Source organism: Macaca thibetana, chromosome 7 (assembly GCF_024542745.1).
Source record: "Macaca thibetana thibetana isolate TM-01 chromosome 7, ASM2454274v1, whole genome shotgun sequence".
Classification (NCBI taxonomy): domain Eukaryota; kingdom Metazoa; phylum Chordata; class Mammalia; order Primates; family Cercopithecidae; genus Macaca; species Macaca thibetana.
The window spans coordinates 164631085-164703173 of NC_065584.1; the positions used below are offsets into that span (position 1 = coordinate 164631085).

Below are 72089 nucleotides of genomic sequence, written 5' to 3' on the forward strand. Positions count from 1 at the left end.
TGTGTCCTTCCCCTCCAAATTCACATGTTGAAGCCCAATCCCCAATGTAGTGGCATCTTGAGGAGGGGTTTTGGGAGTTAAATGAGGTCATGAGGGTGGAGCCCTCATGAATGGAATTAGTGCCCTTATAAGAACAGGCATGAGAAAGATGGTATCTCTCTCTGCCATGTGATCATGCAGCAAGGTGTCTGCCTGCTGCCAGGAAGAGGGCCTTCACCAGGAACTGAATTGACCAGCACTTTGATCTTGGACTTCTCAGCCTCCAGAACTGTAATAAGTCAATTTTTATTGTTTAAGCCACCTGGTCTATGGTATTTTTGTTATAGCAGTCTGAACTAACAAAGACATATGGTATTTCACACTGGAGAGAAAGGTTCTTCTCAGCAAGTCTCATTCTTTTTTGCTTTTTGAAAACCTATTTAAAAAAAAAATCCCAAGGCAGCATATTAATTTTTTTTCTACCTGGCAGCAGATCTGATTCTTTTGCCATGACTGAAATTTGGGATTTAACCAGGATATTTCTATGTATTGGTCTCTTTTTATTAATGTTGTCTGGAACTTAGAGGGCGCTTTCAATATGATGTCTTCGAATATCCTGTTGCTCTAACCTGCTGTCTTTCAAAACTGTCAAATCTTTCTATATTGATATCTGTTGTCTGTGTTCCCTTGTCATTATTTTCTTTCTGGTTACTTGTAAGTGTCTTTTCTGCTACCTTCGATGAATGTTCCTCAAGTTTTCCCTTCACATTATGAATTTAGTTTTCTATAATCTGCTCATTATTCCACCTCATTTCATCTTTATAGCAAGGCTTTTATTTTGCATTCTTTCCCTAGTTTTGCCAGCTCTTTTCACATCTCTGTTCCTTGTCATCTTATCACCTCAGCTTCCAGCTTCTGTGATAGACTTATGTGGTAGTTAAATGGCATCTAGTACCAGGGCTTCAATATCAAAGATCTGGTATGGGGTGGAAGACACTGTGGAAAACTGGAGGGCACATTCCCATCTGAAGTACCAATCAGACCAGCCAACAGCTGCCACTGGGGCCTGATGTTGCCAGATCTGCTACTTTTCCAAGAGAATCCAGAAATACGGATTTTTAAATGTAAACTCTATTGACTTTAACACATGATAATATTCCACTTTTTAAAGAACACTATTTGGGCCATTTCTGTGAGCCAGATGCAGCCCACAGGCCACCTGTTTGCAAATCCTAATGCTTAAGAATATAAAGCTCTGCCGAACTCTAAGCTGAAGACATCAGGTTTTAGAGAAAACAGTATGAATTCAATTTGGATATGCTCAGTTAGAAATAAAATGGTGAAATCTCCCAGTCAGCAGTTGAAGATATGTGCCCAGAAAATGCCTTTGCATTGTTCTAAAAATCCAACAACGCCCCCCGCTCCGCTGGGGACATCGAGCCCATGTCCCGAACATCTCTGATGATTTGGACACTGTTGATATCTCTCCCCTGACAGCAGCATGGACTAGGTTCCAGGCTCTGTGCTAAATGATTTACATGCATTATCTCATTTAAACTCACACACTCCAAACTTAGGACTTAACTACCATTACTATTTACGAAGAGTAAAATAAACAATAAAAGCTATTAGCCCGTTTGGCCAGGCACAGTGGTTCACACCTATAATCCTAGCATTTTGGGAGGCCAGGGTGGGTGGATCACTTGAGGTCAGGAGTTTGAGACCAGCCTGGTCAACATGGTGAAACCCTGTCTCTATTAAAAATACAAAAGTTAGCCAGGCATGGCGGCATGCACCTATTGTCCCACCTACTCGGGAGGATGAGACAGGAGAATCGCTTGAACCCAGGAGGCAGAGGTTGCAGTGAACCGAGATTGTGCCACTGCACTCCAGCCTGGGCAACAGAGCAAGACTCTGTCTCAGGAAAAAAAAAAAAAAAAAAAAAAGCTATTAGCATGTTCAAGGTCAATTTATATTTTAGAACTGTATGGATTAGACTGCAGCAATAGGGTTACACTAAAACACAGCTCAGCACACAGGTGCACACACACACAAACACATACAATTCTTCGAGGACTAACAGGATGTAAATATCTGGCATTGTTTTCATAGCAGGGCATGGTGTAGCCACCATCAAGGAAAGAGAGGGAAGGCCCCAAATTGTTGTTGAGAACACAATAACCCTCCACACAGGATGGTTATAGGAAATAGGGGTGTGGATCTCATGAACCTGGGTCAGCAGCAATGTGAGACTCCCTAGGAAAGACACTATTGGCGGACCCTGGAGATTGTAATAGAGAGAACAAAGGAAAGAGCATGTGTCTTGTGGTGTAGAAATACCAATCTAATCAGACTGTCTTAGAATTGGAAACTGCAGGTACACTGGGGGTAATAAATGGGCAAGTACAGAGCCCCAGTGCCTTCCGTGTTCACTAAGCAGCATCTTGACCAGAAGACAGAAAACAGCTAAGCTTCACTTCCTTTGTGTCCTGTGTGAGTGTCCTGGCCTAGGAGCAGGTAGTCTGTGCAGCTTTGTTGCTTGGATTGCTCTTCTGACCCTTGTACACATCCAGGAATTTGAGGCCTATGATCCAGAAAGAGTAAATAATTATCAGAATGGTACACAGAAGCTCAGAGGGGTAAGCTACCTGACGTCACACAGCTCATTCATAGATGGCTGGGATTTCAACTCCTCACTGCCTAGCCTCTGCTCCTCCAAATCCCCCAGCTTCCTGAGGCTGCAGCATCCAGATCTCCATGTACCACTCCAGTCCCATCACCTGACAAGGCAGATCCATTTGGCATTTTTCAGGTACCAGCAGGTGTGGAGGGAAGTCTTATCCCAGAAGTCACCCAAGTCTGTGCCCTGGTTCCTGCAGTGAAACGAAGCCAGATGGGTTGGGGATGGGAAGCAGTATGTTCTAAAAGTCAACACACTGGGAGACTCATAATGAGCCATTGTCAGGTTGTCTCCCAGGAGACTTGAAACTATAAAGAAAACAGATCCAAGAGCCTTCCAGGAAAGGAGAGTGTTTAAAGGATGCGAGACCTCCATTTTTCTCTCTCCCTCTTGTCAAACATCATTTGCTAAACTCTGATTTTTGGCAAAAGCAAGTGTTTTAAACCCAAAGTCTCTTTTTTCTGTAAAAATACATCCCTGGTTCTTATAGTTACAGCATGAGATGATTTCGACATGGTATTGAAATTGTCAAGGGAAATCAGTTGAGGAGACAATGTTAGAAACAGATTGTCTGAGCTGATGGCTTGAAGAAGTTATTTCAAAGCAAAACAGCAGCAATAAAGAGGAGATGGGCAGCTGTGTGTGAGGAAGGGGGAGACAGAGGAGGAGGCATGACATTTCCTAGCAGCAGGGTGCAAACCCATCACAAGGAGGTGGCAGACAACCCACACTGAAGAATTCTGAGCTTCAGACCAGCAGACATCACCAGACTCCAGACATCAAATGAGATCATTTATGTATAAGCCCTTTGAAGATATAAAGCATTCAGGAGCTTTAAGGTGTCATAATTGTTGCTACTATTGTTACTTAATCGGTGGTGCTGGGTGTCTATCTTTGAGAGGACACTTTCAGACCAGAGGTGAATGACAAATGTCTTTAATACACAGTTGGCCTCTTTTCTCTCTTATTTGTCATCCCCAGCACATGAGTCAGACTGAGACTGAGCAAGACCAATGCTCTATATTAATGATCACTATCCATCAGGGGTACCCAGTGATTCATAGTTTGCAAAGTATTTTCACTCCCATCATCTTCCATCACCCCACAGCAAGGGAGTCAGTGTTGAGACTCACCAGCCCCAAGGGAAGCCCAGCCTAGACAGCATGAGCTTTAGGGCCTTCTCCCCAAGGGCAACGACAGAATTGTCGGCCTCTCCGCTTCCACCTCGCCAAAACAAGGACTCTGCTCTCTTGGTAGCTGTAAGATGATCCATCTTTGGAAAGCAGAAGACAAAGCAGTTGAAGAGTGGGCAAGTTCATCAAATCTTGGTACTTTGGAGGGCCCTTTAGTAGTCAGAGAAGAAAATGCATACTGGTGCCTTCTTCCTTCCTCCCACAATCTTACACACGGTCATCCTTGCATCTTAAAAACATCAGGGTCATTCCCCCTTTCTTGTTTTTATTTGTCTACCTACCCCGCCATACTGTTTGCAGTTTGAGGGAGGTTATTACTGCAGTTAGCATAGTACCTGGCCTTAGGAAGTATTTGGCAGACGATACTGAATGAGTGAATGGTTTTTGGCATTGCTAAGTTGTTCTATCGGCCACTGGATTGCAGTATCTGGGTCCTTGGTGGTTGACCTTTTCCATACTTCTACAGGGGGTACTGTTTTTGCCATTCCCACCTTCTCAGCTGAACCTGATTTTTTTCTGGCATTTCCCTCTCCCACACTCTTCTGTGCTTGTGGGTCAACCTCATACCCAGCTCCAGAGGTGGATCCTGATTAGTCCAAGCTCAATATTTCTTTTTACATCAAAACCATCTGGCATGCACATTGAAATGCCTACGTCTGGGCCCTATCCTTAGCAATCAGACTCACTAGGCCCTAGGAAACTGTATTTTATGAGCTCTTCAAGTAGTTTATTTACTTGGTCAACTTTAGGGTTCCTGGTCTAGGCTAAGTGATCTGTCAGCCCCTCAGCAGTTGTCACTGGTTCAGAACAGAACCTAGCCCTGGCTGGTCTCAATAGACTGAAGGGAAATATGAATGTTCCATAGTCCAGGGAGAGGTTTTCTCTCAAACTCTCCAGCCGGATATGAACAAGGAAGAATTTACATTGTCCTTAATGCTACTGCCACCACCTTATACTCATGAGGGAAAGCAGCCTGAAGATCAAGCCACCCCCTGAGGTCAGTGGAGAGAAGAGAAAACCTGTGTCCCTGAGGACAACAACGGGACACTCAGTCAGCCTACCCTGGAGCTTCTCCTAAGTTAACCTTGTCATTATATGAAATAACCAATGCCCTTAGTACATAAGCCACTGTGAGCCAAGTTTCCTATTACTTGCTAAAATCATCCTGGTTAATCCAGCTCCTGGCAGGCAGCGGCTGTAGCATGTCTAGATGTGCACCTAAGCAGGCAAAATCCAAATAGTAATCAAAATAGTTACTACTCACTGAATGTTTGCCATGCCAGGCACTGTGCTGAGTGGCTTGTGTTGATTGTTTCATTATTCTTCATAGCCATCCTTGTTAGTACAAACTGCACCATTTTGTAAGCTCCCTGCTATTTTGCAGACCTTGGTCAAACTGAAACATTTCATGGGGTTTCAGGCCATGAGAAACATCCTGCCCAACCAACTGACCACAAGGCAGACAAAGGCCCAAATAAGAAACATTTCTATCATATCTTGCTGGACAAAGGTCCAAGGAACACCACAATGACATCCCGCCAGAACCACCTCATCATGGGAACATCGTATCAATATCCTGCCGGGCAGCAAGCCATACTGCCAAGACTCCTCCTACCCATACCTATAAGTACCCCCAGCCCGTAAGCAGTGGTGGGCTCTGGCATTAGGCCGGTCCCCCACTTCTGTAGGTTTTATGCTGGACATAAAACCTGCATTATCTGTTGAGTTGCCCTCTTTCTGTGTGTGTGTCTTTCTTTAACCCTCGCCTTCCCTTCAAAACCTAACTGAGGAAACTGAGGAAGAGAGCTTTTAAATAACACCCCCACTGCCACCCTTGCAAAGCAAGTAGCAAAGCTTTTAAATAACACCCCCACTGCCACCCTCGCAAAGCAAGTAGCAAAGCCAGGATTTGGATCCAAGCACTGACTTCAGTGCTTAGCCTATTAACCACTGATCCAAACTGAGTTGCTGCCTGTTGAAGCCCACTGGTGTTCAAATCATTACTTTTCCAAGTAGGGCAGGATCAAATTTCATCCATAGGATTTTACTGTCCAGGAAAATTTGCTGAAGTCCACCAACCTCAGTGCTAATCCATTCCATAAGAGAGAAAATGCAGCTTCCCGTTAGAAAAACATCAGTGGGGCTAGAAGGCTTGGGCGGGGGTTCCAATCAGTCCCACAGAGCTTGAGTATGTCATGTCCAGTCATTGGACACTAGAGGATGGAGGGGTTGGGGAAGGAGCAATTGGTGATTTTTTCTGTTCAGATCCTCATCCTGTGTAGATGGTATATATCAGTAACTAAGTAACCTCAGCTGCAATCTGGGACCCAGCTACAGATTTCAAATTCACCTACATGGATGAGCAGAAGTAGGGAATTTAAACAATAAGTAAACATGATCTAATCACTGTAAAAGGCTCACCTGTGTCTCCCTTATTTCTTGAAGTGAATTAACTTTGAATCGATTTTAGAGGAGACTGCATTTTAAAAATTGAACAGAGATGAAATATGTATCTGTCTCCAAACAGATACCAATACATCCAAATACCAGTCCCCAATATAAAAATATAAAGCAAATTCAACCAGCTAGTAGAAAAAAAAGAAAGAAAAATCAGCCAAACAGTTTTTGTTTCCCATATGTTTATTATTTTTTTAAAATCCCTGCAGATAACTGATCTGCGACTTTTGCTTTTCAACTGGCTAGTCTGGTAGCTGAAAAATAGTAGCAGGCCTATTTAAAAAAAAAAAAAAAAGTAGATACATCTGCTGCTAACATGCTCATAAATGTTTTACAGTTCTCAAAGTACTTTGATGTGTGATACTCTGGTTGAGCTCAGAACATTTGTGCTTGTGACACCTACTTTAGCCTGGGCACTGTTAGGCATTTAGGCTTTGCTCGCTACCCAGAGTGGTCCCTGGGCCAGCAACTTTGGCATCACTTGGGAGCTCATTAGAGAAGCAGCATCTTACCCACCCCAGACTTGCTGAATCAGACTCCGAATTTCAACAAGATCCTCTGGTGTTTCCATTGCTCATTATAGTTTACGAAGTAACACTCTAGAGGATAAAATGACGAATAAGACATGGTCCTTGTCCTCAAGAAGCTAGGAAACTTGAAAAAGAGAGGATCACAGAATTGGGTAATCACAATACACTGTGTTTGACGATGTGATGGAATAAAGCTCAGAGGGCCCTGGGAGCCCTAAGGAGGGGCATGCTGGCCCCTGGCAAAGAATGATCTTGAGCTGACCCCATGAAGTAGAAAATCACCTTTTGAGAAGGTGCAGGAGACAATTTCCACAGACAAGAGGCCCTGCCAAATGAGTGTGCATGTCTGGGGATGTTCTCCATGCCCAAAGCCTTACCAGGAAGTGTTAGTGATGCTCCTCTTTAGGCACCAGTGGCATCCCCATACCACAGATAAGGAGGGGACTTTGTGTGTCAGAATCTGGGCAGCATGGAGGGGTAGCAGTGGAAGCTGAGCCTATTTGTTTAGCAATAACTCTGTGATCCCTATTATATGCCATTATATTTCACTTAACTTTCACTTAATAATAACTTAGTTTGCATGTGCTTCTGGGATAATGCTTTGTCTAGCCATAATAGAATGCAGGGACATCTAAATTACCCATAGAATAATCAAATTAAGTAAAAATATCTCTCTCTTTGCTCACTGCATGGAAGAGGTCACTGATACCAAACAATATTATTTCTGGTGCCCCTTGCAATGAAGCATAAATGACTGAAGTCAGACCTTTCTGAGCTGATGAACCCAGCGTAAGATTCCACAGGCTCTGAGTCATGGTGGTGACATGGAAACAACTCTAAGATAGGAATCAGAAGTAGGAAAGGAGCTACCCCAGGGAGGACCTGCACTATGCCAGGAGTGGTGCTGGGCGCCTTTCCAGAATGGTTTTCTTTGGTCCTCACAGTGGACCTGCCCCAGCTGACAAATAGCAAAGCAGAGGTGGGAAAGGCCTCTGCTGCTGAGGCATATCAGGCTCCAAACTCCTCCTACTCCCCATGTGACTGTGTCCCATATGAGGCACTATCTCCCAAGACTTAATTCTTTTCTGCCATCCTTCCTCCCCCAATTCCTCCCCTTCCTTCCCTCAATCTTCCATCACCGCAGACTCAGTGTCTCAGGCATTTCCCAACAGCACTCATCACCATGATGCCTAGAGGTCCTGCTGACATCCTCTTAGTGTGTGCTCCAAAATGCATTTATATCTGCATTTCTGCATCTGATTGTTTTCTGCCTTCTAATAACATTGATCCTAGTCTCCACTTCAGCTCTCTTCCATCATGCAACTCCCATTCCCAGTGACCAATGGGGCTTTCACATGTAGCATCCCATATCTTACATTCTATTTATTCCTGGCTTTCAGGACAGATGGTAAGCATCATGGGGGCTGCTGATCCAGTGATGGTAGTGATGTTGAGGCAGGATGAGAGTAGAGGGGAAATAGGCAGGGTGCTCAAACAACATGACCTGAAAAAGAAAAGCTAGCAAGAGCTTGAACTGTAAAGGAGGGAGCAAGGTTGATGGTCAAAGACAGTGCTCAACATCAAATGCTAAAAGCAAATTTGCAATATGAATGACCCAAAAAGCTTAATGTCAGAAACTAGGAGAATCCTAAGAAGTGAAGGGTAGCTTAAAGTAAGTCTCTTACATAGATTCCATGGCAAAGGCTCATTTTCTGAGGAGACCAACTGGAAGAAACCTGCTGATCTAGTCACACGTGGCTTTAAAAGCTCTTTCACAAGGGACTGAAGGCTGAATGGCCTACCAACTGGGCAATACCATCTTTGGTTGGAGCTTATTTTTGGTCTGTGCAATTTCTTCTTAGGTGGTTTAATCAAAACAGCAAAAGTGGAAGGCTACCCTTCTCCCATGGGGCCTAGTGACTATTTTCTGAAACTTATTTTGGTGTACCTGTTTTGAGTTTAGTGGAACAAGGGGAAACATATTCAGACTTCACAGCTCATAGCAGGATGACCTATTTTCAGCTACAAAGTAAGGAAGAATGCCTCTCACCCTACACACATGTACATACCCATTTGCAGAAGTTACCCAAACAACCCCTGTCAAGTCAGTGGCAAGAGTAAGAACTGGTTTAGAACAAGACCACTAAAAGACCAGAGAGTAAATACTTTAAGCCTTGTGGGTCACTCAGTCCCTGTCACACCTACTCAGTTCCCCCACTGTAGCAAAAATGCGGTCATAGATAACACATAAATAAATGAGTGTTGCCATGTTCTAATGCAATCTTATTTATAGACAGTAAAATTTGAATTTTGGTGTCACTTTCAGGTACACCAATCAGACATAGATTTGGCCTTTTCACATAGTCCCATATTTCTTGGACGCTTTGTTTGTTTCTTTTTACTCTTTTTTCTCTCAACTTCTCTTCTTGCTTCATTTCATTCATTTGATCTTCAATCACTGATACCCTTTCTTCCACTTGATCAAATCAGCTACTGAAGCTTGTGCATGCATCACGTAGTTCTCGTGCCATGGTTTTCAGCTACATCAGGTCATTTAAGGTCTTCTCTACACTATTTACTCTAGTTAGCCAACTGTCTAATCTTTTTTCAAGGTTTTTAGCTTCTTTGTGATGGGTTTGAACATCCTCCTTTAGCTCGGAGAAGTTTGTTACTACCGATCGTCTGAAGCCTCCCTCTGTCAACTCGTTAAAGTCATTCTTTGTCCAGCTTTGTTCTGTTGCTGGCGATCAAGTGGAAGAAAGGGTATCATCATAACCACCCTGGCAAGTCCTTAGAGACCTACAAAGAAACTGAGACTCCCACACAATAATAATGGGAGACTTTAAAACCCCACTGTCAACATTAGACAGATCAATGAGACAGAAAGTTAACAAGGATATCCAGGAATTGAACTCAGCTCTGCACCAAGCAGACCTAATAGACATCTACAGAACTCTGCACCCCAAATCAACAGAATATACATTCTTCTCAGCACCACATTGCACTTATTCCAAAATTGACCACAGAGTTGGAAGTAAAGCACTCCTCAGCAAATGTAAAAAAACAGAAATTATAACAAACTGTCTCTCAGACCACAGTGCAATCACATTAGAACTCAAGATTAAGAAACTCACTCAAAACCACTCAACTACATGGAAACTGAACAACCTGCTCCTGAATGACTACTGGGTGCATAACGAAATGAAGGCAGAAATAAAGATGTTCTTTGAAACCAATGAGAACAAAGACACAACATACCAGAATCTCTGGGACACATTTAAAGCAGTGTGTAGAGGGAAATTTATAGCACTAAATGCCCACAAGAGAAAGTAGGAAAGATCTAAAATTGACACCCTAACATCACAATTAAAAGAACTAGAGAAGCAAGAGCAAACGCATTCAAAAGCTAGCAGAAGGCAAGAAATAACTCAGATCAGAGCAGAACTGAAAGAGATAGAGGCACAAAAACCCTTCAAAAAATCAGTGAATCCAGGAGTTGGTTTTTTGAAAAGATCAACAAAATTGATAGACCACTAGCAAGACTAATAAAGAAGAAAAGAGAGAAGAATCAAATAGATGCAACAAAAAATGATAAAGGGGATATCACCACTGATCCCACAGAAATACAAACTACCATCAGAGAATACTATAAACACCTCCACACAAATAAACTAGAAAATCTGGAAGAAATGGATAAATTCCTGGACACATACACCCTCCCAAGACTAAACCAGGAAGAAGTTGAATCCCTGAATAGACCAGTAACAGGCTCTGAAATTGAGGCAATAATTAATAGCCTACTAACCAAAAAAAGTCCAGGACCAGACAGATTCACAGCCAAATTCTACCAGAGGTACAAAGAGGAGCTGGTACCATTCCTTCCAAAACTATTCCAATCAATAGAAAAAGAGGGAATCCTCCCTAATTCATTTTATGAGGCCAGCATCATCTTGATACCAAAGCCTGGCAGAGACACAACAAAAAAAAGAGAATTTTAGACCAATATCCCTGATGAACATCGATGCAGACATCCTCAATAAAATACTGGCAAACCAAATCCTCAATAAAATACTGATGTGCTTTGGGTAAGCACATCAAAAAGCTTACCCACCATGATCAAGTGGGCTTCATCCCTGGGATGCAAGGCTGGTTCAACATATGCAATCAATAAACGTAATCCAGCATATAAACAGAATCAAAGACAAAAACCACATGATTATCTCAACAGATGCAGAAAAGGCCTTTGACAAAATTCAACAGCCCTTCATGCTAAAAACTCTCAATAAATTCGGTATTGATGGGAGGTATCTCAAAATAATAAGAGCTGTTCCATACTGAATGGGCAAAAACTGGAAGCATTCCCTTTGAAAATTGGCGCAAGACAAGGATGCCCTCTCTCACCACTCCTATTCAAAATAGTGTTAGAAGTTCTGGCCAGGGCAATCAGGCAGGAGAAAGAAATAAAGGGTATTCAATTAGGAAAAGAGGAAGTCAAATTGTCCCTGTTTGCAGATGACATGATTGTATATTTAGAAAACCCCATCGTCTCAGCCCCAAATCTTCTTAAGCTGATAAGCAACTTCAGCAAGTCTCAGGATACAAAATCAAAATGCAAAAATCACAAGCATTCCTACACACCAATAACAGACAGAGAGCCAAATCATGAGTGAACTCCCATTCACAATTGCTTCAAAGAGAATAAAATACCTAGGAATCCAACTTACAAGGGATGTGAAGGACCTCTTCAAGGAGAACTACAAACCACTGCTCAATGAAATAAAAGAGGACACAAACAAATGGAAGAGCATTCCATGCTCATGGATAGGAAGAATCAATATCATGAAAATGGCCATACTGCCCAAGGTAATTTACAGATTCAATGCCATCCCCATCAAGCTACCAATGACTTTCTTCACAGAATTGGAAAAAACTACTTTAAAGTTCATATGGAACCAAAAAAGAGACCGCATTGCCAAGACAATCCTAAGCCAAAAGAACAAAGCTAGAGGCAACACGCTACTGGACTTCAAACTGTGCTACAAGGCTACAGTAACCAAAACAGCACGTTACTGGTACAAAACAGAGATATAGTCTAATGGAACAGAACAGAACCTTCAGAAATAATACCACACATCTGCAACCATCTGATCTTTGACAAACCTGACAAAAACAAGAAATAGGGAAAGGATTCCCTATTTAATAAATGGTGCTGGGAAAACTGGCTAGCCGTATGTAGAAAGCTGAAACTGGATCCCTTCCTTACACCTTATACAAAAATTAATTCAAGATGGATTAAGGACTTAAATATTAGACCTAAAACCATAAAAACCCTAGAAGAAAACCTAGGCAATACCATTCAGAACCTAGGCATGGGCAACAACTTCATGACTATAACACCAAAAGCAATGGAAACAAAAGCCAAAATTGACAAATAGAATCTAATTAAACTAAAGAGCTTCTGCACAGCAAAAGAAACTACCATCAGAGTGAACAGGCAACCTACAGAATGGGAGAAAATTTTTACAATCTACCTATCTGACAAAGGGCTAATATCCAGAATGAATAAAGAACTTAAACAAATTTACAAGAAAAAATCAAACAACCCCGTCAAAAAAGTGGGCAAAGGATATGAACAGACACTTCTCAAAAGAAGACATTTATGCAGCCAACAGACACATGAAAAAATGCTCATCATCACTGGCCGTCAAAGAAATGCAAATCAAAACCACAATGAGATACCATCTAACACCAGTTAGAATAGCAATCATTAAAAAGTCAGGAAACAACAGGTGCTGGAGAGGATGTGGAGAAATAGGAACACTTTTACACTGTTGGTGGGACTGTAAACTCGTTCAATCATTGTGGAAGACAGTGTGGCGATTCCTCAAGGATCTGAACTAGAAATACCATCTGACCCAGCCATCCCATTACTGGGTATATACCCAAAGGATTATAAATCATGCTGCTATAAAGACACATGAACACGTATGTTTATTGAGGCACTATTCACAATAGCAAAGACTTGGAACCAACCCAAATGTCTATCAATGATAGACTGGATTAAGAAAATGTGGCACATATACACCATGGAATACTATGCAGCTTTAAAAAAGAATGAGCTCATGTCCTTTGTAGGGACATGGATGAAGCTGGAAACTATCATTCTGAGCAAACTATCGCAAGGACAGAAAACCAAACCCCGCGTGTTCCCACTCATAGGTGGGAATTGAACAATGAGAACACTTGGACACAGGGCGGGAAACATCACACACCGGGGCCTGTCGTGGGGAGGGAGGAGCGGGGAGGGATAGCATTAGGAGATATACCTAATGTAAATGACGAGCTAATGGGTGCATCACACCAACATGGCACATGTATACGTATGTAACAAACCTGCACATTGTGCACATGTACCCTAGAACCAAAGTATGATAATAACAATAATAAAGAAATGTTGAAATAATGGACACAAACTATTTAACCCAAGAAGCAAGAAAAAGAACAAATAAAAGAAGCAGGAAGTAAATATCAAAGATAAGTGCAATTAGGGAACTAGAAAATAATAGAGATAATTAATTATTCAATCAAGCTACTGAATTGAAAGACTTCTGGTGAGACTATAGACAGAGGGAAAGAGAAAGGATGAAGTAAACAGAGCAAGAAGAAGAAGGGAGAAATAATTACACACACAAGTATTTAATATAAGATGAGTTAAATAAATTTGAAAACCAAGATGAAATTAAAAATTTCTGAAAAATTACAAAAATACCAAAATGGACACAAGAAGAAATAGAATGCTAGTAGACCAATAAATACAAATGGATTTTAAATGCAATTAAAGACTTCATCTGCTGGCAACATGTGGCTTAAACATAGAGTCCTCCCAATCCTTTCACAAAAACAAAAAAGAAAAACCATACACAATGCCTTAAATAAAACTAGCCAATAAAATATTCCCAGGAACCTCAGAACATGGACTGCAAACAACAGCAGCAAGATTCTCACAGCTGTATGGATGCAACCAGAGGGCATACAATTGGACTCCTGGACTCTAAGAGCGAAGAAATCTGGAAATCACCTGCAAGCACTCACCCCCTCAAAGGAAGGGATCTCTCAGACCAGAGGACCCAACTGTCGAATATGACAACAACAGTCAAAACGGAAGGGGGTTTTTCAAGTTCTAATTTGTAGGTAAGTTACCCAAGATTATGATAGAAGGTTTGAAGGGATGGGACCAGTCAGAAATCTCAGGGAAAGCATAGAGCCCTGTACTAAGGAGAAACTGCTAGGAATAGAACACAAATTGGTCAGGACGGAAATGCTTGGAGTAAAAGGAGGAAAAGGGTCAGATATTACCAGGGAAGACAGATCTCAGTTTGATATTAGGAAACCCATCAATATAATTCATCACAGGGCTAATAAGAAAAATCATATCTCCATAGATACTGAAAAGAAAAATCAAAACAGTCATATAAAATTGAGGAATATTTCCCAAGCATGAGAGAATACACACAATATAGCTCCAACCTGGCATCTTATTTAATGAGAAATCACTAGCAAATATTCTTAGTCATGTTTATTAATCTATATATTAAATAGGTAAAAAAAAATACTATTTTGTTTTCACTAAGCTCTTAGCTTTTCCTTCAATTATGAATAAACCACAGTGGTAGTAGAATTACCTATGGCTTTGCCACTAATAAAAGCCATAGACATTTTCATAACACATTATAGTTGTTTCAGGTACTTCAGAATATTATTTAGGCCTCTCATTGCTTTGAAGTTTCTAGTATTTATTAGACCTGCCACAATATCTTGTTATTTAATGCAATAATAATACTTCAATAACTATTTCAGTACTTGATTTATTTCTTTTATAATCCTATATGTTTTATTTAAAATCTCAATTTATAAAAGGGGTCCATGAACTTCACCAGATTGTCAGAAGGGTCCAGGGCACATACATAAAAAAAGGTTAAAACTCCTGCATTCATTACTTTCTCAATAAAATCAGGATAAACAAGGATGTCTGCTATCTCTACTGGTGAAAAGGATTCTCAGGCCAGAAGCCTAGCAAGTCCATAGTAATAATTGAGCACATTTTTACCCTGCCACACCTGATTATCCTCCACTTTACACACACAAACACATATATACACACAGACACACAGACACACACACACACACACACACACTGAATTGTGGTTTCTTCCCAGGTGAGAGGCAAGGGAAAGAAAATGAAGAACTGGAAAGAAAAAAATTAATCTATAGCACACTGCAATCCTTCTGTCCCAACATTTTGCAAACCTCTAAGCCTCTCAACTAAAAGTACAGCTTCAACATTGCTGAGTTCCTACACTAATCCAGGCCAGGCCTAGCAAGAGGCAGCAGGTTGGCTCTAGGAGCAGGTGGGCCCTGGAGGAAGGGTCCTGCCATGGTCCAGTGCTCAGTGTGTCTTGAGGCCTAGCTGTGGGCCCACCAAAAAGACACCCACACTCACCTCTCATTTTGTGGTTCCTCCCACCTATTCATGATCCTCGACTTCCTGAACACACTCTGGTTCCACTGCAGATATCACAGCCCTGCCAGATCCCCGACTCATTTATCCGGAGTCCTGATTCCTTATCTTCCTTTTAACAAACTCTTTCCCTCAAGGAATGGGAAGAGAAGGGGCTGAGTTACCTGCCCCGTGCTTGCAGCAGCTCACTGGAACTGAAGGGGGCCATGATGTTGTGTTCAACTTGACAACAAAGACCACTCTTTTTTAATCAAGTGTTACAAACCCACACTATTCAGGAGATCAAGCAGCTATACACACATATTAGAGAGTTATTAGGACAGAAGCTGAGCTGGAATAAGCATCTTCAAAGAATATATAAAAGACCTTCAAAGAATATATAAAAATATATACACACCATAAAGTAAGCCAAACAAAGCAAGTCTACACATGTATTTGGCCCCAAGGGCCACCAGTTTGCAACCTCCAACAGTTCCTCTACAAATTACTCAGTCTTGTGGGGAGAAGATGTACCCTAAATTAAGCCTATATACATGACATTTCTTTGTACTCTACAATCTGGACTATTTGTTCCACCCAACTCCTGGGGAAACATGTAGGCTGCCCACTGCCATCTGAGATTTTCTGTTTCTTATCCTCACCAGTTCAGTTACTGACCAGCCAGCATGCCTAGTGTCTGAGTAATGACCCAGGTCAACATACCCTCCTGTGAATCCTCAGAGCCTCTCTTCCTAAATGCATGCACAAAATTACTGCTATAATGAAATGGAATATTTGGTCAAAGAAAGTGGCATGGAGAATCTAAATATAGTTACTAGTCAGGTGCAATTTTGAACAGAGAATATATGAACTGAAATTTTTCTAATTCTTGGAGTAAAATATATGATTGTGGGCTTCATTCATGAACTAATTCTTTTACATAATACATGCTTATTTTAAAATATCCTTGTCATTTGACAGACTACAGAAAGGTAGGTCGACTAGAAAATTAGCATTAGCTCTGCCTACAAATTGCAGGTTTTAATAGCTCTAGTCACAGTCACAGAAATAACCAAAGAGAATCAAATTAAGGAACTGGAGCAATCCAAAAGGCTCAAAGGAAAGGAAGAAATGGTAATTTCTAACATTTACGCAGCGGTCTGCAGTTTATAAAGGGCTTTCATGTTTATTATCCACCGCAGTCTCCATAAGCCATGTATAGGGGTGTTATTATCCCTGCTCCATAGATGAAGAAACTAAAGTCCAGAGTGCCAGAGACAGGATTTGAAGCCAAATGTGCTGGCTCCAACTCCACATTCCTCTACTACATAAATAAGCAAACTTTGTCTGTAAAAGATCATATTTTACAGATAGTAAATATTTTAGGTTTTACCGTGCATAGGTTCTTGGTTAGAACTATTCAACTGTGCCATTGTAGGACAAAAGCAGCCACAGACAAGATGTAAAGAAAAAGGCATAGCTGTGTTTCAATAAAGCTTTATTTACAAAAACAGACAGAGGGACAGATTTGGCCCACACACTATCGATTGTTGGCCCCTGCTCCGTCACCTTCTACTGCCACTCTGCCACCGTTGCCTTATGAACTACCTCACAATTGAACTGGCATAGAAGAACGAAGGATGCTGAAAGAACAGAAGGTAAAGAGGTTAAGGGAAGTGCCATGATAAGAGAAGAGAGTCCCGAGAAAGGACATTATTGAAAAAGGGAATTTGGTCAAAGAGCCTTGGGTCTTTGGATGATAGGGAAGAGGCAAGACAAACTCCTCCCTATCTTCCTCATGAATTAAAGGGCACTACCGGCCACAAAAATTCTTGTGTTTCCTAAAAAACAAATGAGAAGAAATTTCAAGAGTATGAATCTGATAAGCAGTTGAGTAACAGGAATTTCATGATAAAATAAAACTAGAAACAAAATCCTAGACTACTTGGCCCATATCATTCCCCATTCACATCCATAGAAGACCTGTAGGCTCAGCCATGTCCTAGGTTGCAGGACCCAGCCTGCTCTAAGATTAAAGGAGCCCTAGGTGTGCTCTCCAATTACTGAGCACCATGCCCCCTTGCTCCAGATCTGCCTAGGGGCCCCCGTTCAGGCAGCTGAGCTTCTGCCTTGTCCCTTGGTCAACATGCTCATCTGGTGCACCACATGGAAGCTGGATCCCTCTCTTGGTTCTGTAGATGCCTCCTACTCCATTCTCTGTATAACTTTCATTGGCCACGGTGTTACCAGTCTCCCCACCTTGGTGATTGTGTTGAATGAAGGTCAGGCTGTGCCCTCTTCCAGGCTCACATGTCCGAATGCAGTAAACTCTTCCATACCTGGACATGTCATACACATTCACAATCCCTCCTCCTTGTGGTCATGCCTTCCTCCTTCCCATAGGAAGACAAGCCACATATAGAATAAGCTCCATCTTTCATGTAATATGGGCTACCTGCTTCTACTCAAGGACCCAAGAACCATTTATTACAGACATCATTAACCTTATATAAGCAGATCTCCCTTTGGCAAACCTAGATTCCTTAATGGTCAGTGGCAGGCCCAAAAATAAAGGGTGCCCCCATCATCTCCCATAAGAGAGAAACCTGAGGGTCAAACCACAAGGAAGTGGGGGCTGGGATAATAAGGAGGAGCCACCACACCCAAGAGACAAAGAAGCAGTCCTAAGAAGGTGCAAACCCTCAATCACATATAGATTGGGGGACTGGGAGGTCCTGGGTGTGAGAGTCTGTGGGTGACAAAAAGATTGCTTTCAGTCTCCATGAAAAGTTCAGCCAGAGGCTTTAAGCCCTAAGCTCAGGGTGTGGGATGAGGAGGAGGCAGCCCTCAGCTACCTGCAATCTAGCTCTCCTCTCACTGCCATGATGGGGAGAGCAGCAGTCTTCCTGGCTTGCCATTAGAAACCTGGAGAACATTCAGGCTGGTGTGGGAAACAGTGCACAGGCACTCAGTCAATTCTGCCTATCCTGATGAGTGGGACCAAGTACAGATCTCAGATTCAGTGACAGCCATAGAACAGATCATTACAATGGAGTGTGATCAAGGAGGGCAGAAAGGAGAGGCCTAACCCAGGTAGTAGGGTCAGGGACTTTCCCTGGGGATGGTGGCCAGGCTGTGAGCCAGTGGAGAGCAGGACTCCTGGATGACTTGCTTCTTTATGCCAGAGTCACAGACTGGCAGTATCTGACCCAGAGACCTTTGTTTTTTTCCCTGCTAACATTTTGAAGTCTGGAAATTCCACACAAAAAGCTGAACTTTTGATTTCTCTCTAAATAAAAAGTGCTACAACTCTAAGCCACATTTTTTTACATGTTACCAATCAGATAGATCCAAATGGCTAATGGACTCTTTCAAAAGGGTGTGTATTCCCCAGTGTGCCCCAGTCCCCATTCTTCCCTACAGTCTTTGCAACCCTGAAGCTAAGGGTCACATAAAATTTAGGATCTTATGCCCTGCCCACCCATTAATTTTACTGGCTGTCCCCACAAAGTATATTTATTTCTGACTTCTGCATTAACCCTTTCATTTCTTGTCTCCTCCTTCCCCCTTCCAGCAAGGTACCTGATCTATTATATACACTCAATGAGTGAATTTAATTGAAAATGACCACATGCCCTATTCTGCTATGGAAGCAGAGCAGCAGAAACATGGAGGAAAAAGCACAAGCCTAAAAACCAGGAGAACTTCCTTCTTCTAATTTACTTTGTGCCAATACATGTCTAAAATTAAATCTCCCTTTTGTCTAAAAGCAGTGGTTGGATTTGATGAACTATGAGGTCCCTTCCAGTTAGAAAATGTGCCCTTTTCACATTCCCCAATCAGCAGTATTGAAAGATTTGCCAACAATCACTATACTAAGTTCAAATTCCAAGTTCTGTAACCTCATGGCCCAGTCACAGTCCGCTTTCTATACCTGCTTCCCATTGGTGCCACTCAGTCATCCATTTTTCTCTCCGGTTAAATTAGCCTCCTTTGCTTTCTGCAGAAACCTTGTGTTCTCCCTCATGCAGCATCCCTGTTCTGCATACAACAGAAATCACTCTTAGCACAACAGGTATTTGTGCTAAGAAATCACTCTTAGCACAACAGGTATTTCTCCCTTTCCTGGACCTCAAACCAAGAATCCCAATTTTGTTTGCAGTGGCAGTGTCCCAGCCCTGTGAATGGTGATTTGGTCCAATCCCATCATTTCACTCCTATCCTATTTTGCCCAACACATGACTTCCCAGCATGCTTATAGGTTGGACTTGCCATGTCTCCCAGCTCTAGACAATGATACTTAAAGGGAATCTGCTAAAAGTACCTGGGGAAGCTTTGGTTTTTCTGATTAACTGGGCAGATGCAGCTGACACTATTCCTTTGTGTGTCTTCCCACCTTGAACATAGCCATGATGCCTGGAGCTATAGGAGCCATCTGGTACCCATAAGCAGACAAGCCACCATCCTAAAGACAGCAGGGTAACCAGACAGCAAGAACAGAAAGGGAGATCAAGTCCTAGTAGATCACTGAGTCGCTCGCTGCACTATCCTTCAACAGCCTCTCTTTGAACTCCTTATAATATGGAAGAATTAGAAATCTTTATTGCCTAAGGTACTATTAGCGAGTTTGCTGGGTTTTTCCCCTAAGAGAACTCCACCTTCCTCCTAACTTTTCTCTGGCTTTCCAAGTCTTTCTTGTTATGTAAAAGAGAATTCATACATTACACCCAGAGTAACATCTGGCCCATAGTAGACTCTCTATAAGCCATTTCTATTGGTGCTTCTGCAGCTTAATATCCTTAAGATTCAAATCAAAGCTCTCTTCCACCTCCACAATTCCAGCCATATAATCCAGACCAACGACTTAGTAATGGACCATATAAAGTTGCCTAAAATGCATATTGAAATATCACCTTTTTTCTGGATGTCTTCTCTCCCTCACTGTAGTACAAAATCTTGAGAAGGGGAAATATAGTTATTTCCCTACAATATTATATTTCATCAAATCTAAGATGCCATTAAATTTTAAGTGCACCATTATTTTTTGAACTACGAAGGAAAAAAATTGTCAACTAAATGATGACATGTTGAAGAATAAAAGATCATCAATTTCAGGTTAAATTGTTAAAATATGGGAGGTGGGAAACATGCCTTTTAGAATTGAGAGACTGTATATAGAAACAGACAGTGGCCAGATCATTTACTAAAGCAACTCTGATCTACAACTTGCAGCTACCAGACTGGGAAGCCAGACTTCAACCTCTGTAACAAGCAGCTCCAAATCATCAGGACTCATCAACAGTTGGCAGCTTCCCGATTTTTGCCCCCCATTTGCAACTTAGGGCCAATCAGGGAAGGCCAAATGTGCTCCCCTAACCCATAACATAAGATGCCCCATTCTGGTTAGCCTGCTTATAACTTCCCCACTTCCAACAGCCTCCAATCAGGGCACACCTGCAGTCTTTCTTTTGTCCTCTATAAAGTTTTCCACTTTGAGTCTCTGCCAAATGCAAGTGATACTGGTTGACTCCTTTGCTTGCTCAGAACAAATAGCCTTCACTTGTTCTCATTTGGGTCATCTTTGTTTATTTTTGCAGAACCGATGATTTCACATGGTAGTCTTTCACACGGTAACATTCAGCAGTTACCTTCTGGGTAGTAGAAATCATATAGGATATCAGGTTGGGGGATATTTAAAGGGAGGGGCTTTGTAAGGAAATCACTGATTGCAATAGCCTAGCAGCAAGACTCCTTGGACATGCACTGAGGGGATAGCGTGGAGAGATAAAGGAAGGATGGATTTGGGCACAGTCTAAAGAAAGAAATGGCAAATGTGAGGTGGAATCAATGCTGATGGAAAAGTCAATCAGGCTGAGGATGGAAAAGAACTCCCAGGGAGCCCAAGGTGTCAATCCTGTTTAGGTCAGGGATTCTGAGGAGACCAAACTATAACCATGAGAAGTCAGAACAAGAAGCAGGTTCTGGAGAGAAAGCCTGAGGCACAGATGCTAAAAGAACATCCTCCTCACCATGATGGGAGAGCTCAAGGTGAACAGAAGGACATAGTCAGTGACACTCTGTGTCAATGTGTCACCTTTAAAGGGACAAAGGAGAGATACAGAGGGCCACTGACTGATACAGATGAATGCAACCCTCCCTGGAAGGCTTCATCCACTTCTGGGCTGCATTTTGTTAACTATATCCCACAGGTATCACTAATGAGATATAACTGAATTAAGTTTAATTCAGAGGAGTTCGGAATATACCACCCCAAATATACCATTCTAGAGTATTGACTATTTTGATTTAAAAGTACTTAGAAAACAGCAAGTACAAAAAGAACACTCTAACCCTCCTTCTTCTTTAAAGCAAAAGATGAAATACCGATGTGAAAGATGTCCTCCCTATACCAGAAGGAAGTTGTAAGGAGAGTTGAGGCTGAGGGATGTCTGTACAAACAAACCTTGTTGTCTTAGTCCTTTTGTGATGCTATAGAGGAGCACCTGAGGCTGGGTAATTTATAAAGAAAAGAGATTTATTTGGCTCACAGTTCTGCAAGCTGCGTAAGAAGCATGGCATCAGTATCTGCTTCTGGTGAGGGCCTCAGGCTGCTTCCTCTCATGGAGGAAGGGTAAGGGGAACTGGTGTGTGCAGATCACATGGCGAGAGAGAAAGCAAGAGAGAGAGGAGGAGATGCCAGGCTCTTTTCAACAACCAGCTCTCATGGGAACTAACAGAGTAAGAACTTACTCATTAGCATGAAGACAGCACCAAGAAATTCATAAGGGATCTGCCACTATGACCCAAACACCTCCCATTAGGCTCTACTCCCAACATCAGAAATCAAATTTCAATGTGAAATGTACAGGGGTCAAACAAACTAAATTATAGCACTTGCAAAACTAACCCTTATCTTCCCGGTCACTTGTCCACTCAGTTAACTACCCTAGCTAGCCCCTTTGCCTCCCCACATTTTCACAACTTACTGATTTTTGTCTAATTCAGTATACAAGTGTTCAATTCTAAGTGTATCTTTGGGTCTTCATTTCCCTATGAAGCCTCCCTTGCTACATAAAACTTGCATTAAATAAATTTTTGTGTTTTTCTCTTGCTCGTTTGTCTTATGTCAATTTAATTCTCAGACCCAGCCAAAAAAATATAAGAGGGTATAGGTAAAATGTTGCTTCCCCTACAATACCAATCATATAATCACCTCATCCTATAGGCTGGGACCATGGAATAAAAAGTAGTCATTTGCCAGGCCTCTTTTCTTCCCAACATCCCATCATCCCTCCCTTTGGCATTATTGATGTGTTGGAAATAATGGGTGAGAAGCTCTTGACAAGTATGCAAAAGACTGGAGAATTTATTCATTCAGTCTTTCCCATTGAATTCACCCCTCAAAAATCCTCAGGGGGCCAAGCATAATTAAACAACATTAATTAAAACACTAAAGAACAGAAAAGGGCAACTGCAGGAGGGACAATGGAGCAGCATCAGAGAGATAGAAAATAACAAAAATAGCAGCAATCACTATGCATTAAAGCCCAGGAAGCTGACAGCTCAGCTGGAGTGTCTTTAAAGGAAAACTTCACGGACACCACCCTGAAGGGAAATGAGGAAACATGGCGGCAGGAAAGAAGAGTCCCAGTGGGTGCACAAAGGGTCTCCTTTCAGTCTCCACAGACATCTTAGAGGTTCATGGCTTTTGTAGACCATAATTGAACATTTTCGTATGATTGCCTTCAGAAATTTCCATTAATACGGAACAATACCACTGCTCTTGTGATTAATGTGCTGCTGCATGGTCTCAGTGTTTTGGTTTTTAATTAAAAAGAAAGAATTCTAGCATCTTGCTAAATTACAGAAGGATTCTTTTACACTTATTTCTCTAGCTCAACTTCCACTAGATTTAAAAATTAAGCACTTAAAGCCACCATTAGTGGTAATGTGGTTCCAGTTTAAGTGGCTGAGATACACTGGGGATGGATGACCCCCAAGATGGGAGTGTGGGGCCCTGTCAGATCACCAGAGTGATGACCAAGGTAACCTGACTCTGAGTTACTCTCCCCAGAGGTAACAAGTTGTTGTCAACTTGTTATAGTATATATCCTTCCAAAGATAATCTATGCACAGATATGCAAATATATGCACAAATATATTATTTTATATAAATAGGAATATATTATACACCCCATCTGTACAACTTGGTTGCTTTTTTTCACTTAAAAATGTGTCTTGGAGACCTTTCCAGACCAATCACATTTTATCTCATAGATTCACTATAGTTTGTTTAGCCGATCCTCTAGTTAAGTTCCCACTCATTGTTATAATCAGTGCTGAAGTGAGCAACCTTGTATACCCTTGTACATGGGCCAGTTTCATATGTGCAAATATATTTATAGGTTAAATTCTCATAAATAGAATTGCCAGGTCAAAGAGCATGGAAAATGGAGATAAAAATAGCATCTATTTTCTTGAGTTGTTTTGGAGATTACATGAATGTTTGCATCTAAAATCACACCAAAAACCTCAATAAAATAGCTGCTGCTTTTGAAGGCACTGTGTCGGGCCTTGGAGGGAGAGGAACTGGGGGAGGGCAGAAATTCATAAACATAGGTCAACCCATAGTCCCTCCTTCAAACACTTAAAGTCCAGTAAGGGTAATTCTTGATCACAGGGCAAATTAGCAAATGCTATCTTGAGTATATACACAAAGTTCTAACAAACACAAGGAATAAATCAATAAATTTCAAGTGGAAAAGTTTTCACAAAAATACGGAGCTTATGAGTTTGGTTTGAGCATGGAAAGAATCTAAATAAGCAGTGAGAGGGCAAAGGCAACATATTAAATGAAGGAAATCAAGTGAGCAAAGACCAGAGGCAGCCAGGACTGACCATCTAAAGCACGTGGGGTCCTTGGAAATCAAGTTAGTCAGGAAAACCAATATCCATCTAGATAAACCTCAAGCATGTGCTTCATTGATAAGCATTTTGACATTTTGCTAAAAACAGATAAGGACTGACAAGATGAGACTTAAGCATGGTAAATTTTGGTGCAGAACCTTGGTTGATTTCTCATCTTGGAAGGATGCTTTGAAGACTTAGGGACTCCAGGAGCTGAGAAGTTCTTAAAGTTTCAACATGGAACACACACTTCCCCCATGCCATGTTCCCTAAAAATTACAGCGGAGCTGAATCACCACAATCATTGGTTCCAGAATCAAAAGGAATAGTGATTACCAGCTGGCCTTTTAGAAGTCATCAATATTTCATCTAAATGTTGCAACCACCACATCTGTTTTTACTGATAACTGTTTCTTCCTGGGGAATAAAGACTGACAACTCACATTTCACAATTTGGCTTAAAAAACCTTATGGGTACCTACTGGCTTAGCTGGATCTCAATGGTGTCACTAGGAAAGTTTGCCAAGGAAACCCACACACCGTAAGTTTCTTTGAAATGTTCAGAAAGATTGCCATACCTGCCCTGATGTTCTGTGGATGTTTCCTAAAGCATCTCTCCTCATTGGGGCTGTGGGGTGGCACCTGGTACAAGACCACATTGTCCAGCTAGGCCATGCTCCCAGGCCTGGCATTGCATCTGCAAGTTAGAAATCATAAGTCACCAAACAGTGAAACTTCATGAACGAGAATATGTGCAGACTTTATAAACCAGAAACTCATTCTCAATATGGTAATTTGGTTCATTTTATAAAATTCTTAGGTCAGTCCCAATGTCCTGCTATTCAAGCTGTAAATCTGAGAGCCATCTTTTGATTCCTTCCTCTCCAATCTCCTCCCAGTTCTAGCCATATCAAATCAATTATCAAACCCAATCATTTCTACTTTACAATCTTGCATCTGTACGCCACCTACGTCTTTCTCTCTGGTCCTCATTCTCTTTTCCTTCCATCATCACAACAGCTCTGAACAAGTTTGCCTTGCATCTGGTCTCACCCTGGCCTTATCCCTCCTCCATGTGGTCACCAGAGTCATCTTTCAAAAACACAGATCAGAAACACAGCTCTTATATCTGTGTTTGGATCTTACAACTGTGTGCTCTTACTTCTCTCTTTGGAGTGTGCTCCTGGCCTCCGGAATCAAACCTAAAGTCTTTGGTTTGGCATTCAGGACCTCTCCTAGCTTGGCCCCTCTATCTTTCCAGCTTCCTCTCCTTCTGCTTTCTCCCATTCCCCACATTGTCCAGCCACATGGAGATGACGTGGCATTCCTGGGATAGAGCATTAGCTTGTATAACTCATTCCTTCATCCACACAGTTACTTCTGGATTCTCTTCCTTTCCCTCTCCTCTTCCCACTTTTCAATACCCAGCTCCTGCTGAAGCTTCCCAAGCAACCACCAAGCAGAGACAGTCACTTTCCTTTCTTTTCCATTCACACACACACCTGTGTCTTTCAGATGATCTCTCTCCAAGGAGACTATGTTTGAGAGAAAGCCAAACCTGGTCCATCTCTGGGAGCAAAATTCTAAAAGGCAGATTTAAAATGTCTTTGGAAATACATGAGGTATGAATTCACAGAGTTCCAGGATACTTTTTCCTACTTCTTAAAGTTATAATACTATGCACCAAATAGCCAAACTACCTCAGTTTGCTTTGCTGTGAAAAATCAGTCTGAATGAACAAAAAGTAATTTCTGATTCTCCTATATCCTGTGAAATTAAGGCATAACTCAAGATTTCTCTGAAGACTTACATCAGCTTGTGTTAAATACAAACCTTGCTTTTTTATATTTTAATTTTGCTATGTTCTATCATTAAAACCTTATTTGAGAGGTTTTTAAAAAAGAACAATGGGAGTATATTTTATATGAAAGACATACACTAGCTATAACATTCAAGTGATACCTAAGAGTAGAAAAAGGAAAACAAACAAACAAATATCTCCTCCAAATCCAACCCCCTCCCTATAAATCATCATTCCTCTTGGGGGACTATCACTGCAGACATTGCTTCTTGCATTTATACAGCAACTGGGACTATGTTTCTCAAGTTATTTAAATAAAAGATTTTTAATATTAATTGTATTTAACAGAAGAAAGAAGAATTGCCAAGAAACTGAAGAAATTGCTAAACTTCAGATAAATGTTTCTTCATCACAGAGATATTCATTTCTAAAAGTTCTGTCAAAACCAAGAAAACTTTAATTAAAAATGAAAGAGGTGGAAGTCATATTTTTTTAAATTCATATTTGAATTTTGGACAAACGCTGGAATTCATTCATTCACTATCTACCACATGCATGACTCTGCAAAGGCACTGGCAATTTAATAGTGCAATCAATAAATATGAAAATTTCAGATGGGTATGTGTGCTAGGAAGAGAAATAAAGCAGAGTAAAGTGTTAGAAGGGCCAATTAAGATCGGGTAGGCATAGAGAGCTTCTCTGGGGATAAGACAAGGAACCTGAATGAGAAGGAGAACTAAGGCATGAATACATGTGGGGAAAGAGCATTCCAGAGAGAACTGCAAACGCAGATGCCCTAAGTCTGGTGTCAGTCCATTTTTGTGTTGTTATAAAGGAATACTTGAGGCAGTGTTATTTACAAAGAAAAGAAGTTTATTTGGTTCAGGGTTCCGCAACCTGTACAAGAAGTATGACGCCAGCATCTGCTTCTGGTGAGGGCCTCAGGAAGTTTCCACTCATGGCAGAAGGTGAAGGGGAACTGGTGTGTGCAGATCACATGATGAGAGTAGAAGCAAGAGAGACAGAGGAGGTGCCAGGCTCTTTTCAACAATCAGTTCTGGAGGAACTAACAGAGTGAGAACTCACTTATTACCATGGGGGCTGCAACAAGCCATTCATGAGGGATCCACCCCCATGACCCAAACACCTCCCACCAGGCCCCACCTCCAAGATTGAGGATCAGGTTTCAACATGAGATTTTAGGAGGACAAATATCTAAACCACATCAGCTGGACCAGCTGAGCGTGTCACAGCAACAGCAAAAAAGTCAATGTGCTGAGACCTGAGTGAGCAAGGGATAGGAGATGAGAGGAGGCTGGAGGCCAGGATATGCAGAGCCCGATAAGCCTGGGTAAGACATTTAAGGTTTATTCTGTTTGTAATGAGAAGCCATTCGAAGGTCTTGAGCAAGGAAATGACATGATGTGGTTTACATTTTGAAAAGATGGCTTGAACTGAGCCATAGAAAATAGCTCTGGTGGACTAGGGCAAGAGTAGAAGCAGGGAGATAAATGGACAGGTTATTGCTATCTTTCCAAAGGCAGAGCCAAGAATGGCTTTGGGCCTAAGCAATGGCATGAATGGTAGTGCCCTATATGGGAATGGGGAAGAATGAATGGGAGAGGTGTGATCAGATTTGTGGGAAGAAGTAAATAAAGAATTGCTTTGAACATGCTATGTTTGAGATACCTATGAGACAGTTGAGCTAGGAGAATAGAGAAGCCAGTTGTATTTCCAAATTTGGAGGCAGAATCAGGAAATGGGCTGGGTAAATTTGGAAATCATTAGTGTATTAGGGCTTTTGATGCCATGAAGCTAGATGAGATTGCCTAGGAAGCAAATGCAGGCAGAAGAAAATGATCTAAGAGTTGCACCTTGGGACATCCCAACATTTAGAGGTAGTGAATAAAAGGATTGAACTGAGAATAAGAAGACAGTGACAGAACTGGCAGTGGGGTAGGAGGAAAGGTAGAAGAGTACAGAGTCTCAGAAACCAAAAAAGAAAGTATTTCAAGAAAGACAGAGTAACTTAACACTTTAAATAAGCTGAAGGATCTACCAAGATGAGCATTTGGAATTGACCACTAGACTTAACATGGAAGTCATTGGTGACCTTGACAAAAGTTTCAGTTGAGTGGTGGTAATTAGATCTGCTTCAAGAACGTGGGACATGAAGAAGGTAAGTATAGAAAACACTTTAAAGATGGTTTTGCCTTTAGAGAAGATAAATAAGGCTATAATTGGAGGGATATGTGGATTCCAGGGATAGTTATTTTTTATATAGGAGATATTGGGGTATGTTTAATTGGTGACAGGAATGATTCAGCTAAAGGGAAAATTGTTCCTGAAGGAGAGAAATGATCATTAACAAAGCAAAGTATGAGTAGGACAAAGGGATTGGAACCCAAGGCACAAGAACAAAACTTGGCCTTGGGCAGAAGCAGGGAGAGTTTATCCTTTATGAGAGAAGGGAAGACAAAGGATGTAAGTACTGTAGATATAGGTAGGTATGCAGCCCTAGTTATGGAAAATAAGGAGGTTATATTCTGATTACTTCTGTTTTCTTATTTAAAAAAAAAAAAAAAAGCTAGATCGTTAGCTTAGACTGAAAAGGGGATGAGGGTGAGGTGGGAGGTTGGGAAGAAGGTTGAAGTGGTTATTCAGGAGAATGGACAAAGGAACTGACCAGAAAAATGGATAAGGCTTGCTGAGTTGCATGGTCCTAAATTAGAGCAAGACCATTGAATATGGTTATGGTTTTTTCTAGTCACATTTAACTGCATAGTTACAGATGAAAACGTAAACAGAGTACGGCCTTTAGCCAAATTAGGCAAGTATGACAGAGGGAGAGAGGGGTGAGAGAGTGAAGTAGTTAAGCAAATGAGTGGTTATAATGATAAACCATGGAATTCATAGATAAAAATGAAAGTAAAGAAATGTAGTAGACTTAATTGATGACTGGGAGGTCCTTATAGGTCAAATAATTCATAGAATTTAAACTAGAAGCGTGGAAGAAAGATCACAGAATGGGAAACTTGAGTCAAGATTTTGGAGTTGGTGCCATTACTAATAATTGATGGCTGAACTGTGACGGAGGAAAAGAACAGAGAATAAAGGAAATCAAGAAACTGAGAGGTCAGGCTTTTGGATAGGCAGTCTACATGGATGTTGAAGTCACCAAGCATGATGATTATAGAGATAGGCAGTAAACCAATTGCTAACATCCAATGAATAAATGATCAAAAGAGAATGGCCACAAAGATTGGGCATAAGTGCTACAAAAAGGGTAAATAGGTAGTGTAACTGATAACATTTGCTAAGGGAGTTGGAAGGCTTTAGGGAAAAAGAAAAAGCGACAATCAGGCAGCAGCAATGAAAACTCAAGGACACCTACCCCTTTGCTAGGTCCTATAAGATTGGGGTATCAGATTAATGGGGGATTTCTTCTCTCCTTCCCAGCACTGTTCTTCTAACTTTCTCCCCTGCTCACTCATCTTCCCAGATGACCTGTTCACAGCTGAGCACAGGAGGAAAGGGAATTTAGGGAAAAATCTTACTTTGCTGATACTTTTGTGACATCTGGAGGCTCTTTTAGGGGTTTCTTGCAGTTTGGGAAACTCCAATGGAAATTTTTACGATGTGGACGATGCCTTTCCTCTGGCCTGGCTATATATGATTCCAACTCCTGAAACCTGGCATCCAGAGACAGGCCTTGTATACATTCCTGTTAGAGCCCCCACTGCCTTCCCAATGGCCCTCCTGGACAAAGTCCCTTGGGCAAAGTCTACATTCCATGCTGGTTTTCCCAATGCCCACATCTGCTGCATGGGAAACCTTCCTGAAAGCTTGCCCCTGCCAGTGGTGGAAGTGGCACCTATCCCCAAAGCAATTATCTTCCTCTTTGTTCTGCTTCCTGGGGTCAAAAGCCTGCTGCAACCTCCTGCCTTTAGATTTCATAGTCCTGAGTCTACTACCAGTCCACTGTGTCCCTTCAACCCTCAGAACACATACCAAGTTCTAAAGGTGAAGACCTTCACACCAAGCCTGAAGTGATCTCAAAGCATCATCCCTCTCAGCAACTCTCCACAGCCCAGGGAAGGAAAAACTGCCACAGCACTGCTGCCTCACTCTCCAGAGATATTTTTTTTCTTTCTCTTTCAATGTTCGCTCTTTCAAATACTCCAGGAAAGTGATAGACTAAGGGATCAAAATATAATCCCTTCATATTCTTATACTTCTTTGTTGTTGTTGTTGTTGTTTTGTTTTTTTTGCAGAGACAAGTGAACATTTATTTTTTGGTCCTTTCTTCCTATGTGTATTTCAAGTCTTTTTCAAAAGAAGGCCCCAGGAATCTCCAGATTCAATTATGTCCCTGGGCTTGGTCGACCACTGCAGGAGTCTTAGGGAGCCTTGTACAAATGCTAGAGTTACTCATTTACCAACATTAAACCCTAGGATAGAAGATACACAAAAGCAGGACTCCTTCCTCCATGGAATGTGCTGATTTCAGACGAGATGGCAGCCAATGTAGAAAATGCTGGAATTTTTCCTTCGAACTGGATCGTGATGAGAGGTGCTTGCCATGAACATAAACTACTATCTTTTCTTTGACGCTTCCTTTCCAGTTTTTGAAGATAAAGTAGGAAATAATTTTCTCTAAAGATACTCAATAAAAATTCCAAACAAAAAAAAGAGAAACACATGCTTCCACTTCATTGATAGAAATTTACTGCAGTTTGGCACCTGGGTCTAGTTAAGCAGGCAGATGAACTGATTGATGCGTTCACCCCGATAGCCAGGTATGCCCACTCCTTGAGGAAGCCCACTCTATTGTTCGTACCATGATGGGTCACTGAGAGATGGAAAAGGCACAAGAACCATGAGATCTCCTGGAAATGCTTCCCTGGGAAGGCAATTTCATGAATGAGATCTTCCAAGCAAATGACACCAAACTTCCCCAGGTGCTCCTCAATCACTGTTTTGTCTGTCAGAGGGAGGGTCTTATTCTTGACCTTGGCTTGTCCACGTTTCAAAATGAGTTCCAGGATAGACATCAGATTTAGAAATCCCCAGGTCACATAAGGTTCCACTATACACAGCATTTTTAGGTTCTGGAGAGTGACTTTTACAAAGACACCAGTAAAAATTTTCTTCAGGCAGTCTTGTGATGGTTCTCTGCACCAGTAAGCTCACACCATCAATCCTTTCAATGCGTACAACAAAGCCAAGGAATGTTTATCTGGCAATTCCAAGGCATGAGGTTTCACTTCTAGTCATCTGAGATGCACCTTGTCATGTTTCTGCTGCCAGAAATCATGTAGGAATGATTCCAGTGTCTTAAACCTGAACCCTTTTCCTTTCCTCTGCTCCTTCTTTGCCAAAAGTGGCTGCTTTGTCTGGGTGGCTTTGAGGGTTTGATAAGCCTTCCCCTTTTTCAGGAGATTTTCTGGAACCAAAGAGATTTTTCTTTGTTCTTGCTCCGCCATCTCTCTAGTGTTGCAGCTACTGCTTTTGGAGTCAGGGTCTCACTGTCACCCAGGCTGGAGTGCAGTGGTGCAATCTCAGCTCATTGCAACTTCCGCCTCCTGGGTTCAAGAGATTCTCCTGTCTCAGCTTCCCGAGTAGCTGGGACTACAGGTACGTGCCACCTTGCCCAGCTAATTTTTGTATTTTTAGTAGAGATGGGGGTTCACCATATTGGTCAGGCTGGTCTTGAATTCCTGACCTCAGGTGTTCCACCTGCCTTAGCCTCCCAAAGTGCTGGGACTATAGGCGTGAGCCGCCACGTCCAGCCTCTTATATTCTTAATATAAGAATATTTTTAGCCATTCCCTCCAAGAGTTCTGCAAATGGAGTCCAGCACCAAACTTTGAAACATGGGGAAAGGTGGCACCTAGTGTTTTATCCTTAGCCTTAGGAACCTCTCCAGATACCCAGACAGGAAGAGTTCGGTATTAACATGCTGCTACATTAGTAATTAATATTCTCATCCTTTTTCACTCCTAACAAAATTCAGATTTTGTTAATAATTTTTACTTCCCCATGTTTATAAATCTTGGATTTGGTTCTATAACTCCCACAATAAAAGGACTACCAGTGTGTTGGTTTTTTTTTTTTTTTTTTAACTTTTTCATTCCTCAGGAGGGAGGGGTGTTTAATTTCTTGGTTGACTGGATTTCATTGTCAGTTAGGTTGTTTTACTCACATATGCTTTACTCACATTATGTCTAAAAAAGACCTTCACTCAGATACTCAAAAGATATCTTAACTACATACACTACTCACATGTCACATTTTCTTCTGCTCAACACCTTATAGATATTGCTCCATTGGCTTCAACTCTAAATGATCCTCTAGTCCTTATATAGTGGACTCTTCTTTTGTGAATTAGAGAAATCAATGACAGCCTTGATTTTACAGCTGAACAGTAGGTATTCATGTTCTTGTTTTCTCCCAAGTAAAGCTCATACGTGCTATAATTCTCATTGGAGTATTTCCCTCATATGGTCTTCATATGCAAGAGATGATTAAATTGGTAGAAAATTATCAGGTCAAACCCTCTTTTCCCTTGAACTTTAGACATTGTGTTCTGGCATTGAATATTGCTATGAAAAAGTATTAGGTCAATGAGATTTTGTTTATTTGTAGGTATCTTGATTTTTCTGCCTAGGTACTTGAAGAGATCTTTCTTCTTTTTAAAAAGGTTTATAAGACATATATGCACTGAAAATCATATGAAAAAAAGTTCAACATCACTGATCATTAGAGAAATGCAAATCAAAACCATAATGAGATTCCACCTTACACCAGTCAGAATGGCTATTACTAAAAAGTCAAAAAATAACAGATGCTGGCGAGGGGAGGAAGAAAAAGGAATGCTCACACACTGCTGGTGGGAGTGTAAATTAGTTCAGCCATTGTGAAGGACAGTGTAGTGATTCTTCAAAGACCTAAAGACAGAAATACCATTCTACCCAGCAATCCCATTGCTGAGTATATACACAAAGGAATATAAATTGTTCTATTATAAAGACACACAGATGCCAATGTTCATTGCAACACTATTCACAATCGCAAAGACACAGAATCAACCTAAATGCCTATCAATGATAGACTGGATAAACAAAATGTGGTACCTATACACCATGGAATACTATGCAGCCATAAAAAGAATGAGATCATGCCCTTTGCAGAGACATGGATGGAGCTGGAGGCTATTATCCTTAGCAAACTAACACAGGAGCAGAAAACCAAATGCTGAATGTTCTCACTGGCAAGTGGGAGCTAAATGATGAGAACACATGGACACACACAGGGGAACAACACACACTGGGGCCTATTGAAGGGTGGAGGGTGGGAGGAGGGAGAGGATCAGGAAAAATAACTAATGGGTACTAGGGTTAATATCTGGATGATGAAATAATCTGTACAACAAACCTCTGTGACACAAGTTTACCTATGTAACAAACCTGCACATGTACTCCTGAACTTCAAAGTAAAAAAATAAATTAATTATTTAACAACATGTGTTCAGTAAATTCTAATGTTCTGCATCAGCACGCTATATCATTTTGTCAATATTTCCTGAAACATGGTGGGTTCTTTCAACATGCATATTAGATTTTTACTTATTTCAAGGAAAAATTTATTCTATCACAACTTTGGCTATATTTTGGTGTCACTTGTTTCTATGTCATTTATTCTATAGTTTCTTGCACATAATTTATTTTGTTGGATGATGTTGGATCATCTTTATTAATCACTTATATCCATTAGTCCTTCTTGAACTGCTTTTCTCTCTTGATTATTCTCAGCACTCAATTGAGTCTTTCTTCTGTGTTAGCAATTCAATTTTCAGCTATGGCCATTCTAATCCTTGAAAATTCTAATTTAGTTATAAATTATGTAATGCATTGGGTGTTTTTGTTTCTCTGCATTCCTCTTTTTCTTCTTATTCTGTTTTTCTTTTTAAATCTGTTGTCAAACACTTGTTTAATAAAATTCATAGTTTTATTTAGCTCTTTAGAGTAAAATACTGTCAGGTGATCTTTCCTGTAAGTTGTCCTCTTTTGCAGACTGTTTATCTGTCTTTAGTGTGCTAGATTGATCTTACCTTTTCCTGTACTATTTTAATAAAACCATTATTTTTCTTGTTAACAGTTACAGAATTGTTCTCAGACTCTGTTCTCTGCAATTTCCGTATGTTAATCCTCTAATTCTTATAACATAACCCTATTAGGCAGATACAAGTATTTGCTCCATTTTAAAGACGATGAAACTGTGCATTTGAATAATTACTATGATGTTTCTTTTCATTTTGCTCAGGCTTATGTGGGCACTTTCATCCACACCTTTTCCTTGCTATAGTTTAGTACAGATGAGTTCTCTTTGGCACCATGTTCACCTTAATAAACACCTTATACCTGTTTATCTTCCCTTTCCAACTATAGTCTGGGGACTTGGATTAATATGACCTATTATTTCTATAACCACAGAATTTGGAAAGAGGGGGAGAAAGACAGAACTCCCCATTCAAATGTTATATAAAATATCCTGGGTTTGTTACTCTTAACTAAAAATGCTTTATTAGATCTCTAAGTTCAACAAAGAGCCTTGAAAAAATCAATATTCCTGTATTTTTTCTCTGCATTAGATGCCATCCTAGGATGCTGCAATGACTGAAACTGAAGCTTTTTCTCTTGAGGATTTTCCTTTATGTTTCCTCCAAGTAGCTCACTCACCTCCCTAGTGTATTTCTTCTGAAATTTGGGATTTAAGGGGAAACTCTCAAGATGTGTTAACAAGTCCATCTTCTTTCCCCAATGTAGCTTCGAGGTGGGGTAGAGGCTATGTTAAGACCCACATGGAATCTTTCCAGTAAGGTTGATTTCCTTCTTAGGACCCCATTTTTAAACTTAGGACATGAAATGGTATCCCTTCCTGGTTTCCTTTTTTATTATTTTATTATTTTTTATTTATGTGTTCAGGTAACAGGAAGTTTCTATGACCTGGATTCATCCTTCTATCTTCACCGAAAGCTTGACTGGTACTTTATGACATTAAATAAATATATCTTGTAACCAATGTTTGCTTTTCCGCAGAATAGAATATTTCCATTTTATCATAAAAGCCTTGTATATGTATGGTATCAAAGTACTGAGATTCAACTACAAGGCAAGTCTTATGTTTTGTTTCATTTTTTATATGTCTATTCTATGAACTAAGTATCACTTGAAAAAACACAGTCTTCAAAAGCTGTTAACAGTTTTCAGACTAGGGGACTTCCAGAATTTTCCTCCTTTTTGTATGGTTACATTGGTAAAGATACTTTAATCATAGATAGTTTCTGGACATAGTCTTCCTACAATCTAAGAATAGAAGTTGATCCTTTAAAATCAGACTTAGAAAAATAAATAAAAATTTACAAAAATAAAATTACATATAGGAACTTAAACTTTTACATTTTTGTGTAAAATGAATACACAAAAATTCTCAAAAGAAAAATGTTCCCATTACATATGTTTTAAGTGATTCTCCCCTTGGAAGCCATCTCTGAGGAGATATTTTTTAAATGTTTTAAAATATAGCCTCTACAGTGTTTTTCCCAATTGCTAAGTTGAGACCTGATTCATACTTCTGATTTTGCTCTTTGGGATGGGAGAAGGGCGAATAGAAACGATGATTAATTGCAAACAAACCACTTCCGTGAAGCCACAGCAGGGGGAGGGCAAAATCAGATGCCTTCTGATTCACTTTAAGGAAGAGATTTGCTCGTCTTCCTTCTTTGGTTTGTGTCTTTGGCTTGTGTCTGTCATTTGGCCCCCAACCGGGATGTGTTTTTACATTCATTTTGTGTTTAGAAAAGATATATCCAATCAAAAGGTTTAAGCTGCTCTTGACACTGATAAAGTGGATGAAGATAAAAAAGGAAAACGTAGTGTCTTTGTCTGTTTCATGCTGCAATAACAGCACAGGGCTCACTGTATTACCAGGGTTAGGGCTCAGTGTGTGACCAGGACTGGGGTTCAGTATGGACCAAGGTCAGGGCTCAGTGTGTGACCAGGATTGGGGTTCAGTATGGACCAGGGTCAGGGCTCAATGTGTGACAAGGGTTGGGGTCCAGCTTGTGATTACGACCAGAGTTCCATCTGGAGCTGCTGTCATAAGCTAATGTTTTAAGGGCCTTGGCTTCCCCTTACAGCAAGATCACAAGGGCTCAGGGACTGCCTGCTGAGAGCAAGGTAAGGTAATCCTTAAGAGAATGGGCTGCGGAGTAAGGCTGGTTCAAATGCTGACTCACTATTTGCCAGCTCTCACCCTGGGCAATGTCCTGAGCCTCTAAAGGTTGCATTGCTCACCTGTAAATGAAAATAAGAGGATGCACCTGTGTTAGTTCATTTGCGCTTCCATAGCAGGATACCTGAGACTGAGTAACTCATAAAGAACAGAAATTTGTTCTCTCTGAATTCTGGAAGCTAGGAAGTTCAAAATGAAGGTGCCGGCATCTGGTATGGGCTTTCTTACTGCATCCTCACATGGCAGAAAGCAGAAGGGCAAGAGAGCACTAACTCCCTTCCTCAAGGGCATCTAGTAATCTCATTTATGAGGGAGAAACACTCATGGGCTAATCACCCCCTAAAGGCCTCATCGTTTAATTCTGTCACATTAGTAACACCTGAATGTGAGAGGGAAGGTAGTCAAATTAGGTATGTTGATTTATCCATTCCTAAGGCTTCAATGCCAGGGACTAGTCACGTCTTTAAGCTACATCTCTCTCCTGAGCTCCAATGCCTATTCAACTTCTCCATGCAGAGGGGTCTCAGACTCAGCATGTCACAAACCAACCTCAGCTTTGGCCACACTCACACTCATCAAACTGCCCTGGACCTCTCCTTTTCTCAGTGGATGGTGTCACTTAGGCCAACCAGAAACTTAGGAATCAATCTTGACCCTTCCATCCTCTTCCTCCAGTCCAGTCAGGAAGCAGGTTATGTAATGTAATTATACTTTTTTTTTTTTTTTGAGATGGAGTTTCACTCTTGTTGCCCAGGCTGGAGTGCAATGGCACCATCTCAGCTCACCACAACCTCCACCTACCGGGTTCAAGCAATTCTCCAGGTGCAGCCTCCCAAGTAGCTGGGATTACAGGCATGCACCACCACACCTGGCTGAATTTTTTTTTTTTTTTTTTTTTTTTTTTTTTTTTTTTGTATTTTTAGTAGAGACAGGGTTTCTCCATATTGGTCAGGCTAGTCTCGAACTCCTGATCTCAGGTGATCCGCCTGCCTCGGCCTCTCAAAGTGCTGGGATTACAGGCGTGAGCCACTGAGCCTGGCCATGTAATTCTACTTCTAAAATATCTCCCAGGGGCATCCCTTTCTATCACTGTTGCTACTGCCATGCTTTAGGCCTCTTTATCTCTTGTCTAAGAGATCAGAATATTCCAGTTAGTCCTCTGATAGATGGTGTTTACCAAGGTAGCTGTGCCAATGTCTCCATCCCCCAGGTCTTATGCAATATGACCTTGCCTCCCCCGCATCAAGAGTTGGAGTCTATTTCCCTTCTTCTTGAGTCTGAGCTGGCCCTGTGACCTATTTAAACCCATGAAAGCAGCATGGTTGTAATGTGGAAGTAACTTCCAAGGCTGGCCGTAAGACGCCTGCCTTTGCACTTGGAATGCTCCCTCCTGGAAGCCAGGCCCTGTATAATAAATTCAACTGCCCCCAAACCATCATTCCATGAAGAATCCTAAGTAACTCTCTTCCCACTAGAGAGGGAGAGAGAGGCCATGCGGAGGAGCACGGGGGTGCCAGGCTGAAGGATGGGGCTTTCTCAGTCCTTCCAGTCCAGCCCAACCACCAGCTAAGCCACAGCCAAACCATGCAGAGCAGAACTTCCCAGTCCTACCCTGCCTGGATCCCTGACCCACAGCAAGTGAGGAGCAAATAAAATGTTATTGTATAAAGCCACTACGTTTTGGGGTAATTTATTATACAGCAATTGATAACTAAGACAGTTCCTCTGCCTCTAGTCCTGCTACTCTAGACCCTTGCCATCTTGCCACCAGCACTGTGTTCCTGAACTCTGCTAGGACTATGCCACTCTTTCCTATAGAATTCACGCCAAACTTCTTAACCCTTTACTAAATATCTTCTTAGTCAGCCCCCTTCTATCCTCCCCAACTTCAGCTTTTGTCATTCCTTTTTTCACACCTGCCTTTCCCAGTTCCCTCAATGCCCCTGACATTCATCACCCCATGAGTTGTACCGTGTGATCCTATATCCCTGGAATAGCCTTCCTTCATCCAAACTATACCTGGTATAAACCCAATGCCTCTGAAGTCTTAGAGGAACAATAGCCTTCACCTATGAAACACCTCTGCTAGCGCCACTTGTCTACTGTCCCCTTTCTAGACCTGACCATATGCTGGAATCACTAGGATACACTGTTAACAATACACATTTCTCAACTTATTCTCAACCTACTGTATCATGGCCTGTGGATGAGGCCTACAAATATGAATTTTTGAGGCACCTCAAGAGTTACAGACACAGCACAGTAGAAACTGGTGTTAGGGCTGACTCCCTTCCTCAAGGGCATCTAGTAACCTCATTTATGAGGGAGAAACACTCATAATTATTTGCCGAGTTGCCTCTTTTCACCACTAGGCTGCCGTTCCCATAGGGCAGTAACCGCCCACTTATCTCTGTGTCCGTGGGTTTAGCCTCCTCCCCTATTGAGTATAGGAACGAAGGAGTGGCTTTCAGGAGGTCTGAAATGCAAGTCAGAAAGGCCAGGAGATCAATGTCCTTCTTGAAGGAAGAAAGAAACCAAAGAAGCCAGGAACTGGACCTCAGTTCTTGTGCCCATCACCTACAACTCAGCACGGTACTTCCCACACTTGTCCCTTTAGTAAGCCCCCAGAGTACAGAGACTGCATCTCTATCCCAGAGCCTGGTCTAGTGCTGGGAATATAATAAGCGCCATAAAAATTGGTGGAATGAAAGTTTCTTGTAAGCCAAGAGGAAACAGACCAGTTCTGATGGAGGCTTCTCCTATGGTTGGTTTCAGGCCATGTCGCTCAGGCTTGGTCTTGGTAACACTGATCTTAGCTGTTCATAGACATTTCCTTCCACACTTCGTCCAGTTCTGAAAGGGCTAGATACCAGTTAAGTGTCTGCCCTGCATAAAAGATCTGTCTACAGCTACCTATGAATTCTTGTTTAATTTTCACTCACAAAATGCTTCTGGACATCTCTGTGTCTGAGGGTGCCGCATCATTATATCAAATCCCATGATTATATCCAGAAAGGTTAATGTTTATTTATGTGGCTGGGTTCCACCCTAAGGAGGCAACCTCTAGCTAAGTGTTCAAGAGAACAGTTGCTGATTTATTAAGACAAATAGAAGCATCAATGACACAAAATCAGTTGAAAGGGAAATCAAGTGATGGAGTGTTTTCCTGACCAAGACATACTCTCTTTTGCACTAAATATTCAAAAGGCAGTTAAGTTGGCATCAATTCACTGTAACTATTTATTTCTTGAAGTCAGATTTTGTATATTCTTACCCATCTTTACAGATTTTCTGTTAAAAAAATGTTTTTCTCAGAGATGTGTTTCTGGAGAACAATGAGAATGATAGAGCTTAAAATTATGCAGAATCATTTTCATATTTTAACAAAGAGATCCAGAGTTTAAATTGGAGTCAGCCCTAGAGGGAGCTACGTCAATAAACAAATAGTCCTTGATGCCTTTAAGGGTCCTGAAAATGTTTCATGCACTAGCTGGCAACCAAACATGACCAGCCCTTTTGCTTTAATTTAAAGCCATTTATCCACTGACGGGTTTGATATTTGGGCTGAGAGTGAACCGAAAGCCTGCCAGCCAGTGATGCTCATTAATTCAGAGCTTTCCTGCAGAACCTCATTCCTGCTTTTTTGTAGTATGGGCTCCCAAGATTTCCTGCCAAGTGGGACATGGCCTTGTACCCGCACCTGCAGGCTTCTCAAAGAAGCTTGTTTTTCCCAGTGAGGTGTCACACCTCGATCAGCCCAACTGTAGCACAATAGACTTCAAGCATGTAAAGTTTTCACTTTTCTTGAATCAGAGGTTTGGCTCTCAGATTTAGTACTTGAATCAAATAGCTGTGCAAGAAAGAAGCTGATGTGAACATCATGCACTTAGTTTCTATCTCACTGCATTTATTTAAAGAATGTGTTTGAGAACCTGTCATACACCAGGCACAGTTCTAAATGGTGAGGATACAGAAAGTAAGGAAAACAGACCATGTGCCTGCCTTCATAAAGCTTACATCATTTGTGGAGAAAGACAGACCATAAATAAGTATACAAAGAAATAAGATAACTTCAGATGGTGAACTGTGCTATGAAGAAGATAAAACAGAGTAATGAGATAAAGAGAAGGAAGTGTCTCTGAAGATGTGATATTTGAGCAGTGACCTGAATGTTGAAGAGAAGCCAGCTGTGCAGCAGTCTAGGGGAAAAACACTCCATGCAGAGGGAATGGAAAACGCAAAGGTTCTGCGGCTAGAACAAATTTGGAAGATCTGAGTGTTTGTGAAATAGAAAATAATAATAAATTATTATCTACATATATTATGTAAGTATAATATTTATATTATTTAAATGATATACATTATATAATATACTGTTATAATGTGTTATTGTAATGTAAACATGTATTACATATATGTAATGCGTGAGCAGCATCATGCAGTGGGGAAGGCGGGGGAGTGTTCCCCCTGGAGTGAGTAAAATGATAAGGTTAAGTAACCATACATTGACAAGCTTTTATACAATGTCTTTATCTCTCCACTCAATTCAGAATCTCCAGTACATGTGCATTACTTGGAATGCCAGGTATAAGGCAACAGCTGTTTATTCATTTCATATTTATTCAGTACTTACTTTGTGCCACATGGAAGGCTAGAATAGGGATCAACAAACTTTTTCTGTAAAGACTATGAGAGTGAATATTTTAGGCATTGTAGGCCACATAGGCTGTCTCTCACATACTGTTTTGTTCTTACCATGCTCTAAAAATGTAGAAACCACTCTTAGCGTTAGGGCTGTACACAAACAGGCTGCAGGTTAGGTTTCACCTGTGGGCTATAATTTGCCAACTCCTGGACTTAAGATGAACAAGACATGTCCCTATCTTTAAAACGCTCTAAATCTAGTAGGGAAGAAGATAAGAAATTATAATACAAAGTGATAGAGATGACTTCACAGCAGAATGAGAGGAAGGGAACTTCCTGCATTGTTACAAGGAAGGGCACTTAACCCTATATTGGAAAACCAAAACATGCTTCCTACAGGAAGTGCCATCTAAGGTAATGAGCAGAAGATGACCAGGTCAAGAGGGGAAAGTGAATATTCCAGGTTGAAAGCCAGCATTGGCAAAAGCCTGGAAACAAAAAAGATCACAGGACAAATTCTGGGAACTGCAGATCTCTTCACTGTCTTTAAAACCAAGGGCTAGAAACTCAAATTTCTATAAAGGCCAGATGGGTACAAATCACAGAGTACATAAAGCAGGCTATGGAAGGAGCCACAGCTCAGCAAGAACACTGCTAATCTGGGTGCCAGTGACGGGGACACAGTAGGAGGTGATGGAGACGGTGCCCTATGGGGCAGCTGGTGCTTAGCTTCTGCCGACTGGGGATGTGGCCCAATGTTAGCAAATCTGATTTTTCAGAAGACAGAAGAAGATGTTGATATCTTTGATAGTTTTGAAGTTTAAGTATCTTTGAAATATTCCATATTGGCACTTGCCTGTAGTCCCAAATAGTTGGGAGAATTAAGTGGGAGGATCACTTGAGCCCAGGAGTCTGAGGCTGCAGTGAGCTGTAATCATGCCACTGCACTCCAGTCTGGGTGACAGAATGAGACCCTGTTTCAAAAAATTTATATATACATATATAAAATATATACTTTTTTCCAAAGATTGGTGATGCATTTGTATTCATTTTAACCACTGTGAAGGTAAATATTTTGTAGGTCTTAAAAAACATATCTGCATGCCAACTTTGGCCCCCTGGCCTTTGGTTTGCAGGCTCTGGGCTTCATCAAAAAGGGCCAGAGATGAGACTAAAGAGTCAGTCAGTATCATGTATACTGGCAGGAGAGGGGAGGGGAGGGAAGGGGGAAGAAGAAGAAGAAGGAAGAAGAAAGAAGAAAAAGAGGCGGCGGAAGAGGAAGAAGGAGGAGGAAGACCAGAGGAGGAGGAGAAAAGAAAAAGGGAAAACTGGCCACATCTCAGAGCTCAGGTATAACTTGATGCTATGGTGCATTTTTTTTTTTTTTTTTTTTTTGAGACGGAGTCTCGCTCTGTCCCCCAGGCTGGAGTGCAGTGGCGCAATCTCGACTCACTGCAAGCTCCGCCTCCCGGGTTCATGCCATTCTCCTGCCTCAGCCTCCCCAGTAGCTGGGACTATAGGCGCCAACCAACACGCCCAGCTAATTTTTTTGTTTTGTTTTGTATTTTGTAGTAGAGACGGGTTTCACCGTGTTAGCCAGGATGGTCTCAATCTCCTGACCTCGTGATCTGCCTGCCTTGGCCTCCCAAAGTGCTGGGATGACAGGCGTGAGCCACCGCGCCCGGTCACATTGTGTGTTTTATAAGGGAGAGGTCATGTGGATCAGCTAAGCTGTGAAAGTTGAACTTGTTTTTTTCACGAAATGAGTCTGTTTATTTATTCCTTCATTAGCAAATATTTACTGCACACCAACCATGCACCAGCTCCCTTCTAGGCATTTAGTGTACATCAGTGAACAAAGCAGACAATGATCCTTGCCCTCAAAGAATTACTGTTCCAGGGAGTGAGAGGTGGAAGAGGAAAACAAAAACATCAAAAGTAAATACACAAATCAATGTTTTAGGAGATCATAGGTTCCATAGGGGAAATAAGGGAGGGCATGAGAGATAGAGAGGAGGTGGAGAGAAACATGTAGTTACAACTTTGAGTAGACGAGTCAGGGCAGACCTGGAGAACAGAATTGCAGATGAGGGAGTAGGCCATGCAGATATCTGAATCAGAATTACAGCAGAGGGAACAGTCAGAAGGCCCTGAGGGCAGAGTGTGCCTGGTGTGTTAGAGGACCTACTAGGAGACCCTGTAGCTAGAGGATAAACGGGAGAAAGCCATAATAGCAGCAGTAACAGTGGAAGATAGAAAAGATAGTATTGGCTAACTCCTGCAGCTGTTTGCATATCCGTGGGAAGAAGAAAACCTCCATCACCCACAAAAGCCTCTCTATAAAGATGCTGTCTCCAGCAACTGTTCCAAGGAGGCTATCAGCTTCCAGGCAGGCCCCAGGGCACTCTAGCCTGAGCCCGACACCTTGGAATCCTAGATTCCTAGACCAGTCAGTGGTCCTCAAACTAGGGAAGGTACATCTCTAGGGGTTGGTGGAGACTTTTTAAGGGATACCTGGACATGGATGAGCTTAAAGGAATCATCATCCAAGCATTCAGCCTCTGTGTAATCTGTACTAAAGCTGATCTGCCAAAGAATGACACCCTTCCTCACCAACCCTTTGTCCACTTGACAAAAGAAAGGTAAAAGCACGCCCATCCTATTCTCACTACGAGGCATTGTCGAGGGTATAAAAGCCTCCAGAGAGCCCAGCAGGGGAAAGTCCCTCAGTGAGTCACTGCAGCATCAGATCCTTGGGGCTCTCGGCTTTCCTGCTTACTTATTTTCCTGTTGGGGTGCAGGAGTGTTAGGTATGCAGCCTCCATGGGATGTTTTCAATTAGGTAAGAGTAGAGAGCAGTAGGGAGTAATAACAATTTTTGTTTAAAGACTTTGCCTCTCTTGTCCCCAGGCTATTGTCATTGCTCTTAAGGGAGAATCTTGTTAGAGCAAAGTAGACAATGCAGGCAGACAGAGGGAATTTTACAACCCGCCTCTTCCACATATTTAAACAAAGGCAATCACCTGACAAGGTGGATGCTTTGCAGCTACACCTCCACCTGCCAGCCACCATGCTTTCCATGAACTCCACCGTGTTACTTGGTACAGATTAAGGAATAAGCTTTTGTAGAGAGGAGAATATTCACAAGGCCTAAGCCAGTAAGGGAAGAGGAGCCAGGCTCCCAGGCTCCTGTGGGTGGTGGCCTGGGGATTCACTGGTCAGGCAGACCATGTCTACCCTCCAGGGGAGGAGTTGTGCCTGGAACTGGGTCATTTTATAGAGCAGCCGTAAGAAAGCAGCCTTGCCCATGGGGGACAGGTTGTTTGGGGCTTGGCATTTGGCTCTGATGTGCCAGTTGTTTACCGGGGTTGTCTGGCCTGCAAGCTGGCCGGCATCTGGGGCCTTGTAAAGTCCCGCCCTGCCTATCAGGGAAGGAAGCCACCAATCCCTATACCTCCCCAGGGACTAAATAGCAGGGACAGGGAATCCCCTCCTTTTCTTTGCTCATTTCCAATTTCTCCTTCCCGATAAAGCTCCTAAACCCATACCATGGGACACTGTGGAATTTGTCTAGAGCCCTGTACATTGGAAGTGGTGACCCCTAAGGGACTCAACAGTCCCTTGCAGATGAATACTGCAGAGAGAAACCCTGCATGCTGAGGTTATGGCCTTTCGGAAAGAGCAGAAAAGATGAAGTAGGTTACTCCAGGGTGGGACATGTGCCCCGTGGAGTAAAAGATGTCACTGGGATAGCAATCAGGCTTGGCTGGACCACTTCGAATGGAGCATGACATTGGAATAATAAATGATCAAGTGGCTTTTGTGTCTAAAAGTCAACACAGCCCTGGAGGAAAAGTCATCCAGCACTAGGGGATGGTGGCTGGGGGCTGCATGGTCTGTCCAAAGGCACCAATATCCTTCCACCCTACTATGTGTCATAGGTCTCTAGGAATCCCCTCCAAGATTGCTAGCAGGGTTGCAGCAGCCTGACACCTTAGAAATCACCAAGGAGTTTGGGGAGGCCTGGTATAGATAGGGATGTAACAACACTTTAAAAAATTAGGGTTCCCTGTCCCTCAGTTAAACCATCACCACAGGAGGAATGGCTGGATGCAGATACGAGTTTGCATCCAAAGAGTCAAGTAAATCTGCAAGCAGGCAGGCAATAGGGAGGGGTGACCCAGGGCTGCTGTAGAGCATGTGGCTGGACTGATCCCAGGAGGAGTGGGGGACACTTGTGCCTTCTGGAGACAGGTGTCTGGGAGCAAAGAGTTCTCCAAGATGCCGAGTCCTCTGGGAGACAGCCTGCCAAGTAGGATGAATCCCTTTCTAGAATGGAGGGGTGGGAGGAAGAATTAGTTCTGCGCTTTGGGCCAAGTTCATGGGGAGTTGACCAGTCACTGAGTCCCAAATGGGACTCAGAAAGTTCAGATTGAAGTGAACAGAGTTAGATGGGATAGGAAAATTAAAGCAATTGTTGAGGAAAGAAAATATTCAGAAAATACTCAAGGAGCAGGAGGAAATCATGTAGTGAATTGGGTGAGGAGTTTCTGGAGGGGAAGACCCACCTCTCCCTAGAGGTCAGGGTCCATCCTCCACAACCCCCTTGCTCAGAGCTGCTCACAGATATTGTTGACAGCATCTGGCGCCACCCCCATCAGGTACCGAGAGTCCCTCTCCCCTGCTCTGAGTCCACTCAGACATGGGGCACTGCGGCTTCCCCATCACCTTCATCCAAGGGAGGCATTACACCAAAAATCAGAGGAAACCCAAATATTCAAACGTTCAGCATTTTTCACCTCCTATTAGCCAAAGAGAAAACTATAGCATAACTTCCAGACTGATTCATTTTTAGCAATTGGATATTGTTCTCTTTCACTTACCATATAAGGAAACTTTGATCATGCTGTTTCATAAAATTAATGGAGTTATTTCTCATCTTTATATTTGACTTTTGTTTAATTATTCTCCAAAGCAGAAAAACAATGTTTGATACATGCACGTATCCATATTTAGCAGACCTAGTTTACAAAAGTCCTTTGACAAACATATAACAGTGGCCTATACAAATTCAGAGCAGAGGCACTGCATATGGATTTATGATCTTGTTCTTATTAACATTGTGAAATGGATAAATCACATTAGTGCTGCATCATTTTAATCTTGACTTGACTGATTTTATTATCTATCCTACAAGATGTGGTCCATAATTTTTTGCCAGTAGTATTTATAATAGTCCTTGAAATGCTTATTAACGTGTTTGGTTGAATTGAAAAAACAATGTCAGATTTTTATCTTAAGAGAAAATAAGAATTATTTGTCTGATTGGTTTTACAGGGAGGATTGACTTTGCCAAGTAGATTATATGGAAGTTATTTTTCACATATTTAATAAACCAAATCTATAGTTCCAGGATTTTGATGAGAATACATTCAAAGCACATGATAACAGAAAAGCAGTATATAAAAGTAGAAGGAAATTAATAACATATTGATCTTTTCCAACAATTTAAAAAATACGTCTGGTTAAACAAGGTGCCTCTAAGAAAAAGAATAGCTGGGATTATTAACAGTTAATTGACAGTATTGTAAAAGCCTTTTTTGTATACCTCCCAGGAACTGAAATAGGGAATCAGGCTCTAATGAATGAACAACAGATCCTTTTCCACGTCAGGCAGTTCCCAACTCTTTGCTCTTAACAAAATTAAAAATAATCTTGATTATAAATTAGTGTATAATTTTTGACAACTCAAAAGGTAGTCAAACAATCGAGCGATGGTGATATAGCAAATTTCCATTTCTGTGTACTTTTTATGTGAACATATTTTCTCAGTGCTTACATCTATAAAAAAAAGAGTAGTGATAATACAGATGTTGGACTCTGCTTCATTGCATAAATGTCATATTCATACAGAAATATATGAAATAATTAAGAAAATGCCTCATCATCTCATTAACAAATGTATTTCCAATGAAAATTACTTATGTTTAATACAGTCAGATGTCAACGCCAAGGATATGTTCTGAGAAAGGCATTGTTGGTTGATTTTGTTGTACGAACATCACAGAGTGTAGTTACACAAACCTAGATGTATAGCCTACTTCACACCTAGGCTATATGGTAGAGCCTATTTCTTCTAGGCTACCAACCTCTACTGCACGTTAGTGTACTGAATACTGCATGCGATTGTGACATACTGGTAAATTTTTGTATATCTAAACATTGAAAAGGTACAGTAAAATTACAGTATAAAAGGTTTTTAAACAGTACATTTCTCTAGAGCACTTCCCATGAATGGAGTTTGCAGGACTAGGAGTTGCTCTGGGTCAATCAATGAGTCGTTAGTGAATGTGAAGGTCTAGGACATTTCTGTACACTGCTGCGGAATTTATAAACATTGTGCATTTAGGCTTTATTTTAAAATATGTGTTTTCTTCAATAATAAATTAACCTAAGCACACTGTAACATTTTTACTTTATGAACGTTTTCATTTTTTCAACTTTTTGACTCTTTTGTAATAACACTTAGTGTAAAACACACATTGTACAGCTGTACAAAACATTTTCTTCTTTTTTTTTTTTTTTTTTTTTTAAGACAGAGTCTCCCTCTGTCACCCAGGCTGGAGAGTACAGTGTCATGAGCTCACCTCACTGCAACCTCCACCTCCTGGTTTCAAGCGATTCTCCTGCCTCAGCCTCCCAGGTAGCTGGGATTACAGGTGTGTGCCACCACGCCCAGCTGATTTTTGCATTTTTAGTAGAGATGGGGTTTTGCCAAGTTGTCCAGGCTGGTCTCGAACTCCTGACCTCAGGTGATCCACCCACCTTGGCCTCCCAAAGTGCTGGGATTACAGGCGGGAGTCACCGACCTGGCCAAAACATTTTCTTTCTTCACATTCTTATTCTATAAGCTTTTTTTAAGTTTTAAAAATATTTTTAAGTTTTTTACTTTTAAATGTTTTTTGTTAGAAACTAACACACAAACACATGTTAGTTTACCTAGTCTACACCAGGCCAGGATCATCAATATCACTGTCTCCCACCTCTGTATTTTATCCCACTGGAAGGTCTTCAGGGGCAATAACATGCATGGATTCTGGAATCCCTCCTAAAGGACCTGCCTAAGGCTGTTTTACATTTAACTTTTTTTAAAATTCTACTTATTACTCTTTCTACTTAAGAGTGCACTCCAAAATAGCAATAAAAAGTATAGTATAATACATACATAAGCCAGTAACACAGTTGTTTATTATCATTATCAAGTATTATGCACTGTACATAACTGTATGTGCTTTACTTTTTTTTTTTTTTTTTTTTTTTGGAGACAGAGTCTTGCTCTGTTGCCCAGGCTGGAGTGCAGTGGCACAATCTCGGCTCACTGCAACCTCCGCCTCCCGGGCTCAATCAATTCTCCTGCTTCACTCTCCCTAGTAACTGGGACTACAGGTGCATGCTGCCACACCCGACTAATTTTTTGTATATTTAGTAGAGACAGGATTTCACCATGTTGCCCGGGCTGGTCTCAAACTCCTGAGCTCAGGCAATCTGCCCGCCTTGGCCTCCCAAAGTGCTAGGATTACAGGTGTGAGCCACCGTGCCTGGCCTGTGCTTTAGTTTTATACATCTGGCAGTGCAGTGGATTTGTCAAAACCAGCATCATCACAAACATGTGCGTAATGCATTGTGCTACAACATCGAGATGGCTATTTCACTAGGTGATAGGAACTTTTTGACTCCATTATAATTCTATGAGACCACAGTTGTATAAGCAGTCCGTCAGTGCCTAAAATGTCATTATACAATGCATGATTCTAAAAATTCAATATACATTTTTATTTTTGATCAACTATGTACCAATAATAATTATAATTACAACCTATTATACAAGACTTTTTTTTAACCCTTAAAGCCTTATGGTCACAGAAAAGAAAACAAATTTTAAAATTTGAATTTATAAGGCATAATCTTATTATGATAAGTATGATAGAGTGATCAATAAAAAGTTTTCGAGCATAAAACATACGTGCATTAATATAAAATCCTGTGGGAAAAGTGGAATATAAAATCATGGATAAAGGGAAAATTTAAAATGTTGAATAAAAAGAGTTTGTTTGTAGATTTCTTAAGTGGATGAAGGGGGTCTCATATGAGTATGGCATTTAAATTCCATTGGATACTTTTTATAATTTTAAATTCTCTCTTTAAAACTATCATATCCTTTGCAACTATTTGAATAGAAGATGTAAAATTTTAGATATCAACTTTAAAATGTGCCTTGAATCATAGTTTTTCAAAAAGTTGTTAAGAGGTACATGAGCAAAAAATGTTTGAAGAACACTGTCCTACTTAGAACACTGGAACTCGAAAGACCTTAAGAATCAAGTAATCCAGCCCCAGCACATTACCCCCAGCACCATTTTACAGATGAGAAAACTGAGCCCAGGGAGAAACAGAGTGATCTCTTGCTCCCTCAACTCCAAGGCACGTAGCTGGTCACATCCAGTGTCGGCTGAAAATTCCAGGCTTTGACCTCCCCTCCAGTGCTCATTCCTACACTATGCTGAAGAGCGACAAATACTCTCACAAGTGATCAGTACCTATGGCAAATGCCACCCTTGCCACACTTGACTGCCCCCACTCTCTTTTCCATTCCCTCAGCATTTCATGCAGCTCCCTATCCAACCATCACAGAGGGGCAATAGCTTTGGCCTCTTGCTGACATTATCAAAATCACTGAGGCTGCTATGACAGAAAGGACAGCCAGGAGCCTGGAAAGACAATAGGAACAGACAGAGGGAGGAAGATAGGCGTCCGTGAGAGCAGCACCAAATGAGGATACAATCTAGACGAGACAGAGAGGAGGACGTTGACTACACCTGCTCCATGCCCAGCCTCACGCAGAGCTGATTGCAGCTTAGCCAAGTGTGGGGCTGGAGGCAACTAGAGTTTCCTTAGTCATTCAGTCTCTGTCACACTCGGTATCAGTTCTTTGGGTTCAGGAACAGGCATGGAAGCATTTACTGGGGCATGACACTTGGAACCACAAAGACAGTAGGGCAGGAGAAAATGTCCAAGCCTGAATAACTAGAGATCAATGCCTTTAAACTTGCAAAGGGGTATAAATTACATGCATTGATAGCCAAGTCATGATGTTTCAGTCATTATTAAACTACATTTTAGAATCTCAGGTATAAAACTAAGTTGATTGGTCACCATAAAAAGTATGTCGCCCTTGGGCACTAATAGTGTGCTACAATTATACCCTGAATTTTAAGACTTAAGTCTTAAATTGTAAAGGAGATTAATACACTTGGTATTTTTAAGTCAAAAACAACATAAATATAAAATAAAACTTTTTCATAAACTATTTAATAAGTCAAACCAAGCAAGATATTTTAGAATAATATGTTGCTGCTATTTTATTTAAAACATTTATATTCATCAAAGATAAATTCAAAGACTGAAACAAAAAAATGACAGCACCCAAATAACTTTCACTGACATTTTAAAAATAAAAGTAATAAAAATAAGAGAAGGAAAAGACAAAGTACAGACTGGGAGAAAACACTTGCAAATCACACATCTGACAAAAGACTTCTATCTAGAATACATAAACTATCCTCAAAAAGCAACACTAAGAAATATAGAGTAAGTCTGGAGTTCAGTTAATCATAATGAACTAATGTTGATTTCTTAAGTTTTAACAGATATGCCAAGGCAATGAAATACATTACCAATAGTAGAAAATGGGTGAGAGTTACATGGCAACTCTCTGGACTATTTCTGCAACTTCTCTATAAATGTAAAAATGTTACAAAATAAAATTTATTTAAACACTCAACAAAAATAAAATAAACAACCAAATTTTTAAAATAGACAAAACACTTGAATGGACACTTCACCAAAGAAGAGCTATGGATGACAAGCACATCAAACAATGTTCAGGATATCAGTGAAAATGGAGTAAAGAGGGGGCGGAGCAAGATGGCCGAATAGGAACAGCTCCAGTCTCCAACTCCCAGCGCGAGCGACACAGAAGACCGGTGATTTCTGCATTTTCAACTGAGGTACTGGGTTCATCTCACTGGGGAGTGCCGGAGGATCGGTGCTGGTCAGCTGCTGCAGCCCGACCAGCGAGAGCTGAAGCAGGGCGAGGCATCGCCTCACCTGGGAAGCGCAAGGGGGAAGGGAATCCCTTTTCCTAGCCAGGGGAACTGAGACACACAACACCTGGAAAATCGGGTAACTCCCACCCCAATACGGCGCTTTAAGCAAACAGGCACACCAGGAGATCATATCCCACACCTGGCCGGGAGGGTCCCACGCCCACGGAGCCTCCCTCATTGCTAGCACAGCAGTCTGCGATATCGCGGCAAGGCAGCAACGAGGCTGGGGGAGGGGCGCCCGCCATTGCTGAGGCTTAAGTAGGTAAACAAAGCTGCTGGGAAGCTCAAACTGGGTGGAGCTCACAGCAGCTCTGGAAACCTGCCTGTCTCTGTAGACTCCACCTCTGGGGACAGGGCACAGTAAAAATAACAAAAACAGCAGAAACCTCTGCAGACGCAAACGACTCTGTCTGACAGCCTTGGAGAGAGCAGTGGATCTCCCAACACGGAAGCTGAGATCTGAGAAGGGACAGACTCCCTGCTCAAGTGGGTCCCTGACCCCTGAGTAGCCTAACTGGGAGACATCCCCCACTAGGGGCAGTCTGACACCCCACACCTCACAGGGTGGAGTACACCCCTGAGAGGAAGCTTCCAAAGCAAGAATCAGACAGGTACACTCGCTGTTCAGAAATATTCTATCTTCTGCAGGCTCTGCTTCTGATACCCAGGCAAACAGGGTCTGGAGTGGACCTCAAGCAATCTCCAACAGACCTACAGCTGAGGGTCCTGACTGTTAGAAGGAAAACTATCAAACAGGAAGGACACCTACACCAAAACCCCATCAGTACATCACCATCATCAAAGACCAGAGGCAGGTAAAACCACAAAGATGGGGAAAAAGCAGGGCAGAAAAGCTGGAAATTCAAAAAATAAGAGCACATCTCCCCCGGCAAAGGAGCGCAGCTCATCGCCAGCAACGGATCAAAGCTGGACGGAGAATGACTTTGACGAGATGAGAGAAGAAGGCTTCAGTCCATCAAACTTCTCAGAGCTAAAGGAGGAATACGTACCCAGCGCAAAGAAACTAAAAATCTTGAAAAAAAAGTGGAAGAATTGATGGCTAGAGTAATTAATGCAGAGAAGGTCATAAACGAAATGAAAGAGATGAAAACCATGACACGAGAAATACGTGACAAATGCACAAGCTTCAGTAACCGACTCGATCAACTGGAAGAAAGAGTATCAGCGATGGAGGATCAAATGAATGAAATGAAGCGAGAAGAGAAACCAGACGAAAAAGAAATGAACAAAGCCTGCAAGAAGTATGGGATTATGTAAAAAGACCAAATCTACGTCTGATTGGGGTGCCTGAAAGTGAGGGGGAAGACGGAACCAAGTTGGAAAACACTCTTCAGGATATCATCCAGGAGAACTTCCCCAACCTAGTAGGGCAGGCCAACATTCAAATCCAGGAAATACAGAGAATGCCACAAAGATACTCCTCGAGAAGAGCAACTCCAAGACACATAATTGCCAGATTCACCAAAGTTGAAATGAAGGAAAAAATGTTAAGGGCAGCCAGAGAGAAAGGTCGGGTTACCCACAAAGGGAAGCCCATCAGACTAACAGCAGATCTCTCGGCAGAAACTCTACAAGCCAGAAGAGAGTGGGGGCCAATATTCAACATTCTTAAAGAAAAGAATTTTCAACCCAGAATTTCATATCCAGCCAAACTAAGTTTCATAAGTGAAAGGAGAAATAAAATCCTTTACAGATAAGCAAATGCTTAGAGATTTTGTCACCACTAGGCCTGCCTTACAAGAGACCCTGAAGGAAGCACTAAACATGGAAAGGAACAACCAGTACCAGCCATTGCAAAAACATGCCAAAATGTAAAGACCATCGAGGCTAGGAAGAAACTGCATCAACTAACGAGCAAAATAACCAGTTAATATCATAATGGCAGGATCAAGTTCACACATAACAATATTAACCTTAAATGTAAATGGACTAAATGCTCCAATTAAAAGACATAGACTGGCAAACTGGATAAAGAGTCAAGACCCATCAGTCTGCTGTATTCAGGAGACCCATCTCACACGCAGAGCCATACATAGGCTCAAAATAAAGGGATGGAGGAAGATTTACCAAGCAAATGGAGAACAAAAAAAAAGCAGGGGTTGCAATACTAGTCTCTGATAAAACAGACTTTAAACCATCAAAGATCAAAAGAGACAAAGAAGGCCATTACATAATGGTAAAGGGATCAATTCAACAGGAAGAGCTAACTATCCTAAATATATATGCACCCAATACAGGAGCACCCAGATTCATAAAGCAAGTCCTTAGAGACTTACAAAGAGACTTAGACTCCCATACAATAATAATGGGAGACTTCAACACTCCACTGTCAACATTAGACAGATCAACGAGACAGAAAGTTAACAAGGATATCCAGGAATTGAACTCAGCTCTGCACCAAGCAGACCTAATAGACATCTATAGAACTCTCCACCCCAAATCAACAGAATATACATTCTTCTCAGCACCACATTGTACTTACTCCAAAATTGACCACGTAATTGGAAGTAAAGCACTCCTCAGCAAATGTACAAGAACAGAAATTATAACAAACTGTCTCTCAGACCACAGTGCAATCAAACTAGAACTCAGGACTAAGAAACTCAATCAAAACCGCTCAACTACATGGAAACTGAACAACCTGCTCCTGAATGACTACTGGGTACATCACGAAATGAAGGCAGAAATAAAGATGTTCTTTGAAACCAATGAGAACAAAGATACAACATACCAGAATCTCTGGGACACATTTAAAGCAGTGTGTAGAGGGAAATTTATAGCACTAAATGCCCACAAGAGAAAGCAGGAAAGATGTAAAATTGACACTCTAACATCACAATTAAAAGAACTAGAGAAGCAAGAGCAAACACATTCGAAAGCTAGCAGAATGCAAGAAATAACTAAGATCAGAGCAGAACTGAAGGAGATAGAGACACAAAAAACCCTCCAAAAAATCAATGAATCCAGGAGTTGGTTTCTTGAAAAGATCAACAAAATTGGCAGACCGCTAGCAAGACTAATAAAGAAGAAAAGAGAGAAGAATCAAATCAACGCAATAAAAAATGATAAAGGGGATATCACCCCCGACCCCACAGAAACACAAACTACCATCAGAGAATACTATAAACACCTCTACGCAAATAAACTGGAAAATCTAGAAGAAATGGATAATTTCCTGGACACTTACACTCTTCCAAGACTAAACCAGGAAGAAGTTGAATCCCTGAATAGACCAATAGCAAGCTCTGAAATTGAGGCAATAATTAATAGCCTACCAACCAAAAAAAGTCTAGGACCAGATGGATTCACAGCTGAATTCTACCAGAGGTACAAGGAGGAGTTGGTACCATTCCTTCTGAAACTATTCCAATCAATAGAAAAAGAGGGAATCCTCCCTAACTCATTTTATGAGGCCAACATCATCCTGATACCAAAGCCTGGCAGAGACACAACAAAAAAGGAGAATTTTAGACCAATATCCCTGATGAACATCGATGCAAAAATCCTCAATAAAATACTGGCAAACCGGATTCAGCAGCACATCAAAAAGCTTATCCACCATGATCAAGTGGGCTTCATCCCTGGGATGCAAGGCTGGTTCAACATTCGCAAATCAATAAACATAATCCAGCATATAAACAGAACCAAAGACAAGAACCACATGATTATCTCAATAGATGCAGAAAAGGCTTTTGACAAAATTCAACAGCCCTTCATGCTAAAAACGCTCAATAAATTCGGTATTGATGGAACGTACCTCAAAATAATAAGAGCTATTTATGACACACCCACAGCCAATATCATACTGAATGGGCAAAAACTGGAAAAATTCCCTTTGAAAACTGGCACAAGACAGGGATGCCCTCTCTCACCACTCCTATTCAACATAGTGTTGGAAGTTCTGGCTAGGGCAATCAGGCAAGAGAAAGAAATCAAGGGTATTCAGTTAGGAAAAGAAGAAGTCAAATTATCCCTCTTTGCAGATGACATGATTGTATATTTAGAAAACCCCATTGTCTCAGCCCAAAATCTCCTTAAGCTGATAAGCAACTTCAGCAAAGTCTCAGGATACAAAATTAATGTGCAAAAATCACAAGCATTCTTATACACCAGTAACAGACAAACAGAGAGCCAAATCAGGAATGAACTTCCATTCACAATTGCTTCAAAGAGAATCAAATACCTAGGAATCCAACTTACAAGGGATGTAAAGGACCTCTTCAAGGAGAACTACAAACCACTGCTCAGTGAAATAAAAGAGGACACAAACAAATGGAAGAACATACCATGCTCATGGATAGGAAGAATCAATATTGTGAAAATGGCCATACTGCCCAAGGTAATTTATAGATTCAATGCCATCCCCATCAAGCTACCAATGAGTTTCTTCACAGAATTGGAAAAAACTGCTTTAAAGTTCATATGGAACCAAAAAAGAGCCCGCATCTCCAAGACAATCCTAAGTCAAAAGAACAAAGCTGGAGGCATCACGCTACCTGACTTCAAACTATACTACAAGGCTGCAGTAACCAAAACAGCATGGTACTGGTACCAAAACAGATATATAGACCAATGGAACAGAACCGAGTCCTCAGAAATAATGCCACACATCTACAGCCATCTGATCTTTGACAAACCTGAGTGAAACAAGAAATGGGGAAAGGATTCCCTGTTTAATAAATGGTGCTGGGAAAATTGGCTAGCCATAAGTAGAAAGCTGAAACTGGATCCTTTCCTTACTCCTTGCACGAAAATTAATTCAAGATGGATTAGAGACTTAAATGTTAGACCTAATACCATAAAAATCCTAGAGGAAAACCTAGATAGTACCATTCAGGACATAGGCATGGGAAAAGACTTCATGTCTAAAACACCAAAAGCAATGGCAGCAAAAGCCAAAATTGACAAATGGGATCTAATTAAACTAAAGAGCTTCTGCACAGCAAAAGAAACTACCATCAGAGTGAACAGGCAACCTACAGAATGGGAGAAAATTTTTGCAATCTACTCATCTGACAAAGGGCTAATATCCAGAACCTACAAAGAACTCAAACAAATTTACAAGAAAAAAACAAACAACCCCATCAAAAAGTGGGCAAAGGATATGAACAGACATTTCTCAAAAGAAGACATTCATACAGCCGACAGACACATGAAAAAATGCTCATCATCACTGGCCATCAGAGAAATGCAAATCAAAACCACAATGAGATACCATCTCACACCAGTTAGAATGGCAATCATTAAAAAGTCAGGAAACAACAGGTGCTGGAGAGGATGTGGAGAAATAGGAACACTTTTACACTGTTGGTGGGATTGTAAACTAGTTCAACCATTATGGAAAACAGTATGGCGATTCCTCAAGGATCTAGAACTAGATGTACCATATGACCCAGCCATCCCATTACTGGGTATATACCCAAAGGATTATAAATTATGCTGCTATAAAGACACATGCACACGTATGTTTATTGTGGCACTATTCACAATAGCAAAGACTTGGAATCAACCCAAATGTCCATCAGTGACAGATTGGATTAAGAAAATGTGGCACATATACACCATGGAATACTATGCAGCCATAAAAAAGGATGAGTTTGTGTCCTTTGTAGGGACATGGATGCAGCTGGAAACCATCATTCTTAGCAAACTATCACAAGAACAGAAAACCAAACACCGCATGTTCTCACTCATAGGTGGGAACTGAACAATGAGATCACTTGGACTCGGGAAGGGGAACATCACACACTGGGGCCTATCATGGGGAGGGGGAGGGGGGGAGGGATTGCATTGGGAGTTATACCTGATGTAAATGACGAGTTGATGGGTGCTGACGAGTTGATGGGTGCAGCACACCAACATGGCACAAGTATACATATGTAACAAACCTGCACGTTATGCACATGTACCCTAGAACTTAAAGTATAATAATAATAAATAAATTTTAAAAAAAAAAAGAAAAAAAAAAGAAAATGGAGTAAAGACCTCTGAAAATTATTTCCTCCCTAAAAGCCGCAAGACCACAGGCAAAATTTGTCTACATCAAAATTTTAGGACTCGGCTTATTAACTACAGGCTTGCAACAATCTGAAGAGTATTTATTTTATTTTTTTAAAAAAAGAGAGATGGAGCTCAGTAAAAACAGTGAACTTTATGGTATTTAACTTGCCTTCTATTGAACCACCACTCCACTATCCCAGTTCCATAGTTCCCTTGGAAATCATCAGCCTGAAACCACAGCTTTGTGGATCAAACAGCACACTTTTAAACAAAGCATGGGTCAAATAAGTCTCAAAATAAATTTTAAAATGTGTTTCACTAAATGAGGATGAAAATAGAACTTACCGAAATGTGTGTGATGCAGTGAAAGCAGTGCTTGGGATAACATTCATGGCATTGAATGCATATACTGGAAAGGAAGAAAAGTCTAAAATCAGTAATCTGAGCTTCCACTTTAAAACTAGAGAAAGAAGAGCAATATGAGCCTGAAGCAAGCAGAAGAAAGTAAATGATAGAAATTAGAGCAGGAATCAATGAAATTAGAAACCATGATCAATGATCATGCAGAAAATGCCAATAGAAAAATTAATAAAACCAAATCTGGTTCTTCAAAAGATCAGTAAAATTGACAAACCTCTAGCTAGGCTAACCAACATAAAATGAGAGGACACATAAATTACTACTATCAAAAATGAAAGAGAACTCGTTGCTTCTTATCCCAGGGATATTAAAAGGATAATAAAGGAATATTATGAGCAACCCTATACCCACACATTTAATAGCAAAGAGGAAATGCAACAATTCCTTGAAACACACAAACAGACAAACACACAAAAAGAAATATATGATCTTAATGGGCTTATATCTATTTTTAAAATACAATCAATAATTAATCTTCCAAGCTAGAAAGCACCAGGCCAATATGGTTTCACTGCTGAGTCTTACTAAATATTCAGGGAAGAAATAGTACTATTTCTCTACAATCACTTCGGAAGCAGAGGGAACACTTTCTAACTCTTTTTACGAGGCCAGTGTTACCCTAATAGCAAAACCAGACAAAAACATTACCTGAAGAAATAATGCAACTGGTTATCTCTCATGAACACAGATACAAAAACCCTCAGCGAAATATGAGCAAATTGAAACAACAATGTATAAAAGTAGTTATATGCCATGACCAAGGAGATTTATTTGAAGTATGCAAGGGTAGTTCAACATTCAAAAATTTATTACTATAACCCATCACATCAATGGATGAGAAGAAAAATCTAAGGAAGAAAAAATCACACGATCAAATCAATACATGCAGGAAAAAATAATTGACAAAATCCAACACCCTTTTATGATTTAAAACTCTCGGCAAACTTGGAATGAAGGGGAACTTTCTCAACTTCATTAAAATATCTACAGAAAACATTATATTCAATGATGAGAAAATAGATGTTTTTCCCCTAAGTGCAGGAATAGAACAAGCAGTCCTCCCTCACTCCTATTCAAGATCATACTGGAAGTCCTAGCTAATAAAATAAGGCAAGAAAAGACAAGAAAGTATATGAACATTGGAAAAGAAAAAACAGAACTATATATCACTTATGACATGATCATGTAGAAAATGCCAAAGAATTGACAAAAAAAAAACCCTCCTAAAACTAATAAGCAATAATAACAAGGTTACAGGCTACAAGGTAAGCAAAAAAGCATCCATCGCTTTCAGTAAAAACAATTTTTATCAGTAAAAAACAATTGGGATTTGAAATTAAAAACACAATACTATTTATATTAACATCAAAAAAGGCACGCATACACAAAATCTTAGGTATAAAAGGCATCCGCAAAACAACCCACAGTTAACATCATACATACTTAATGGTAATAGACTGGATGTTTTCCCTCCTAAGATCAGGAAAAAGGTAAGGATGTCCACCCTATATCACTTCTATTCAACATTGTACTAGGGGTTCCACCCAGAACAAATAAGCAAGAAAAAGAAATAAAAGGCATCCAGACTGAAAAATAATAAGTAAAACTATTGTTATTTGCATATGACAAATTATATATTAAAAATCCTGGAGAATTCATGCAAAAAAACTAACAAATGAGTTCAGTGAAGTTGTAGGATACAAAATCAATATACAAAAATTAATTGTTTTTTCATATACTTGCAATGAACAATGCAAATGAAGTGATTTTGCAATGAAAAATGCAAAAATTAAGTTTGTGAAAAACTTACATCCTAAAACCATAATACATTATTGAAAAACATTAAAGAAAACATAAAGAAATGAAGAGGCATTCAATATAACACTATCAAATCGATCTCCAGATTCAAGGCAATTCCTATCAGAATCCCAGCTGACTTTATAATAGAAATTGGCAAGCTCATTCTAAATGTCCTATGGAATTGTAAATAACCTGGAATATACAGAACAATTTTGAGAAAGAATAACACTGTAGGAGGACTGACAATTTCCAATTTTAAAACTTACTACAAAGCAATAATAATCAAGAGAATGTGGCACACAGATAGACATATGGCTCAATAAAGTAGAATTTAGAGTCCAGAAATAAATATCTTAAATAAATATCTTCATCTATAGTCAACGCATATTTGACAAGGGTTCTAGGAGTGTTCATTGGGGAAAAAAAATGGTCTTTCTTTCTTGCCATGGTAAGTCGGACCTCAGCTAAAACTCCATTCATTATTTAGCTTCCAAAAGCCCCTACTTTAACTGGAGGACCACAATGACATTTTGGGTCCCCTGAAATCAGCGTCAGCTCAGAGCTAGTGTCCAGTAGTCCCCAAAATGTCTGATCACTTCCCTTTCCCCCATGCACAGTTACCGTGGTAAAAGGCTGGAGGTCTCCTTGGGGAAGGATGGGAGGAAGATTAACTGCATAAATTGTTGGTAATGTAGTGGGGTCCTTCCTCAAGGGGAGCCGGCCTCCCCTTCATTCAAGCAGTTCTGGGTCTGTAAACTGGCTCAAGTCTGGAAATTGATTGAGGGTCTGTGATTCTCTGTTTTTGCCTTTGTTTGTTTGTTTGTTTGTCTGTTTTGAGATGGAGTCTCGCTCTGTCACCCAGGCTGGAGTGCAGTGGCATGATCTTGGCTCACTGTAAGCTCCGCCTCCTGGATTGACACCATTCTCCTGCCTCAGCCTCCTGAGTAGCTGGGACTATGGCTGTCCGTGACCACGCCCAGCTAAATTTTTTGTATTTTTAGTAGAGACCGGGTTTCACCATGTTACCCAGAATGGTCTTGATCTCCTGACCTCGTGATCCACCCACCTCAGCCTCCCAAAGTGCTGGGATTACAGGTGTGAGCCACTGCGCCCAGCCGATTCTCTATTTTTATAAGTCAAATTCATCTTGTCCATTCGACCTAGAAGTTTTCTCCTTATATACATTAAGTAGGAATGCAATAGGCTTCCTATCAGTTTCACTTCTAGGAACACCATAATTAATTAGCCAATGCCAGAGCTCTACACGAATCAGATTATCCTGATAGTCGCTTTGTCTCTACTGTCCATTATGGTAGCTATGCCCACCTTGCCTTTGATGGTTGAGTGCCACCACTTGGCCCTTGCCACCTCAGTATCCAATTATTTCCATTGTATTTAAATGTTGTAGTTGAGTGACTGTGGTTCCCACTGTTAGATCTGACATACAGAGAAAAGAAATTACAGGGCTCTTCAAAGATGCAGGTGCTTCCCTCACAAATCTTTTTTGCAAGGCACTGGTAAAGGGTATATTTTCTGGACCCTCTCAGATGGGATGAGTAGGTCTAAAGTGACAAATCCATTCCACCATCCCAGTCTCACTAAGTCCTTGGATCCCTTCCTCTACATTAAACCAAGGGACACCAGGCATTTCCAGCTCACTCACAGCAGGCCATCTTTTCATCCATATTTCAGCTAACCAAGCAAATAAACTATTATAACTTTTTTTTAACTCCCTGAGCTGCAATATTAAATGCAGAGTCCCTACTTAGTGGGCCCAAATCAATAAATTCAGCCTGATCCAACTCTATGTTCCTTCCACCATTATCTCATGCCCTTAATATCCATTCCCATGCCTGTTCTCCAGATTTCTGTTTATAGAAATTAGAGAATTCAAGCAGTTATTTTTGAGTATAGCGCACCTCCTCGTGGGTCAGATTCTCAACCTCACCTCTAGGGGCCTACCAGGACTTTGGTCTAGTTATAGGTCTAGAAGCAAACAGGGGTGTTGGGAGTGGCTTCTGAGGAGAATAAACATTATTTCGCCTGGCAACTGCCTCAGGGGAGGCCATCACTGTTGCCTCAGGTAGTGCAGGGTTTATCTCCTGAGACAGAGATGGAAAGGCTGATGGCAGCATGGGTCAGGGAGGGGATGTTGCCACTACTGGGAATGGGAAAGCCATTCCTTCTGGCAAAAGAAGGTTCATCAGAGTTTACAAACTCAGTGTCCCCAGTCTCACCAGGGTCCTCCCACACATCCCCATTCCAAGTTGCAGGGTCTCATTCTTTTCCAGTCATTGCCCTCACTTTAACAGTAGACACCTGGCGAAGCTGTGCATGCATCTTTCATTGCAGGTCAGCCTCTCACGTGATAAGAGCTTGTGTCTGTTTCTCCACAATTTCATCTCTTTATCCACAAGAGATAAGACTCTGTCTCAGGGAAATCTCAGCAGATTTGGGGCTCAGTATCTGCTTCTGAAGCTGGAAGACAGAATCCCTGCGTTCATCATTTCCTTTCATCACTTTGTCTACTGAATTTTGGAGCAACCAACCAGTTTCATTATGTTCCTTGGTTCTCCACATATGGTCAAAGGTATTATGTGCAGAGTCACTAAACTCCTTGCCTCTCACAAGCAGTGAATCAGAAGTGTGAAATACATTTATTTTGCATAACTCTCTAAACAGTTCACTCAAAGGACTATCAGTGTTCTCCATAGTATTAGAAGTACAGTCCTTGAGGAATCGCCACACTGTCTTCCTCAGGGATCTAGAACTAGAAATACCATTTGACCCAGCCATCCCATTACTGGGTATATACCCAAAGGATTATAAATCATGCTGCTATAAAGACACATGCACATGTATGTTTATTGTGGCACTATTCACAATAGCAAAGATGTGGAACCAACCCAAATGTCCACGAATGACAGACTGGATTAAGAAAATGTGGTACATATACACCATGGAATACTATGCAGCCATAAAAAAGGATGAGTTCATATCCTTTGTAGGGACATGGATGCAGCTGGAAACCATCATTCTCAGCAAACTATCGCAAGAACAGACAACCAAACACCGCATGTTCTCACTCATAGGTGGGAATTGAACAATGAGAACACTTGGACACAGGAAGGGGAACATCACACACCGGGGCCTGTTGTGGGGTGGGGGGAGGGGGGAGGGACAGCCTTAGGAGATATACCTAGTGTAAATGACGAGTTAATGGGTTCAGCACACCAACATGGCACATGTACACATATGTAACAAACCTGCACGTTATGCACATGTACCCTAGAACATAAAGTATTAAAAAAAAAAGTAGAGCCCTTAGCATTTTGGGGTCTAATCATATTAAGCAGCCACTCCAAAAACCCCAAAACCAATGAAAGAACTCCATCCTTAATATTCTGTTCCTCTGGAACCACTCCTGGTACCAAAATCTATATTAGGGTTCTCTTAGAGGGACAGAACTAATAAGATATGTATGCTTATTAAGTATTAACTTACACGATCACAAATTCCCAAAATAGGCTGTCTGCTAGCTGAGGAGCAAGGAGAGCCAGTATGAGTCCCAAAAACTGAAGAACTTAGAGTCCAACGTTCAAGGGCCGGAAGCATCCAGCATGGGAGAAAGATGTAGACTAGGAGGCTAAGCCTGTCTCTCCTTTTCACATTTTTCCGCTTGATTTATATTCGCTTGCAGCTGACTAGACTGTGCCCACCAGATTAAGGTTGGTTCTGCCTTCCCCAGCCCACTGACTCAAATGTTAATCTCTTTTGGCAACACCCACACAGACACACCCAGGATCAATACTTTGCATCCTTCAATCCAATCAAGTTGACACTCAGTATTAATTAACCATCACATACTGTCATGTTCTTCAGTATTTTTTATTTATTTATTTATTAAGTGGTTTAAACATATTCATTTTATAATTTCTTTCAGATAGCTTATTACATTTCCATTTATTAGATGTTTATTCTACTATTAGTTTTATCTGCTGATACTCTCTTGTGAGATAATTCACTTTCTTATGCAGGCCTGTGATATTTTAATTGTGAGCTTAACTCCTATGGGACTACTGTGAAAAGTTTTCTTATTTTCATATTTGCTTCTGCCAGGGCCCCAGGAGTTTCAATATCTCCACATCAGTTTGTATAATTTCTCCCCTTATGTTTTCTGCACCATATGTGTTATACATATATTTAGATTCAATACCCACACAAGCTATTGGCTTGGATTTCACCTTCTTATGAGTGAATTGTCCTCTACCCCCTGTCCAGCCTTGAGCATAATATTTCACCTTTCATACGTCCCTGTCATAGTACAGTGCCTGAAACTGAACAGACTATTTCCAACAGAGTTAGCCAATGAAGAAAAATACTAAATAATCACCTCCCATACTGATACAATACTCCCATTAGTTAAGCGTAATATACAACCTAATAAAAAGCAGGTGGTTTCTCATTGCAATTATTCTGAAGAGTAATCATTTTTTAATAAAAATTACGCAGCAAATCTTGTAATTTTGGAAACTAGAAGGGACCAAAAGTTATCAGATAATCTCTGCTGTTTATAGCTAAAGAATTAAGCAATTTGCTAAAAGACACACAACTATTGCAATTGGAAAGAATAGTTTAGTCAGGTTTCCTACCTCACAATCCTGGGTTGCTTCCATTTAATGAGTTTCCCCTCTAAATTTTGTCTCTTCCATGGAGATATAAAGAGAAATGCTGAAAACACACACACATGCGCACGCACACACGCGCGCACACACACAAAGACGTCTCAGTGTTCTCCTTTAACTAGCCTAGAAATATACGAGAAAGCGCCTCTTCTTGTTTAAAGCATGCACAAATATGGAAAGAAGATTTAAGAAAAGCACTGATGGTCTCATTGAGAAAAAAGAATTGATTCTTGATTCAAAACAAAACTCAATATTCCATTTAAGTTAATGCTCGGATTTTGTGTCAGCTGCCTAGACTTGATTTTTCCATTCATCATAAAGATTATTTGGACCATATGTTTTGGACTACCCATTTCTGTTTCTTTCATTCTTCCCTCCAGATGCTGTGCCCCATGATATATTTCTAAGACTAGGTATGGTATGTCAGAAAGGGAGCAGGCAGTATCCCTGCCACAGTGGGTGTTTGTGTTTTCGTGCTATGAATCTTACCCTATATGGACAACAGAGGATGTTAAAAACACTTTCCTTCCCTCCCTCTTTTCTCCCTTCTTCCCTTCTTCCTTTTTCCCTTGCTTTGGTGCTTCCTCCCTTCCTTCTTTCCTTCCTTCCTTCCTTTTCTTCCTTCTCTTCCTTCCTTTCTTCATCCTTCCTTTTGTTCTTAACACAGTGTGTAACTTCATTCTCTTTACAAAAGACTGAAGCAATACAAAATTACTGTTTCTAGTGTAAAATGTGATATTCCCTTCCAAACACTCTTACTGTCCTCCAGAAATAGCAACCATTCGCAGTTTGGTGGGTTTCCTGCTCTATAGTCTTCTTTTCAATTCATTTTCATGCATGCATATGTAAATACAAATAAATTTTTATAAAATGGAATCAGACTCTAAACATTGTCCTGAAATCTGTTTTCTTAATAGTATGTCTGAAATTGCACTGAATAATTTCACATTAGCCTACCTCTTTTTCAAGTGCTACATTGTTACAATAGCTAACACTTTTGTGGAGGTAACTATGTTAAGGATCTATTCTAAATGATTTACATTATTAAATAAACTCTCCAATAACCCTAGAAGGTTAATAAAACTATTATGTTTATTTTATTGAGGACAAAATTAAGGAAATTTCATAATATTGTTAATTTTCTCAAAAACACAGCAAATTACTGGTGGAGATGAGATCCAATCCCAGATAGTCTGACATCAGAATGCATGCTTTTAACTACTAGGCTTCAATACTCCTTTGTGATGTAAATGTTCAATAACATATCTAAATAGTTCTCTATTAAAGAAACTTTAGATTGCTTCTCATTTTTCACCATTATGAACAATGCTGTAATTAGCCTCCTCATACATGGAATCAAGCCTATCAATCTTTTCGTTCACAGCTTCTGAGTTTGTGTCTTGTGTGGGAAGGCCTCTCGAGTCCTAGGTTATAAATAATCCTTCTTCATTTTGTTTCTGTAACTTTTATGGTTTGACTTTACTCACTTCACACTCGAGTCCCTCTGGAATTTATTTTGATATATGGCATTCGTTCGATGTCTAACTTGATTGTCTTACATATGGATAGCCAATTGTCCCAACATCATTTTTGATGTCTATCTTTTTTTTTTTTTTTTTGGTTGAGAAAATATTTCCCTAGAAAATCTTTTAAGATTTTAAAACAGCTTATGTTGGCACATTAAAATCTACCCATACTTAATCAACTGTAAAGAAATATAAATACAAAATGGCTCATTAAACATACAGGAAAAATCTAGTTTATAGGATGGGGAAAACAAGGAGAGAAACCAGGGATTTCTTTCCCCATGACAAATGCATTGAATAAATAATTCATGATGGAAACATTTTGGACTCAGTTCAGATCCTGACTCTGCCCCTCAGTAATAGCTGGTCTTGAATAAATTCTCTAACTTCTGTCTCTCTTTCCTCACCTGTAAAGGTGATGGTAGTAATACCCACCTTAGAAAGCTGCTGTGATGATTGCAGCACCTGGTGCTCAGTAGGTGCATCATTATAAAAGGTCTAATTTTCCATTTGCTGCTAAAGAACTAAAGTGGCCCCAAAAGACTGCCTTATTCTTATACCCAAACCTCCATAGATGGTACAATGACTATTATTATTTGAGAACATTTACTTTCATGGGACATTGTACAATGTTACCAGTTGGTCCCTGGCTTCCAGGGAAAGATTTTCAGAAGTAGCTGTAATGGTAATTTTTTTATTTCTTGAAAGCATGAAGAGAATCCAGTCTCTTTTGTTTATTTTTATGGGCTCAAAAACACTCGGAAAAAATAGAGAGAAATTGTTGAAAGGCAAATTATGTCTCTCTTTTTGTCCTACATTCCTCCTCCACAGTTGTTTATTTTAGGTCTTATCCTTTTTCAGTCTTTCTATTCCACTGCTACCATTAACAATGAACCTCACCTCACCTCCAACACTGGAGAAAATAAAACTTGGCTTTCCTCAGCTCCCTGCTACCAACGAGGGCCTGCAGCTACACTCGATCCATTCTCCTTCCCACCTGTCCCTCCCACACTTGCCTGTACTCTGTACCCCACTACTGACTGCATCCCTGTATCCACAATCTACTCCCTCTCTATCTCTTTAGCCTCTTCCTCTCTGTGTTGGCTTCCTTTGTTTGAAAAACAATCCAAAGCATGCCTCATGTTCACCACCACCACCACCACCAAATCCTCCCTGCACTCCACATGTCCCTCCAGCTTTTGCCCTCTTTCCTTCCCTTTACAGCCAACTTCTTAATAAAGGAGATGCACCCTTGCTATATCCACTTCCTCTCCTCCCTGGAAATCTCAGCCTACTGTGATCTGGCTACTGCTCCCTCTCCAAATCTGCTTCACAAGATTAACAAGAACCTCCCTGTGCTGAAACCGATGGGAACTCCTCAGTCCTTATCTGGCTTTATCTCTTGGAAGTCTAGACACTTCTGATTCCTTCTTCCTTCTTGAAATACCCTCTTTTCTTGGATTTCATTACAATATAACTTTTTTATTTTTCCTCTAACCACTCTGTGTACTTCTTCCTAGTCTTCTTCCTGAGCCTATCTTCTACCCATACCTTACATATCTTCAGCGTTCTGGGCTAGGTTCTCTTCCCTTTTTCTTTACATACATTCCTTGAGTGCTCCAGTTAACATTCATATGCTGTTGACTTTCAAACCACAAATTCATTGTTAGCCAACAGACCCATATGCCCAACTTCCAAATAGTTCCATTGGACCACTCACGTTAAGCCCCTTAAACACAATGTAACCAATTAAACTTCATTGTCATCTTAACCTCTGCCTTCATCACCTTTGAAAATGACCCAATACCCAAGTCATCTTCCTCTCCACTTTTTCCCTCATGCTAAGTGATGTCTACGTGATGAATGTCCTTGAATCAGTCCACTTCTCTCCAACTCCACAGGCACCACTGGCTAAACAATCATCACATCTCAACTGGATTTCTGCAGCCACCTTCTAATTGGTCTCCTCACCACCATACTTTCCTCTTTCCTGTCTAGTCTGATGCTGCAATCAGGAAAATCTTTAAAATCTTAAATCTGATCTTTTTATGTCTTTGCAGACACCCATCAATGTTTCATTGTTCCTGTTATAATCAACTTTGGAGTTTTTAATATGGCTTGTGACCTTGCATGATCTTGCTTCAGCATTTCTCTGCAGCATTATCTCCTTCCACTCCCATTCCATTCTCCTCAAACACACACGCATGTGCAGGGGCGCGCGCGCACACACACACACACACACACACACCCCATGTCCTATACTGAACATGTTTAATTTCTCCAAATGCTCTTTTGACCTGTACACTTGCTGTTCTCTCTGCCTGGAATGTTCTCTATCCAGCCCCACCAGAAACCCTAACCACCTTCTACCCAACTCATACTTCAGATTTCAGTGTATAACTCACCTCCCCTGGAGAGCCATTCCTAGATCCTCTTTTATGAGCCCCTGTAGCAACCTAGGCCATCCTTTATCAGGACTTACTCTACCATAGTAAGTTACAAGTACTGGTTATCTGTATGTCCCCTTAACCAGTTTGTGAGCATGGGGACTGGGGCTTTTTGCTACTATTTTCCATCACTTAGCACAATGCTGGATCAGAGTAGACACTCACAAATTATTTTTGAATGAGTGGATGAGACCTGTTTTTATGACACTCACTACTGTATCAGAAAATAATATTACAACCATGGTATCTGTATTAGTCAGGGTTCCCTAGAGGAACAAAATAGGATGGATGGATGGATGGGGGGAGAGAGAGAGAGAGAATAGATAGATTGTTTACTAAATTTTCATTTACATGATCACAGGGTCCCGCAGTAGGCTGTCTGCAAGCTTGAGGAGCAAGGAGAGCCAGTCCGAGTCCCAAAACTGAAGAAACTGGAGTCCAATATTCAAGGGCAGGAAGCATCCAGCAGGGGAGAAAGACGTAGGCTGGGAGGCTGGGACAGTCTCCCCTTTTCACGTTTTTCTGCCTGCTTTATATCGGCTGGCAGCTGATTAGATTTTGCCCACCAGATTAAGGGTGGGTCTGCCTTCCCCAGCCCACTGACCAAATGTTAATCCCTTTGGCAACACCCTCACAGACACACCCAGGATCAATACTCTGCATCCTTCAATCCAGTCAAGTTGACACTCAGTATTAACCATCACAGTATCCCAACTAGACAGTTTTGTCAAGGTTAAGAGAAACGTATAATTAATATGGTTTCATTTTTAAAAAAATCACTATGAGCATTTACTAAAATAAATTATATGTAAAAACTATAATAGATGAGATGCCATTTACAGCAAAATTTGTCTTTTAAAAGAACATCACTGAGCACTTGGAGGTGTATTTCACCTCCCACTACTTCATAAATGAACATTTCCAACCTGACTCCATACACGACTCTTGCTACTGCTCATTGTCCTCACTCACAGAGCCCAGGAGTCTCTCCAAGTTTTTAGGAGACCTGGGCCATCTTGCTGCAACCACTGGGCCAGAGGCATCAGGGGTGAATAAAAAAATGGCTTCTTCAGGATTCAATCCATCTGTTTTTTAGTTTTTATTTTTTTAGCTGCAACACACAGCATCACATTTCTTTATATCCCAGTTGTTTTCCTTGACATATTAACCAGCAAAATCATACTTTTCTAATGTGATTTACCTGAACTGAGGCCAACGCTTAAATAAAGAGCATCGGCATGACCACCTCTTTTTATACCCAACAAGGAAAATCCACCATTCACCACAGTACCTCTTGGTGCTTTTCTCCTAGCTAGGAGCAGTCAGAAAAGTTACTTTAAAATCAGGGGGTGATTACTAATTTATCCTTCCACTACCTCATCAAAATCTCTGAATATTCAGTTTGCCTCTTCAACTTGTCTGTATTAAGCACTGAAAGTAGAAACATTGTGCAAAGAACATAAGAACATGGAATTATAATCGTATAACCTGAGTTTGAACTTTAAAATTTACTTAACCTCTCTGAGATTCAGTTTACTTATCTGAAAAAAAATAAAATATATCAACTTCATGAAGTTGATAAAGAGGATTATCACATATATGAAGCACCTAGCACTCAATAAGTATTGATACCATACTTCTTCCCCCCATATACTGGGGATTTAGTAAGGTCAGGCCCAAAGAAAGGCACCCAAACTCAAGTGCAAATAAATAGGAGACACCTCCTGATTTTAAAGGCTCGAAGCCATACTTAAAATCTTTATAAAAGACCACGAGAAAATCCCTTTTCATGAAAATCAGATAGTTGAGCAGAGGAACCAGAGTGAGCTGGCAGTCTGTGTGTCCATAACATCAAATAGAAGGGCCTCAGATGAGCTGAGAATTTCAAGTGGACATAAGCCAACAGTTGAAGTTCAGAAGACAGAGTCACGACAGTCCCATTTCAATCTACAGGACCCAAACCAGCTCATGTTCACCCACAAAAAGGGTAACCAATTCACCCTAGTTCACTGGAACTCTCCTGGTTTTAGTACTAAAAATCCCATGTCCCAGAAAACTCCTCAGTCCTGGGAAAACTAGGATGATTGGTGACCCCACACAAGACAGTGAAGCACCTGGCTGGTGAACATCCATGGGCAGTTTCTGTTTGATGAGAAACCAATGGTGAGGGTATGGAGAAACACAGAACCTTTGAACACTGCTGGTGGGAACGTAAATTAGTGCAATCATTAGGGAAAACTGTATGAAGGTTCTCCAAAAAATTAAAAATAACACTACCATGTAATCCAGCAATCCCATTTCTGGGCATATATCCAAAGGACACAGTATATCAAAGAGATGTCTGCAGTCCCCTGTTTATTGAAGCACTATCACAATAGCCAAGATAGAATCAACCTAAGTGTTCACCAACAGAGGAATGCATAAAGAAAATGTGGTATATATACACGATGAAATACTTTTCAGCCTTTAGGAAGAAGAAAATCCTGTCATTTGCAATAACATGGATGAACCTGAAGGACCTTATGTTAAGTGAAATAAACCAGACACAGAAAGACAGATACTACATAATCTCACCCATATGTGGAATCTAAAACTGTTGATCTCATAGAGGCAGAGATTAGAATGGTGGTTACCACAGGCTAGGGGTTGGGGAGATATGGAGAAAGAGGAGAAGATGGTCAAAGGGTACAAAGTTTCAGTTAGACAGGGGGAATAAATTCAAGAGCTCCATTTACAATATGCTGACTCCACTCTGTTAATCACAAGGTATTGCATTCTTGAAAATCACCAAGGGAGTAAATTTAAGTGTTCTGACCACAAATAAATGACAAGCATGTGAAGTAAGGTATATGTTAATAGCTTGATTTAGCCATTCCACAATGTACACTTATTTCAAACATCAGATAGCACACAATAAATATACATAATTTTTAATCTGTCAACTTTTTAAATTAATCAAAATTTTTTAAAAAGAAGAAAACAATGACTACTGGGTTTTCAGAGCTTTTTGATCATTCCCTCTAATACCTAGAAAAGCTAATACCCCTCTAAATGAGTCTTATAATTCAATGGTTTACATCCCTGGCTGTACATTGGAATCCCCTAGGGAACTGCCTCCAGAGATTCTGACTTAATTGTTCGTAGGTGGGACCTGGGTAGTTATTTTTAAAACATCTCTACGTGATTTTAATGTGTAGCCAGGGTTGAGAACCACTGTGCACATTCTTCTCAATAGTATTGTCTCCATATTCACCCTTCAGAAACTTTTAAATGGCTTTTGAATATTAAAAGGAAGATTTAAGAATATAAAACACCCTCTTTTCACATGTGTAAGCAAAGATAGAATGCTTAGGAATGGAAAATGCTAACATTCATAATAAAACTGCCCAACAAGTGAATTAAGAATGAATATACAAAAATGAGCTTTTGAGGAAAGCAGTCATAAACAAAGATCCTAGAAGTTATATATTTGAATTATTATGTCCTTTAAAAGTTGTTATTTCATGAAGATAAGCTGTAAACCTATTTTAATGATGCTGTCATTATAAAAAAATTAATTTATTAGAGAGAAATTGCCCCTTGTGCCTGAGATAGATTCATTAAAATGTCTCAAGTGGTCAAAAAGTTTTATCTTTGGTTGAGGATTTAACCTCCAGAATCAATAACATACCACTTTAAAGCATGTCAGGTGAATTGGTAGTTAACCAAGTGGGTGCTCTCATTGTGGGGTTAGGCCCAGTGTCTCCAGGGGGTTCCTGCTAAATACCATAGTCCTTCAGGAAGTGGCATTCTGCCTGGCATGAGGCACAAACTAGTGCTTGAATTTAAATCAAGTATTAATATTATAGCAGATTACCATACGTGGTCTTGAAGGTCATTACCAAAGAAGAGATGAGGAATGGTTGGAGCAATGATGGCCCCATTGGAGTAAGGGCACACCTTCCCAGATGGGCAGTATTTGTACAATATGTTTGTTACAAAGGTCATTTCAGTTTTTTCTAAAGTTGTTTGAATCAAAAGGGAGTTAGTTATGGCAAAGT

General features: G+C 40.7%; 1 pseudogene; it reads right to left on the bottom strand.

The window, feature by feature from the left end:
- Positions 1-30793: 30793 nt before the first annotated feature.
- On the bottom strand, positions 30794-31553 carry LOC126960064 (60S ribosomal protein L7-like 1; annotated as a pseudogene).
- Positions 31554-72089: the final 40536 nt, after the last annotated feature.